Below are 72089 nucleotides of genomic sequence, written 5' to 3'. Positions count from 1 at the left end.
GCTACGATACAAGAGATGCAGTAATAGAATGAAGCAGTAATTATCATAGGACGGCTGACCTCATTGGTGAGTTAAGTGTCTCAATGTGAAACAGAGGCTACTTATCACTAGCAAGGTCAATTCTCTGATTTATCCCTCAATGTCAACAATAGCTTTGGGGAAGACTCATGTCCCAGAGCGAGCTAGCGAGCAAATCTTTTCTTCAACTCTCATACAAATAAAATAGAAACAAAATAGACATTAACATTCTTACTGCAGGGCGCTGCGTCATTCAGGAATGGGGGAAACACTGAGAGCTTGTGTCATTTGTACAAAAGAAGCTGACGCCAGGATGGGAAAATTCCGGCTGAGCAAAGGAATCATAGAGTCATACAAGTTATAGATAGAAGAGACCTATTAGATCATCTGATTCACCCTCCTGCCAGACCCGGACTGGTCCCTGTTGTGTTTGTTCTTGTAGTTTGTCCAATCTAGTTATCAAAGTCCCAAGCAACCAGGCTTGGACACATGGTTCCAGTGTCCATCCTTCACAGCCCAGAAATTAACACTCAGGATGATTAATTACTGGGATTCTGCTGGGGTGAAAGTACTGAAGGGAAATATAAAACAGAAGGCAGTTGGGTCTTGCTCCCTCAGGCCTAGCCATGGATTTACCCCAAACAATCTGACCTGTGTCATCTGAGTCCGATGTTTCTTTCACTGCTTGGTGGTTTGTTTCTTTTTAGGTAGCACTTAAGGTCTGTGCTAAACCCCCCCCATCCACCAGCCCCCTCAGCCTGTTGGTCTGAGAAAAGCCAGTTCTGGTTCTCAGCTCCTTGCCCTGTAAATTGCACCATTTATGGTTAGTACAATGCAGATTTCTCAGTCATAGATCCTGACACAAAAGGAACAAATGGCAAATGTCTTAAAAATGTGGCAAACTGAATTTTGAAAAAAAGCCCTGTTCTGCAGGAGGGAGGCATGAACAGACCTTTACGTTTTATAAAAATAATAATACACAGCTGGATGAAGAGCTCAGGTTTCCTAACATCTGGAGTGAAACCAGCCCAGCCACTCTTCAATACCCGGTTGTTCCCTGGACAGGAATATCCTGAATAAGGTGTTAAGTCTACTCATTGCCTATTGCTATTAGCCATCTTTGTCTAGCAAGGTGCTGTGATATCTGAGAAAACCCAGAAATCCTAACACTAGAGACACGTTTCCAATGCCTGTGTGTGGTGGGGGATGGAACTCCATACATGACAGCCTTCAGGAATGGGGGTCAGAAAGGAGGAGCCTGCCTCTCTAACCCTTTCCCAGCCTGGGCTGCCTCTCTCTCTCACTCTGCAGGAAGAGGCGAGTGACTGGAGACAGCAAGGTGGCTTCTGACACTGCAAGGAGCTAAAACGGAAGGGGTAGTTGACCGTGAAAGCGGAAACCCCAGCGGGTGAATGAGCGTTGCCCAAGGGGGCTGTCCTCAGAAGGACTACCACAAAGTCCCTGGTTATCATTTTCATGGATGTTCATGTAACATACTGGCAAAGAGTGCGCTCTAACCCCTGCTAGTGGCCAGTCCACTGCCTCAAAGAGAGCACCCTATTATTGCTACACGCTCACTCGGTTACTCCTTTAGCTCTGTTGATGGTGGAGTGCGCTGTGGCACTGAAGGTCTGAGGGGCAAACCCTGCTGATAACTCTTTTGTGTGTGTGTGTGTGTGTGTGTGTGTGTGTGTGTGTGTGTGTGTGTGTGTTGCACCTTTGCTGCACTGTGTTATTTCTGCAGTGCTCCCTTACTACACACGCTGCCCAGGTTGTGGTTAAAGCTCTCCAATCTGCTCTGCTGACAAGCCTGTGCTGTTTGCCCTTTGGGCAGGTGGGTGTCTTCCCTGCAGTCTGATATGAAGTGACTTGGGCAGGAATCTTGCTGAGCATGCCCTGACCTGACCTGCTCTAGGAAGAGGGTGGAGCAGAGTGTGCTGCTCAAGGGCTGAGTAGCACATGGGGAAAGGGTATTATGTGTGAGTTTACGCTCTAGCTATCGTTCTTATACATAGCCCTCGACCTAAACTATTGCATTTCTGCTGCAGCCATTGCTTTAGGACTGGGAGCTAGGTGTTGTGGTAATTCTTGTTGATCTCATTCAGCAATAGAAATGGCTCTCTCTCTAATCTGGGCTCGTTTGGGAAGAGTTCATTATACCACAGCACAGATGAAACATCTCTAAAGTACCAGTGAGGGCTAGAGAGCAAGTATTACCTAGACTTATCCACTGCTATCGATCATATCAATATTAGAAATCATCTTGCAGTCCTCCTGCGGAAAAAGATCCATTGATTTTGTCTGGAATTTGCCTGCATAAAGCTCTGCAGGATCAGGCCAGTTCTTTGTCATGATCAACAGGAATCATATCCAAAAATGAGATCCCAGCTGGTGGTGTTATTTGTCAAATTTGTTAAGTGAAATCCTTAAACCAGAAGAAACTCATGCTCCTCCCACATGCCTTCCCAGCTGCGAATGCTACAGAAAGATGGATTACAATTATGATAACAAAAACAACTTATATTTTCTGTAGGGCCTTTCATTCTGCAGGACCCCAAAGCACTTACTAACTCAAACTACACACAGTCACACTAGCTACCACTGAAAATTTGGTGTGTATCATAGCTGCTGGTTTGCAGCAAGCAGGAATGCGACGCACAGAAAAAGAGAACAGTCCTGTACCCAACTGAAACTGCAGCGCAGGGTTTAGTTTGGCAGAACTGTAAATTGATCAGGGCAGTGGAGTTCACACAACAACTCTTACACAAAGTGTCACGGGACCTTCAAGAACCACACAGAATCAGGACCATGATTTTACACCGCAGCCAACACACTGTCTATAGCTGGTATGACTGTGCCCTTCCCCACCTTGCTCGGGTACTAGCTCAAAGGACAGTGATGGCAACACCACTTCTAGCAGGCCTCGATGTTACTTGGAGATCTCCCATTCCAGAACCTACCAGCCATAATCCTGCTGACCTTCGGAGATGTGGTAGGGTAAGAAGACACAGTGGTCAGGCTGCCTCTTATGGTCTAATACGTTATTTAATTTTAATAATGTAATCTGATTATTAGCTGTTGATCTATCCCCACAGATGTGTCACTGTCAGAGAGCTGACTGAATCCGACGGTGCCCCCCGGGTCTGTAACCCTGCGAGCTGCAGCATTAAGTCTAGCCAGAACTGTTAAGTGAAACAGTCCCAGTTCCTAGAAGGATATTTGATGGCATCCCCATCATAACTCGTCTGCAGACAGAATCTGGAATTAGGAAAGGTCTGTGCCTAGGGAAGGCCAGGAACAGCCCTGGTATAATCAATCCACATTCCTAGAAACAGGTTGAATATAATTGGCAGAGGACTAGGGAAGTCTAAATTGCAGACAGCAGATTATTAATCAAAGCCTGCTAGTAAATTCATTTTTTCAAGCACAACTATGTAAAGTGTAAAGTGATTGCACTGAGAATTACAGACTAATCTGTCTAAGCTTTGTCGCAGCATAAAATGTCTTATTAGGAACTTGAAGGAAATTTCCACTTTCATTCCCAAGAGATGGTTCATGGCTTCCCAACAGGCACAGGATTCTGCGTGTGAGACTTGATATTTACAGAACAATCCTGTAACTAGGTGACTGACTACAATTAACCTACACCCTAGTCACAAGGAGACAGCAGTGGACAGGTGTTTTGCGCTTCTGCAACTGTGTCTCAGACCCAACATAGAGACTTCGGAGAAACCTGTTTTCCAGCCAAAATGGCCTTTTTAGGTATTCATGCCAGCTCCTTTTTTATAATCTTCTGAATGGGAGAAGACAGTTCAGGCACTTTGTCTGCAGGAAGGAAGCCATTAAATTATTAGCACTTTGAGAAATTAAACGATATAACTTATGGCAGAATAAGTTTAGCAAAATGTTATAATGTAAGAAAACAATTAAAAAGAGTTATATAAGGTTGGGTGGCTTCTTTATTGCAATAGAGTGAGCAGTTAATTGATTGTCATCTTGTTATAATGCACCAGGGCAGTTGTGGCAGCAAATAGAGATGTGTCTGTTCGGGATGTGCTAAGACAAAATGAAGAGAAAGGGAAATGGGAGCAGACAGCAGTCTGCCATCCTCCGTTCCAGCGCCTTGTACCAGCCGGGAAGATAACAGAGCTAGAGCACCTTCCTCCTCCTCCCTCTTGTCTCTTACTTCCAAGTCCCAATGCTTCAGCATTAATTTTCTGCTCTCGTCTCTGCTGTGATGGGGGGAGCAGAAGTGCTACAGCAGTGGTGCCCTAGCAGGGCAGGATCAACAAAGGAGAGCATCCAACACCAGCCGTAGAGCAAGCTGGAGAACCAAAGCAACGCACGGCCCCAGCTCAGGCCACTCCAGGCCCAAGGCCTCTTTTCGCCCCCAGCGCAAGGCTCTCTGGATCAGGGCAAGGCACGTGTGAAGGGCGCTGCTCTATGAACAAACAGAAGCCCTCGCCCCCCAGGGCTCTCAGTCCCTCCAGCTCCTTGCACAGAATTACTGGATTGGATCATAGAAATCAAGCTCCTCAGGTCCCCATTGTGCCAGGCCGGGTACAAACAGGGAGGCCCGATTCCTGCCCCAAAGTGCTCACAAGCTAATTAGAGTGGAGGAAATTAAACTGGAAACAACAACCTGGAAATAATCTCCCCTGTCACTTCTCTGGGACCTGGGGTGAAGCTGGGGGTGGGGCACCTACAGAGGGAGATTAAAGGGCACCTTTAATCGACAAGGAAGAAGAAGGGGTGGCCTTTCTGCTGTCAGGCAGTGGCACTTACCGAGTTAACCTTGTGGGACTCACTACCCCCAGAGGCTCACTCTTCCATGTCACCTTTAATAAGGCACTTCCTTTGGTGTAATCACATGTGCCCCTCTGTGCTTTAGCCTGAGCCACAACCAAAACAAGAAAGGTTCAGGCCCTGTGGGTTCAAAGGAGGGAATTTGTCAGGGCAGATCAGGGGCCTGGCTACTGTGACAGGAACAATTAACAGACTCAGATTTGGCAGGGGCCTCACTTACCCAGGTGCATGCAGGGCTCATTCCATCTCTGGCTTTGGGGAGGGAAAGGCGTATAGGGATTAGAGAAAAGGACCTGGGGTCAAGACTCCTGGGGTCTCATTCATGGCTCTATCACTGAGTTGCTGGCTGGCTTTGGGCAAGTTGCTTCCCCTCACCATGTGTCAGTCTCCCCATCTATGAAATGGGACACATGAGAACATAAGAACAGCCACACTGGGTAGGGTGACCAGATGTCCCGATTTTATAGGGACAGTCCCAATTTTGGGGTCTTTTTCTTACATAGGCTCCTATTACCCCCCACCCCCTGTCCTGATTTTTCACATTTGCTGTCTGGTCACCCTAACACTGGGTCAGACCAATTGTCCATTCAGCCCAGTATCCTGTCTCTGACAGTGGCCACTGCCTGATGCTTCATAGGGAGTGAACAGAACAGGGCAATATCAAGTGATCCATCTCCTGTCGTCCAGTCCCATTTTCTGGCAGTCTGAGACTAGGCACAGCCAGCACATGGGGTAGGGTCCTTGTCTGTCTTGGCTAATAGCCATTGATGGACCCATCCTCCATGAACATTTTTCTTTTCACTCAGCTACACTTTTGGCCTTCACAACATCCCCTGTCAATGAGTTCCAGAGTAGACTGTGCATTGTGTGAAGAAATACTTCCTTACGCTTGTTTTAAATTTGCTGCCTATTAATTTCATTGTGTGACCCCTGGCTTGTGTGTTTTGTGAAGGGGTCAATAACACTTCCTTATTCACTTTCTCCAAACCAGTCATGATTTTATAGACCTCTGTCATACCCCCCTAGTCGTCTCTTTTCCAAGCTCAACAGTCCCAATCTTTTTAATCTCTCCCCATTGGGAAGCTGCTCCATACCCCTAGTAATTTTTGTTGCTCTTCTCTGTACTTTTTCCAATTTTAACATCTCTTTTTTGAGATGGGACGACCAGAACTCCACACAGTATTCAAGGTGTCGGCGTACCATGGATTTGTACAGAGGCATTATGATCTTTTCTGTCTTACTATCTATCCCTTCCTTATGGTGTTTTTTAAAAGTTTCCATGCAGCTTGCAGGTATTTCACTCTTGTGACGGTTCCCTTTTACTGTCCGATTACCTGGACTCTTCATTTTTGTGTCGTTTATCTTTGTGAAGTTAAATGCTACTGTGGTGGGTTTCTTTGGTATTTTCCCATCTACAAGGATGTTAAATTTAATTACATTATGGTCGCTATAACTGAGCAATTCAGCTATATGCACCTCTTGGACCAGATTTTGTGCACCACTTTGGACTAACTCAAGAATTGCCTCTCCCCTTGTGGGTTCCAACGTTAGCTGCTCCAAGAAGCAGTCATTAATGGTGTCTAGAAATTTTATCTCTGCATCTTGTCTTGAGGTGACATGTTTCCAGTCAATATAAGAATAGTTGTAATCCCCCATTATTATTGGGTTTTCTGTTTGTGTAGCCCTTCTACACATTTCACAGTCACCATGACCAGCCTGATCAGGTGGTCAGTAGTATATTCCTACTGCTATACTCTTATTATTCAAGCATGGAATTCCTATCCATAGAGATTCTATGGTAGTTTGATTCATTTATAATTTTTACTATATTTGACTCTATGTTTTCTTTCACATATAGCGCCACTCCCACAAGCATGACCTACTCTGTCATTTCTACATATTTTGTACCCTGGTATTACTGTATCCGATTGATAATCATCATTCCACCAAGTTTCTGTGATATCGGTTATATCAATATCCTCATTTAATGCCAGGCACTCAAGTTCACTTATCCAAGTATTTAAACTTTTTGCATTTGTATACAAGCACTTATAAATTGTGTCAATATTTAGCTGTCTGCCTTCATGTGATATAATTGAGTAGGACTCTTTAGCTCCTACCTGTACTTTATCAGCTTCTATCCTCTCCTCTTTACTAGGATATAGAGTATTCCTTTTAATAAATCCTCCCCTAAGAGATGTGTCCTCCCCACTTACCTGCTTCATGGGGAGGGTGGGGTCTATGAAGCTTCTTAATTAGCACTTGAAAAACACTGAAAGGGGGACCGAAAATGGAGCTGGACCTGGAGCTAGGAGAAAGGTGAGCTCTTCTGGGGGAATCTCTTTCTGGTGGGATTCTGCTCCTAAATCACAGCCTAAAATGAAACATCACAGCAGCTTTCAGGGTTGCTGCTGAGTCGTATATTCTGAAGGGGACGGTGTAGTGGGTTTCAAATCTCAGCAGGGTCTGTCCATTAGTAATATATTCCTAATGTGCCTGGGTCTTTTAACTGAGACTCAAAACCTGAGGCTCTGCCTGCCTGCTAACCCTGCCCCATCCCCCATCGTTATCAGGCGCACGTGGGGTTTTGGCAGGAGACGGCAGGGGTAGAGCCAGGACATTGGTTATATTCTCTGCCAATGCCTGGCAGGAATGTTGTTTGTGCTTTGGCAAGCTGGGATTTGAAGGGTTAAAAGTCTGCTGTGAGTTTTGTGGCTTCTTTCCAAAAGGTTTCAGTTAACACCAAAGGTCTCCTGGTAGCTCACTCTCTTTAATAGATTTTTCCCATTGACTTCTCCCTTTATTGACTATCATTTCCTTTTCTGCAGGGGAGCTATTTTCTGGGTCACTGATCCAACCAACTTAAAAGGGATTTCATTGATTAGATTTTATTGGTGGTTACTTCAGCCATGATGGGTAGAGTTGCTAGTACCTGCTAACAGCTCCTCTGCTCCCACCTAGCTACCCCACACGGGCCCCATACACCTTCCCCACCAATGGTGTTTGTGTTTGGGCACCTCTTCTTTACCTTTATTGAGTGCTGTGTAATTGTTTGCACCTTCTTCATTTCCTTAATAGCTCATCTGATTTTACTCCTTTCACTTCAATTCAGCATGTCAACTGCCCTCAGGACACAGTGGGAGCTGCTAGCAAAGTTCTTTCTGTTGTTACTAGGTATGGGGCCAAATACTCAGCAGGCATTAACTCCATTCACTCCAATGGAAGTGCCCCAATATCTACTGGCTGAAGAGCTAGCCCTTTATTGCTAGAGCGCCCTCCCTGTGCAGTGGGGAAGTTGCAACAAACAAGTCCCAGGTTCTAAGCCAGAGCAGAGTGTTTAAAATAAACAGGTGGGCCTTTTCAAAAGCAGCTGAGTGATTCAGGAGCAGATTCCCCCAGAAGAGCTCACCTGGCTCCAGTTCCAGGCCCCTCCCAACACCTAGGAATATTTTGCCATTTCCTAAAACCTGCTCTGCTGGCCTATTCCCAGAATCTTCCTCTCCCCCGACTGCTTTGTTCCAACTACAGAGCAGAGCAAACTCCGGCACCACCCTAAAGAAGCATTTATGTATCTAAGCCATCATATGTCTGAAGTGCCCATTCCCTGAGCCTTGATCTTTGTGCTCATTAAAGATCTTGCTGCACTTTTCACAGGACTGCCCTCTCCCTTCTCAACCACACCCATACATGTGTTCTTGAAAACTATGATGGGGTTGCAATGACATACACAGTCCACTAGAGGCCACTCTCCAAAAGCATGCTGTCACTTGGTGCATCTCAAGGTCATTTCTGAACTCTGTTCTAAAGCAGCGGTTTTCAACCTGTGGTTCGCTGATCACCGGGGGTCCATCCGCAGACTATGTCTAAGATTTCCAAAGGTGTTTATGACAGGTTTCAATTGTTTATGACAATTTCCAAAGGTGTTTATGTCTCCATTTGAATTTTTTTAGGGGGTTTCAAATGAAAAAAGGTTGAAAACCACTGCTGTAGAACACTGCAGCTAAATGGAGACGCTGCAAGTTTACCCTCTAGTGAGCAAGTGAAACTGGATACGCAGCTCTAAGTCACAAAAGGCCAGATTCATGGGGTGAGGGAAGGGGCAAGGAGCCTTCCATGCTATCACAGTAGTGTCCCTTTACTCAGGGGAGAAGTCTCTGAGCAGCAGTAAGACCCAGCCCATGGCTTTTACACAATGCACAGGGGGTACTGGCTGTTGGCTGGTGGGTTGGGATGCAGTATGGCCAGGAATCCAGCCATGTTGCAAGGTCTGAAGAAGATGTGCAGAGACTAAGAACTTGTTTCACAGCTCTGGGTTTTCCATGTGGCCTGGGTGCTCTGGTCCCCCTCCTCACTCCCAACACACATTTAAGATTAAGAAATAGTTATCAGCTGTTGATTGCATTTATTTTCGGAGAGTCCGTGAAATGTACAAACCCCAGAGATGTATTCAGGGCTGCACTCTCTGCAGCAACGGCACTGGTGACCAATAACTGTATTTCTGTTTCGGTTATGTTTGTCCAGTGACGACTCCTCTCTGGATAGTCTGGATGATGTTGGTATCTGGACAGGATGCATTTTGTAACATTAAAAACTGTGACCGTGTCCCCAAATGCAGAGATGCATCTTGTAAAGAATCTAAAAGATGAGCTGGTCAAAAAATTAAAACCTATTTTAATGAAAAAGTAGTAAAATTTTGGACTTGTTTTTATTTCAAAATGTTCAAAACAAACCCATTTTTCATATTTTCAAAAATGTTAAATTAATTAAAGGGATTTTTTTTGGGAGGATGTGAAAATTTTATAGGAAATCTTATTAAAATGGTGATTGAAATCTTTCATGTACCAAAACCTATTTTGCAGAAAGCAAAAAATATTTTAAAAAATTCAGTAAAAATGTATTGAAACAAAAAAGCACATTGTGCATGAAAAAAAAATGGTTTTGAAAAACTAACAAAAAATTCATATGAAAATTTTTGACTGGCTCCATGAAAGACAGCTTTAATTCAGGCTGCACTTCCAGCTTGCAGGTAGTGTGGTCTGCACTTTTACTTGTAGGGATGTTGGCAGCAGTGTGGAAATGGTGATTTCTGCCCTGAGCAGTGATTTATTCGTATGGGAAAAGCCAGGGAAAATCTTTGTGTGTAATGGAAAAAGACACTAGCAAATGCCCAGTAGGGAACAATCCTGTACTGTCAGATGGACTGACTGATCTAACAGGTCTTTTCCTTCTCTAATTTCTGTGGTGAGTCTGCATTTGGACAGGAGTTTGATGGGGTTTAAATGCTACAAGTCACCACCACCAGATGGCAGTATTGGAAGCAATATCTAGCACTCAGAGGCCCACATGTCACTGAAATGTTCAGGGATGGTACTTCATGTACGTTGTGTTCCCAGTCGAAGCCAGTAACTCTTCGTACTTTCACCCACCCACTCGTACACCCCATCCCCATTCTGGCTTCCTCTCGCTCTCTTGCTCTCTCTCTCTCTGGAACATGGAGGTTTTTCCATGTCTTTGAGCAGAACCAGAGCAGACTGAGGGGAGGTGGCTGAGGTCTGGGGGACTCTCAGATGACGAAGGGTTTCTCTTTCAAAGGCACTCTGTTGAGTTTCATTAGAATCCCTCAGTATTTACTCACACCAGTCGCCGCAGTGCGGCATTAGACATCAACAGTACAACAGGAAAAGTAAAATACAGAGCCTGTGATTGAAGGAGCCCTGTCACCCATGGACCCGTGTCACTGGGTCTCCCAGCGTGGAGCTGGGCACAGCCATGTGTCTGTGTTCGGCAACAGAGTTAGCAGAGCTCTGGAGTGCTTCCAACTTTCTCACCACATCCTTTTCCCCTTGACGTGTATGTTTGTTTCCCTCTCAGTGTTTAGTCCCTTTCCAGACCTGGATGAAGTTTAAAATATTTGTTTTGCTTAAAGGGCTTCCACCTTCAATGAGGCTGGGAATGTTAATTCCCATGAAACCCTGAGGTGGCCCAACTCATCTCACTCCTGATGAGCTACAGGGGCCCTTGACCTTCCAGCGCAGTCACGTCATATGGCAGCTGAATTCCAAGTGTGTTTAAGGTTCACAGATGTCTAGCAATGGCCAACTGGTCCCAAATGTGGATATATTGCATGCCTGATCCCCTGAGAAGGCAATATCCACTATATGGACCAGTGCATTCCACCAGAAGCCTTCACAGCAAGGTCCTGGCATAGTCCTGGAGAGGGGAAAATTCTGTCTGTGCCTCTTGGGCTGGAGTGAATTACTCCAGGGGATGGGTTTGTTAGGATATATTCCAGTTGGCTGGCCCAGTTGCATTGGAATGACACAACAGCTCACAAAATTTTGGACAGCTGTTTTCTGTTATTTCTCAGGCACCACAGCTGGGCAGGGCATTTTACGGGCAAATTAGAAAAGAGCTTTCAGGCTAGATTAGGTTTTCGACTCGATTGCTCACATAATCTCCGTGGTGATGTAAAAGCCATTACTGCCATGGAGTCTTGCCCCAGACGTAGCTGTCTTTGGGGATCCTTCAGCCCACAGGCCCGGATCTGGTGAGATGTCTTTTCACCATGAGCAGGGTCACTGGGTGGGTTCCCCTCGCTCTGGGAAGGTCGTGGATAGGGTACCCCTCACAAGTGCTGCTGCTCCACAAGATTCATTGGCCTTCACAGGGTACTTTTGATATAGTGATCCTCCTGCTCCACCGCATGGGGGAAATGGGGCTTTCTGTGAAAAGGCTCAAGCCCCTGCTTTGGCTGGCAGCTCGGTTTGGAGAGTCATTTAACATGTACGTTACTGGTGGAAATGTGTTTTTAACTCTGGGAAATCTCTCCTAAGTCCTTTATTTGAGGAGGATGTCATTACAGCATCTCCCACGAGACTCTTCGAGTCTTATTAGATGTCTATTGACTTCCTAGGCATGGGACGGAGGGAAAATGTGAGACCAGAGCTGTGTGTTGCTCCAGGAGAGGGCCAGAGGACAAGGTAACCAAGAGCCGAGCAGCTGTTCCAGGCAGGACGGAAATCCCCCTAGTTTGAGAAGCCATACTATTCACCGCCCCCTCCCACCTGGGATGAAGCAGAGAATAACAGGAAGCACAGAGCATTAGTCCTGAAGGGAATATGCTGCCCACTGGCAGAAAGCAGCTCTTGTTCTCCGGGAGGAATGAGACAGGGGAGGGGAAAGTCCCAGGGACAGAAAATAGCCTCAGAAATGCACAACCATGATCAACTTTTCACAAACATTACAAATGACTTTTATCGGCGCTGGTTTTCTCCGTGAAGAGGAACTTGCTGGATCCTGTCCGTTCTCCCAAGGAGTTGCACAGACATCCCACTCCCTACCTGTGGTTTGCATGCCCAACTTCTGTCCAGCTCCAGGCCACCAATGGGAGGGCAAGTCAGGAGCGGCAGGGAAAAGGCAGCTCTTCACGAGAGACTGAGGGTAACAGGTAGATGGGGCAGCATGAGTGACCCAGCAATCTCTCTGCTCTGCCCAGCTCTGCAGCAGTGGAGAATAGAGGAGAGAAGAGCAGGGGCCGAGTCCTCTCCCCTGGATAATCATGTGAAGGGAAGAGAGGAGGCTGGGCCTAGCAACGGGGAATCAGTGGAGGTGGGCTGCAGTTTGGAAAACTAGATGGGGAGTTGTGAATTGTACTCAAGGAAGGACAAGGAGCCTCTGATGGGGGCAGGAATAGAGTCGGATAAGGATAATGAGAAGCATCTTCAGAGTCATGCCCTGCGCCTGGTTCTGAGACTTCCCTGGAGCAGAGTCACATGGAGCCACTATGAAATAGGGCCAGTGCTCGGGCTGCAGCACGTTTCGGTTTCTTCCCCTTTGCACTGGGGGCAATGCGGCTGCTGCTTTTTGAGCCTGCCCTGTGGGTGCGGTGCTGGGGCAGGGAGTCTGCAGGAGGAAGCGGCTCCCTGGGGTCAGGATGTATGCACGGTTAGGTTAACAGCTCTGAAGAAGGGGTCTGTGCTTTTATGACTGGCCTGATTGACTCCAGATTAACAGAGCACAGAGGCCCATTGCAGCCCTGCCACATCCTGCACTCCTGCAGCCAGTCAAAAAGCAGAGGCTGGGGACACACAGATTTATAAAGCAGGAAGTCTGTAATGCACCCCCCCTGCTCCTCGAGCCCCGTCTGGCCCATTGCATCTGCCTCTGGGCCACTCTCTTTGAAGACCTTTGTTTGTAAATATTAGTATGTTTAATGATTAAGAAGTGACAGACAGCCTGGCATCCCCTGGCCCATCTGAATGGGAGCTGCTCACACCCATATCGCACCTTTGGGCCCAACCAGCCCTGCATTTTCCAGCCCCAGAATTCTTTTGTTTGGGGATTCCCTTTCAGCTAACTCTGAGCCCTGCAGAACCCCCTGAGCAGAGACAACCACCCGCAGCTCCTCCTGTTTATTCCGGCTAAGAATGAAGTGATTAATGAGGCCGGAACACATCCTCTTTCCCCAGGATCCAGGGAGAGGTACAGCTGAATAAATAGCTCACATTATTCTGTCCTGCCTGGCTGGGAGTGAAAGTACAGGTAGCGAAGAGCAGTGCCAAACATATTCATCGCCACACACTGCATCCAGTAACTGAATCCCACAGACAAGGGCTGGAGAGAAGGGTTTATAAAGCTGAGATTATGTTCCTAGCATTTCCCAGGCTGGAGCTGGGAGCGCTCAGGAGTCCCTCTGGCAAGAGAGCCAAGGGATGGGGGCAGGAATGACCAGGGATTTCATCTGCCCCTGTTCCTCTGGAAGAAGACTATGTGGCCCCCAACCTGGGAAGTGAAGGCTGTTTCCAATTACACTGCTAATAACAATACTCTGCCACTACACAGCATCTTCCAGTGCTTTATAGGAGCTAATTCATTCTTCCTGGGAGCTAGCTGTAGCCTCCTTAGGTACCCCTGTGAAACAGGCCACAAAGGGCACTGGCAGATAGAGGCTTAACTCCCTTTCTAGCTAGCCAGCAGGTGATCAGGAGGGTAATCAGGCAGGGCTGGTGGTACAGGCCCCATCAGGAACTCAGTCGAACATGGAAGCTTTTATAAATACAGCTCCTTGGGCTCCCTGGGACTTAGCCTGGAGTCTGTGTTTGGGGATGGGGTTGTCTATTGAAGTAAAAGCCTCTTCTCCCTGTTATGAGTTGGGACGCCTCAAGGTTGAGAAACAGAATTTGGGGAGAAAGTCTCCTTGTGAAAGGTTTTTCCTGCTGGAACAGGCTTCCTCCCTCTCCTCCCCACTTCCCCGTATTTCAGAGCTGGGCAAATCTTAGCCCAGAGAAAGGCAGGACTTGCCCAGGCTGCGGCAGTAAATTTATTTAATTCATTGATAAAAGGCACTGAATTTTAGAATCTGGAGAATAGGTAGATTTTTTTTTTCTTTCAAGCAAAATAGCCTTTCAAAAGCAACCAAAATGACAGGGATGGTGGGACAGGGAACTGCTAAGAGCCTGAGCAGGGGCTTTTGCTCTCTGGTCTATGGGTCACTGGATCCATCCTGTGGCAGGCAAGCAGGGGACGTGGATTCCAAACACAAGGGCCTTGTTCGGAGAACACTGTGCTACCGTCTTCAGATAGTTAAGCCAAGAGACTGTGTTAATTGAAGGGCTACAGCTGATCTCAACACATTGCAAAAGCTGGTCTCTCGGAAAACCATGTCCTAAACCATGTGGAGCTTTGTAGCAAAAAGTCCACACCCGTGGTACAGCCAGAAATAGAACCCAGGAGCCCTGGTTCCCAACCTCCACACCTCACTCTAGCCACTAGACATTATTCCCATCTCAGCTCTGGGAAGAGAACTCAGCAGTCCTGTTCCCTGCTCTATAGACACTGCATCCACCAGTGGGGATCTAACTGCAAGCAGCATTTCACTGTTCCCTTCCCCAGCTCACTTTCTTTTGATTTTCCCTCTGATTTCTGTCTTCACACCTTGAGTGGCAAGGCCTGGAGCAGAAACACCTCTGGTGCTTATCTGTGGCCAGTGGGATTTGGCGTAGGTGTAGTTTGACTTCTATATTTGGGAGGAGGGGGAGCTACAGTCAGGCCAATGGGTCTGTGTGGGGGCGGGGCAAATTCCATGCCTGCCCAAGGCTTGCAGTTTTGGGGGGGGGCAATACCCCCTGTCCCCTCCAAACTATGCCCATGGATTTGGGGGCTGCAGTGTGGGGGATGGGGATTGAGAGATGATCAGAACCCTTCACATGCCCCTAACGCAAAGATGGAGAGAAAAGAAACTTCATTTGGTTGGATCCAAACTGAGCAGCATCTGCTGTATGTGTCATGGTGTGAGGACAGGTCATCAGAGCCAGTCAGGCAGTGGGGAGAGAGGGTGTCAAATCTGAAAAAGGTGTTTGTGGAGGAACTCCTGGCAGCGCAGCAGTGAGAAGACAGGGCACAGGGCATGAGGCGCTGAGCCGGGGAGGGAACAAGGCAGGAGGGCACCGACAGTCACAGACTTTAGAGAAGGGAAAGCTGTGTCAGCTAGTGCTGTCCATCTCCCTGCCAAAGCGGGATTAATCCCTGGGATAGTTGCTCATTGCATCTCCACCTCCTCCCTTGTGTCTTCAGGTACCTCCCATATGTTGTGCAGCATGTTGCCTTGCACGGGTACTGTAGTCAGGTGCTGGCCCTACAGCTGGAATTTAACAGCATTTCCAAGGTTACTGCCACTGGTGAATACCAAGCCCAGTTGCACACGATCCTGCTCCCAACAAAGCCAGGAGCTGAGCACTGAATGGAAGAACACCACTGTTTCAAGGGGAGACAGCATGAAACCAAATGCATGCAGCTCCCATTAGGGTCCCTCCTGTATTCACCTGTCCTAGCACTGAAACCTCCATCATGGTTCATCAACTAGAGATGCACCAGGCAGTTAGAGTGCAGGCTAAATGCCCATTACTGTGAGCACACATCTCCCCTGCACACCCATGCTGGGTCCAGGACACACTAACCCTATTCTGGATGAGACTTAGAAAAGAGGTTTTGAATATGACAGATGATTCCAGTTCCTCAGGGAGAACTACAGCCTGTAGGTGACTCATCACACAGGGACCGGTCTTGTCACCTGTCGAGGCATTTAACACCAGCCCCAAACATGCTTCCCCACATGAGAATGCTCTGATAAAAGGCTAATGTGACCCAATGTGGGTTAGCAGGGAAAGAAGGGCAATATACTGGTCCTTGCCTGGTGCAGGCTTTTTTCTTAGTTTCTCTCTGACCCTTAATATTATTTCCTGAGAAATTCTGTATTTCATGGCTGCTCACATTTGCCATACAGCTAAAGGGAAGTTCTTGCTCTAGTACATCTAGCAACAGGACACTGCCAGTTCCCTTCTTTACCTCTAGCTCTCCAATGCTTTCAGTATAGTTCTCTGGCCCCTAAGCCCTTTGCTTTATTTGGTGCTTCTGAGTGTCTGCTGAGTTCTCCAGGAATAAAGAATTTACTGCCACATCAAATATTCCCATGCCCTGAACGGAGCTGCCAGGTCGTTTCTCACCAGCTGAGTCACCCACATCGTTTAGCCCAAGGAGAGAGTTTGAGTCCATGGATTGCACTGCCCCATAGCTTGGCTTAGCTGCCCCAGGATGGGCATGTTGCTGGGTTGGGGGATGCACTTCCAGGTTTTATTGCTTCATTTGATGTTTTGGAACAGAATTTGTCCAAAAGTAAGAAACCATCTAACAGCATGAAAGCTGCATTGAAATCCTTTCCTGGTGCTGTGGGAAAGGTGGAGGGGGAGGTGGCTGTGAGAGAAGGGGGACTTTTTCTTATACCTTAGCAAGTTTCATGGACTTTCACCCTGAATAAAATTCTTTAATTTTTGATAAAGGGAAAATAGCAAAGCAAGAAGGAACAAAAGCTAAGTCTGTAGGTGAGAGCATAGTGTATGGATCTCCTCGGTAACATGCTGCATCAATTCAGCCACACAAAATGGCAGCTACCTCTGCAGATTTGTAGAAAGGCAGTACACAGAAAACAAGATCACACTTGTTATATCACTCCATGCAACACAAATGTTTCCAGACTTTGACAGAGTGCACGTTTCTCAAGGGTGCTCTGGGGGGGCCTTTTGCCGGGGTGCCAGGGTCATTCTGCCTGCACGCCATACTCAATGTGCTGGGATAAGCTTTGCAGAAACTGATTAGTTATCAATAAGATGTGTTTCTTTCTTCCAAGTCCTGGCAACGCGCATCATGTAGTTCCACTGCAGCTGCTCTTGCTACAGTGATCTGTGCCCTCCAGGAACAAAACGCTGTAGGGCTGCTTATTAAACTTTGGCTTTGCTTACTGTTGAAGTGCCATAGGCACTAGGGCATGCCAGTCTCCAGGCTGGCTGAATCCTGGTGCCATTCTGCAAGCAGGACAGGGCCCAAGAGGGAGAGGCAGAACTAGAAAGAAAAACAGAGTAAAATATTTTAAAAGGAAATTAAAATGAAATTGAATTAATTTATTTTCATGTTGTACTTAACTTCTGTTAAAGGGCCTTGGATTAGAAAGTAGAGTAACTCTTCTGTAATCTTTTTGTTTAAAGCCCACAGAGAAAACAGAGCTGTTGATTTAAGATATCCAGCAAAAGGCTTGGGGAGACCTGCTGAAGGCTCCTGCTGTTTGGGGTCACAGGTCACACGATGCAGCCTGCTGCCTTGGGATCAAGCTCAAGGTTCTTGAGTGATGGAAAAAACGTTTGACGCTTTTCCTCGGCAAGCCTAACTCACTAACCCAGGCCAGCTGAGTGAACACAAACAGCGGCGCTGTAACCGGCACAAATCCCAGCTTCCTCTGAAACTTCCAAGCCTCTTTTTTCCTGTCAGATTCCAGACAGATGAAATTTTCCTGGCAAGGGCCCATTCCTGGCAGCATCTCTCCCCTGAATCATGGTAAATCAGGGTTTGAGGTTTAACTGATTGACAGCCTGGAATGAGAGGTCCAGGGAAAGCACCCTGCTCTGTAGGTTAAATACAGCCCCTGCCGCCCACCCCCTCGCCTTCTTCCTTCTTGTTGGTACTATTCTCATACAGTATTTTCTGGAAATCCAGACTTGAATTTGGATCCACGGGCTGCTGCCTGCTGGCCCAAGCAACACCGTTGGTCGTGTGACAGTGTCAGCAGTGAGCACATTCCTCGGGTCATAAATCATCCCAGCCTGACCCCAGTTAATTACAGATCCTGGATTTTATTTCTCTTGATTCTTAGCAGCCATAATAAATTAGGTCACTGCTTGTCAATGAGCCTTTGGAGCAGGTAGTGAGTGGTGGGAATGGACTCTGTGCGCCATGGACATTGCAGGGGGGACAAAGAAGAGAAAAGAGGTTATACCATTCCTCTGACTCTTTGAAAAAGAGACCCTGGGACCCTCACCTGGTCGACCAGGGGATTACACTGCAAGACAGAGCAGAGACTTCCACCTGTAGGCATCTCCTTTGAATGTGGGCCATTGGGAGTGATGGATAGTCATCGTCACCTGCCGGCTGTACAGTCTGCAGGAAAGGAGCTGGTAGGATCCTAGCGGGTTTTGACTGTGTTGGCGCTGACACGAATTTTCCCCCTTGCTGGCAGTCGCAGCAGCGAGACCAAGGACTGGGTGGAAGGAGAGACAGAACTCCCTGTCATTTCTAGAGCTGGCTCCTGCAGGACAGGGATAAGTCACGTAGTAGGGAGAGGGTGTCTGGGGAGCTTGCCCTGCTCCTGCTGCCCATGCGCCTCGGTCTCCCCAGCTGTCAAGGTGGCACCAAATTCTCTTTTTAAAGCAAAACGCCAAACGAAGCAAACAAATCTGGGCTTTAGAAGCATGGCTGCGATGGTTGTTGAACTGTTTTTCCCTGGTGGAGGATAGAATTCTTTCACTTCCATGTGCGAAGATTGCACAGAGCCAGTATGACCCCCTCTGTCACAGGATGGCTGGCCCCAGTCAGTGAAGTAGGTCCAGCACCCCTGTGCCAGGGCAGGTGCTCCCATTTGGCCAGTTCAGGGGGGGCAGCGCCTGGAGGCTACAAGGATCAGGGAGCGTCCTGGTAAGCCACAGCAGACTGGTTCAGGCAGGAAGGGCAGGTAAGAGCTACCAGAGACCAGGGGACTGGAGGAGTCCTGGAAGGATGCAGAAGGTGGGTTCCTAGGAGAAGCCTGGGGTCAGGAGAGTAGCAAGAGAGGTTTGCTGATTGGTGTCCTCCTGCCAGAGAGCCAGGGCTGCAGGCAGGAGCAGCCCCAGTGGGAATAGTCTTCTAGCTCTAAAGGAGAGAGCTGGACCCAGAGGCAGAGTGAGGGTCGGGGGTGCTCCCAGCAGAGGCTGTGGGGACTCCTGCTGGGAAGAGTGTGGTTGTGCTCCAGTTCGAAGGGCTGGGGTGGCTGTCCTGGTACAAGGACAGGAGAGGAGTAACAGTCCAGGCATGGCTGAAGGCACCAGTGAGTGGTACATGGGGCAGCGAGGGATGAGATGTCTTGAGTTTTAATGACTGCTTGCACTGGGTTGAGAAATGGACTAACTATTTGGATTTTTTGTTAAAGACTCTTTAGACTATGTTAAAATATCCCTGCCCCAAGGAGGGCTGGTACTGAGACAAGAAAGTCTGAAGTGAAGTTATTGGGTCACCTGAAGGGGGAAACTGAGGCAGGCATGCTGTTTATGCCATGATCTGATCTAGGAAGGCTCTCCAGGTGGGGCTTCCCTGGGACACCCCTCTGATTTCTTTCCCTATCAGAAAGGAGGGCAGTAAAGGAGAGACAATACTGCCTGTGGCTGGCAGCCCTGAGAGGAGAATCCTAAATAGTATATCACCCTCTGACAGCATCTCCTTCACCAGCAGGATCTTGCAGGACCTATGGAGTTCACAGAGCAATAAGCCACAGAATGGAATTCTGAACCGTGGTTTGAACTGAAAAAACCCAATTAATCGTTTCATTGCACGTCATCATTTCCCCTGCAAGTTGTTTTATTAATAAAACGTAAGCTTTTGAAATGTATTAAAGCCGTGTAATAATCCAAAGTTAATGCAAGTAAATTCCATCCTCCTGAAAGGAGAGGTTTGGGCACCTGCTCTGTGACTCCACGGACTAGGACTAGGACAAACTTTCCAGCGGTTCCAGACCTACTGCTTGTTCCACAGATTGTCAAGGGGTCAAGTGAATGAGATGCAGAGTCAAACGAGAACTGCACAGACCCTTTAAGTAGAGGCTCATCGAAGGAGGGGATGTATCTAGAGTGGCCTAGGCCTTCAGGTAGGGTGTGCCTCTGCTGCTGAGGCCAGGCAGAAGGCAATACCTCCAGCACAGCACAGCTTATTGTGTTATTTATTGTGGTATTTTTATGCAGCGCTGCTCTACTGTGACACAGGTGACACAAAACAGACCCCGTGTGGGGGGCAGGTGGCCCCCTCAGAACACTTCTTCCCTCCAGGGGAATCAGAGCAGAAAACACACAGCTTATGTTTTGAATTATTTTCCATTTTGAAATGGCAGCTGAAAAAGGCTAGAAGAAATCTCTGGCCAATCATGAAAAGATAACTGTATTTTATGACATAATTCCTGGCACTTGGCAGCAGGCAGCAATGCACAGCCAAGAGCTCACCTATTGCGGCACAGAAATGGGAAACCAGCAGACAGTTTAAACGCATGATTTACTCTGTCTGCAAACACTAGTTATTTGCATTAGCCTGCAATTCTACACTGGAAAACACAAAAGCGGATGTTCAGCAAGTGTGACATAATATGTGAATGACCCCAGCTGGGATATGTTCAGTCTAAAGAGGAGAGAGCCAGGCCTGAACAGAGAAAGCTGTGTACGCACTTACCAGACACCTAAACTAATAACTGGCAAACTGGATGAGCAGAGAGTGCACGAGGATTCCTATCTTCCAGTGTTTCAGAGCAATGACTTAGTCCCACAGACAGGAGTGCCAATGGAAAAGCAGCCAACTGCTTGAGCCAGTGCAGAAGACAGGAGTTGCTGTGACAGCATAGAACATTGATGCGCCATGCTTTGCACCGTTTCCTGTTTGTTGCCAGATGTAGATGTTGATTTAGCATTTCAGGCCTTGGTAATGAAAGAGAAACCACTGGAGGGTTTGGGACCTATGTCATCTGTGGGAAAATATCCCTGCTCTCCTTATCTGCTGTGGCAAGGCAGTCTGGTCTCTGTCTGGCCACTGAGTGCCGCCCAAGTCCATCTTTGACACAAGCAAGATGCAGTCTTGGTCATGCTGCAGGGCTTTGATGACTGAATGTCTGCAACTTCCACTCACTTCAGTGTCCCCCCACTCCCTTTGTAGGTGGCCAGCAGGATGCAGGAGACAGTGGGGTGCCATATAAACTCTATAAAACAAAGTGACCACAACCCTCCCCTCCCTTTACATCTATCCTTCCCCATGTGCCACGAGTGTCTGTGCTGCTATCGGAGCCTTGCTGCAAGTATCAGCGATGGCCTGATGCTCTGAAATGCAGCAAAGTACGTGTGAGCTGCTGGTGTTCAGCACCTTTGAAAATCAGGCCCTAAGTAACTCTCTTATATCAAAGGTTGCTTTAGGAATAAGGCTAACGGAGCAGTGCCACAGGGTTGGGCTCATGGAGGAATGATCTATTTAATATTGCAGGAAATACATTCTCTGCACTAGTAACTGCATTTGCACCTCAAGAATAGAGCAGTTTCCTTTCATTGCCACTAGAAAGACACCTGCTATTTAACTCTGCCGCATGGCCAGTGTCTCTCTGAGCAGGGCAGTGTAGGTTTTTATTTGGAAGATCTCATACACTTAAATGCCATGAGCTCATCCTTTTTCTTGGCATCCTCTCATTTTGGTTTTGGCATAGAGAGAGTGACATTTTTGCAGAGGGAAGATGGTAATAAAAAGGAGCTCATTTTTCTCGCTAAAATAATGCTACTCGAGTTAGCCCAAGCAGCTGCCAAGGAAAGTGGAATTCTTGCCAAGTTTCATGTTTGAATTTATGTCCATAATCCAAATCCAACATTATTAACCTTACATTGTTTTCCAAATCATGTGTTATATTCTTTGCATGTATAAAAGATGGCAAAGCAACTGCAACTGCTCCTGGGAACATCTGATAGATAATGTCCAGAAAACCAGCTTTCAATTGGCCTTCGGACATTTTGGCCACAACCTTGGGGTTTCTTCTTCAGTTCTAGAGAGTCCCACACACAAAACTTCCTCGCCAGCTGCTCTTCCAATGTGTTGCTGGTTGTGCACTTCTCACGGTACAAAAGAGAGAATGATTTATCATTGGTAATGCCACATTTTGAGCCTGATTCTAATCCCTCACTGGCGTAAATGAGGAGTAACTCCCCTGAAGTCAGTGGAGTCACATCCGTGTAAGAATGGCCATGTTGTTAAGTCACTTGAGTGGAATGCTGGAGATCTTGATTCACTTCCCAGTTCTATTACAGACGCTCTGTATCATCTTGAGCAAGTCACTTATCTCCCTGTGCCTGGGGTCTCTATCTGTAAAATAGGGATAATGTTTCCTTTCCCCCACCCTTTATCTCCCTTGTCTATTTAGATTATAAATTTTTGGACAGGGATTTTCCCTTACCTATGTGGCTGTGCAGTGCCCAGCACAACGGGGGCCCTGATTTTAGCTGGGGCCTCTAGTGCTACCAAATACAAATAGGAAGTGCAAGTGAGATCAGAATCAGGCCTGTTATATTTATGTCTGCTATTTATTTTCCCTATGCCCATTTCTCTGAGCCTATGAGCACCCCTGCTACAAAATCAGGCCAGTTTTCTACAGGCAAGATACTGTTGTAAAGACACTTGGGCAGGAAGAATTTAATTCTTGCAATAGGAAGATTTTTTAAATGCTTATTTATTTAAAGTTTGAATGGTTGGAAACTTCTTCCCAGTGTGTGCATTAAAGACTTCCTGCCTGGAGTGTCTGAAGGACTCTGAGAATTCACAGGATATTAAACAGATTCGTAATGGAACCCAACAGTATAAACATGTCTTGAGTGCAGACAGGAATGCCACAAGCCCTTATTCGGTGTAATGTAAAACATATACCAGTTGTGGCTGTGTTCCTTTTACAAATAAACAAGATGGAGATGTCTCTAAAATCTTTCTCTTTGAGGCTGAAGTTTCCCATCTTATTCTTTATGTCCCCTTTTTACTGACATTTTTTAAAGACGTGATATTTAAAGGACATTTTGATATAACACAATTCAGTTGAAGCGAGGCTACTTGCAGTGAGGAAGCACTCTCCATTCCGGCATGCTGCTGGGCCTTGTGAGTAATAAAGCCTTGTATTTTCCTGATAGACCATATGGCTTGGGCCATTGGGTGGATGCACATGTGTTGGCATGTGTTTAAGCTGAGACATGCTGACAAGTGACAGCAAATTTTAATTTAGATTTTTCTCCTCTTTTCTTATCTCTATTTGCAAACTCCTTGTATAGTAAATTTTTTTTTCTCTGCTGTTTGTTCTGATGTCCCTTTGTTCCCTTTTATATCCCGAGCCCTTTCTCAGCAGTAAACACTGCCGCCTTTAAAAAGCAACAGAGAGTCCAGTGGCACCTTTAAGACTAACAGATGTATTGGAGCGTAAGCTTTCATGGGTGAATGCCCACTTTGTCAGACACATGTAAACTGCCGCCTTTGTTCTGCTCCCTTTCCATCAGGGCAGATGAATGGCTTTCCTCAGCCTAGACACCACAGCCATCTTAGACTACCGTCAGCGGAACGGTGCCAGAGCAGCAGAGAGCCACCAGCCATGCCCATGCACAGTCTGGAAAGGGGAGAAACCTCTCTGCAGCTTTGCTGCTGGCATATGGGGAATGTGACATTACACCCCACAGATGTCTGCAAATCCTTTGTGGTTTCAGAGCGCAGAGAGGTGAGGGATGTGGAGCATGTCCTGGTCCCGTGATGGTTATCGGAGGCAGCAACTGAAGCAGTGCCCTTACGAGAACAGTAAAGTGCGCAGACTCCCTAAGCAGATGGTCACCATGCTGAACTGGACACATCTCCCATATTTATAGCTTGTCCCACACAAAGCTCATCTCAGCCTGGCAACTCTTAGGTGTGCGAACATCAAGAACCAAGCTATCTGTTGCCAAAGGTGGTATCTTGGTCCCTGATCTTCTGTGAACGTACAGGTTTTTCTAGATCTTGGCATGCCAGAATGGCAGGGAGTCTGGGCATCAATGTGATAAATGGAGCCTGGAGGCAATAGATAGGAACTCCTCTGACTACGAACCTGCCACGTGTAAACCCAGATGTTGCAAGGGGAAAATCAAACATTTTTTAGAAACTTTTGGGAGAGACTAGTTCATGAGAAATGAAATCTGACAGAGAACAGCATCAAAGCACACAATATGTGAGAGGAGCCTTGCAGCCTGAGAATGGAATTGGGGTCCTTGATGCCCATTTGTTGTAATCCCCCTTAGTCTGATGAAAGTAAGAGCTCAATTAATTTTCTTAATAAGATTTGCTTCACTACTTTGCAACAGCAGAATTCCATTAAACTCTTTCTCCTTAGCACTGGAGCAGAGGAACTGCCAGACCAGAGCAGACTAGTCCACCTAGGTCAATATCCTGTCTCTGAGAGCGGCCAGCACCACAGGCTTCAGAGAACAAAGATTTGTTAACCCCAAGCCCTGTCAGGTAGAGGCTGGTTAATGCCCTCAAGCAGGAGAGTTGATATGTAATGGTGAATGACTCTATTATTCTCCTTTGGATTCTCTTCTGAGTTTTCCTCTTCTGGATTCTGCTTCTCTCTCTCTCAGAAGTAGAGGTACATTTAAAAGCAGAAAGAATCTAGGAGAGCAATGTCGTGTTCAGCCCCACTTTGGCAATGCAAACACTCAGACTCTGTAGATGACCCAGTTCCAGCTTTGTGGACAGATCAGGACTCAAACTACCTTTAAAAATTCTCTTGGAATCTGCATGAAAATCTGTTGTCAGGGTGGGCTGAGGCTGGTTACCAGAGACCGAGCTCTGGGTGTCTGGGACTGGACTCCAGCCTGAGATCAGAAATCCCCAGGAGCTTCCGGACAGGTAGGGCCGGCTCCAGGCACCAGCTTAACAAGCAGGTGCTTGGGGTGGCCAAGGGAGAGGGGCGGCACCTGCGGCAATTCGGGGGCGGCAGGTCCCTCACTCCCTCTAGGAGCGAAGGACCTGCCGCTGAACTGCCGCTGCCGATCGCGGCTCCCCCCCCCCCACAATTGCCGCCGCCGATCGCGATTGTGGCTTTTTTTTTTTTTTTTGCTTGGGGCGGCAGAAATGCTGGAGCTGGCCCTGCGGACAGGTCATGAGGCAGATTAATCTTTCATTTTTGGACCAGAATTGCTCAGGCAAAGGAAGGTGCAGTGGTGCCATCTTTGGGTGCCAGTGGAGCTAGACCTGGTAAAAAAAATTCCTGTTGAAATATTTTTTGACTCAAGGAAAATGTCTAAGAAAAAATGCCTGTTTGATCGAAAATTTTAAACTTTTCAACATGCTTCCACCCTATGCCCCTCTCCCCCCGAAAAATTATCAAAATTGACAAACAAAATAATTTCACTTTTGTCAAAAATGTTCACAGGAAAAAAGCATTTCCTGGCCAGCTCTATCAGTGACTTCTTGGGGTTCTGTGTTGACTTGGTAAATCCTGGGGCAGCCTGGATCTGCCACCCCTGACTGTGGGAGGAGAGGGCTGTGTCCCAGTTCAGGCAATCTGTACCCTCTTCTATGGCACAGCCAGGGCACCCACTCTCGGGCTTCCAGCTCTCCTGGTAGTCACCTCTGTTGGGTGGAGATACATCTCTCTCCCTTCTGAGCGGGGATCTCCAGACTGAACCATTCCCTGCCTTCACTGTGTTATTCCCAAGCGCACCTGCTGGCTTTCTCTTCAGAGGACAGTTAACAGTGTGACTGCCACAGCTGTGAGGCACCACACAGCTCTTTGTAAGCAAGCCTATTTCATCCTTAAGGCAAAAAATATTACAGAGAAAGCATATTAAAACAATAGATGAACCATGAAGCTGCTAGTGAGTTTACCATTGATCACCCCACCCCTCAGATGGGCAAGAGAAACCCATCAACACCTCACCCAAGGGTTTCCTTGTGGTCTCTAGTCCATCACAGCTTCCGCTCAGAACAAGCCCTGAGTCTTAGAGGTCTCAGTAGGCCCAGTCCTTCCAACCCTTCCCTCAGAACTGGGACCTCCATGGACCAGGGGTCGTGTCCGTTTGCTGGATCAGGAAGAAGGCCCTGAGCCTGTTTCAAACCAGATTATTTATCCAAAAACCTTTATTTGTCTGTTGGATCCTGGAGAATCCAGTTTGAACTGATATATGCGCACCTCTCCAGGAGTGGCTTTGAATGGTTGATCATGGAGAAATTATATTAGCATGCCCTCCTACTAGAAAAGTTCCATGCAATTCCACAATAATGCATACGCAATTGTATTTTTAATGCAATGGATCCCAACGGTATTAAACCTAGTTCAATAAGGTTTAACTTAATTCAGGAAAGTCCATTCAGGATATTGGAGGAAATTGTCAGTCTGTCAGACTGTTCTTTGCCCCTCTCTCCAACCCCACTTGCTGGTTGGATGGATCGCGCAATGAGCTTAGCTCTGATGATTTCCTTCTCCCAACCCAAGGGGGAATCTGTGTTCTGAATCTATTAGTGCTATCATTTGATGTTCATCCTTGACGAGAGAAATATATACGAGGGAGCAGAGGAGACGAGACTAGTCCAGTGAGTAATGAGAGGGGGAAACCTTCATGGGAGAGGCATCAGAGAAAGTGACCAGCTCTTCTGGGGTCTTGCTGGGTTAACGTTCACTGCAGAGACAAACCCCAGAGCCTGAGGAATAGAGACTGTGCATGTGAGACCCTGAATGGCAGGCAATCACAGGTTGGGAATTTGGGGTGTGGAATCCATTTCACTAAATTAAAAACTAAAAGGCATTAAAAAGCCTAAGTGTCAAATCCAACGTGTCTCCTGATTCCGGCTTCAAAGCCAGGAACCCGCAGCATGAGTAAGAGGGTTTTAAAATAAACCAAACATTTTCCGCTGTAAAAGGAAAGCAAGAAACATGACTCGAGTCTCCCTGACATGAAGTCACCCTCCTCTCTGTTACTCACCTCCATTATCTCTCTTTGCAATCTGTTCCCAGAGGATCTGCTAGACAACCAGCTGCTTACGCCTGTAAAAAAAGGAGAGTGCAAAATGGGGGGGGGAAGGTCTGGCCCTGAATAAAAGCCGCTTCTTTATGGCTAAATTAAAACAATGTGGCAGTGTGTGAGACGAGGGTGGGGAAAGGAAGCCGCGTGGCTCTGCAGGCACCTGCCTGCACCCAGCACTGCAATGAATACTGCTCCATCATAATTCACAAATACAGCCTGAAAGCTGATAGCCTGACACTGAGATTGGTTTACCGTCAGCACCCGGCAGGTTCAGCTCAGACAGAAGCCCTTCTACTATAATCGCTGAGAGAAAATGGATTTCCTGTCTATTCCGTTAGAGGTTGTGCTGCTGCAGGGATCCCAATGTTTATAGTCCATTCACTAATGCAGACATATAATATTTCTTGGAGGGGCATTACCCCTTCCCCAGGGGATGGGAATTATCCAGAATATGAGATAGCGGCTGATGAAACTTTATATGAGCGCGGCCTGAGGGGGAAGGACTGTGTCTGTTTCATGCAGTATTGAAGTTTAATTGCTACGCTATGACCAGCTCTGTGAGCGAGGCATTTTACTGGAAGCAGGATTTGTGTGTGTAGAACAAGAACGGATTGATCAAATGCCTGGTTACAAAGTGAATCTTTTAATGGCTTTTTTATCATCCGGGCTGGGTGATCTGAATGTTTGGCTACAAGGGTGTCTGCACAACACACACTTGGGAGCCCCGTCTGCTTTACCTTAGCCCATGAGAGCATTAGGGCAGTGACACTTCCTCTGAGAAGTTGTTGGGGTGCAACAGGAAGACCAGGAGCCCTGCAGACCCGCTGGGGGTCAGGCATCTTACGTGACAATTATGCATTCAGCTGGGCTCCAGGCAAGGAGGTGGTCTTGGGCTTCAATTGATGCTGGCTGCCTCCAGGGGCCTCTGTGTGATGCCTGCTGAACAGTGAGCCAGGCAGGCCCTCTGGCCTCCCCATGTGGCTGCTCCCTGTTCCCCCGACAGCAGGTCCCAGCCATGCACAGGGAGGTGGGGCCCAGTGGCTGGGGTGATGAGGGGCTAATGAAGGAAGAGAGGGAGCAGAAGCTTCTGGGGGAGCCAGGAGCTCTGGTTGGGATGGCAGAATAGGAACTAATGTCCCCCTGCATCCCTCAGCCTCCCCCCTACCCAGCAGCCCTGGCTCCCAAGTCTCCTGCTATTGCTTGAGGGGGCAAGGAGTAAGCTCCTCCTACCTACGCCTGTTCGTGAGAGCCTGGGGTTGATTGGTTGCCTGACACGCACGCTAAATCCTTATCTATCTATGCCCAGTGCCCAGCACAATGTGGCTCATGCCAGCTGAGGCCCTTGAGTGTTACCAGATATTAATATATGCAAATTATGTTGCAAATCTGCAAGTTATCCTATTAACTAATTAGTGTAAAACCTCCTAAACAAAACTGCTCAAAAATGGGCATCTATGGAACCCTTTTAACAGCAATGTTCAGTGTTTGGTGCCTACGTGAAGGGGAAGGTTCTAGGAGGGCTCAGTTGGACTGCAAACAATCAAATTTCCAGTATGAAATACTAAGCAATTGTCTGACTTTCCTGGCCCAGATTTCAAGGCTGCTGTATTTTCAGTAGAACCGTTCTCTAGCCGCCATAGAAATATGCAACTTGCCCATCTGTTGTGTATTAACCTTTGAACTCCTTAACCAAACATTAGGCTTTGCCAGTTATATGATAAGGTGTATCCATTGAAAGGGGATGAGAAAATCGGGAGGTTATTCTTTCAAATTACATCAATGGAGACTTAATACTGCAGCAGAGCAGTGCAGCATCCCAATACCACGACACTGGCCATGGGAAGCAATGCCTCCCTGTGCTCTTAGACATTCACTGTAGAACATGCAAATATAAAATCCACACGAGAAACTTTCTGTGGTTCAGGTCCTGAGTACACCTGGCCTTGAAAGGCTTATTATTCAGGAAGGTGCTGTTGGTGTCATTGAAATGTCTATTCAAGAGAATGGAGGGCAGTACCTCTAGGACTCTGTATCATATAACTGTTTGGTAGCTGGCACAGTCCCCTTGTCCCATGTGCCAAATGATTTCCCACTCTGCCTTTAAATCCCTGCTCCAAACACATTTCTTCCACTAAACCTTTCAAAAATGACTTCTGCAAAATTCCTGCACCACTTGGAATTCACACCGGCTCCTATGCAGTGCGGGCCTGAGATGCTTTGTCTATGCTACATTGTAAACTAATCAGGGACTGGCTCCGGTCTCCTTATATGTCTGTACAGCACTGAGGATGCTCTCTCAGAATCATACTGCTAATCAAATAATAATCATGGGAGGTACATGGTTGTAACCTTTAATGTGTAAGTACCCGTATGTAGAATGTGTTGTAGGTCTGATGGATGGGATTTTTAAAGGAGTCCGGGGATTTAGAGATGGCTCATCCATTTAAAAATCTCAGCTAACGTGCCTATTGCAAAAGGAACAGCTACAATCACTGTTAAAGCTGGCATGATTAGGTCTAACTCTGAGTCCCTAATATTTGATTAGGAAGGACTTTTGGGAGCTAGCAGTGCAGTGGGTGATATAATAACTATTGATCATAGGTCACTTGGGTTTAAACTTGCCTAAGTCATAAATGGAAAAAAAAGTCTGTCAGAGTAACCATGTCCCTGATGGACTTTTGTCTTCCCATTACTTGGTCAATTGGGAGTCTCCTGTCAAGGCAAACCGGGAAGTGGAATAGCAAGGGATGCTCCAAGTTAGCACAGAACTGCTCTGGCTGATTTGTGGGGAAGAGCAGGGGATGCTGTAGGTACGGGCTCAGGGTACTTTGCTAAGGTGGTGAGGGGGCACAGGACTAGGGCATCTGAGGAGATGTTGAGGGTATTTACAGAGATCATGTTTTGGAAAGGGCTGTTACCACTCAGTCTTGGGGGCAGCCATAACAATGGGACCTCCGCAATGGAGGGTACAGGGCAAAAGGGAGTGAGGAATCACTTTAATGGGTTTTATCAAACCTTTCAACATGTGAGTTCAGTGAAATATTTCCCCCTCCTTTGCGTGAATTATAGAATTATTGTTGACCTGCTTATCAAGTTGGATTTACATTTAGCTCCAGGAATTAGCTTCACCACTCTCTGCATGATTTATATGTTGTTAGTTGTCAAGTGAGATGCAAGGCTGTAAAACTCAGGCAGTTACTGACTGTGATTATTTTTAGCTTGATTGGTTTTATTTTTATCTTAACCCCACAATGCCCTAAACTGAATCAGTGTTTGTCTTGCTGTTTGGGTCCTCCTCCTATGTGCCACACCCTCTTACTGTACTGTCATCTTCATTCATTGTCTTTTTGAAATGCAGATCGTAAGCACTTTGGGGCAGGGACTATGTTTTTATAGGTTGTCTTTGAAGTGTCCCACACACCTTTATATAATAATTACAAATAATGATGAACATGTTATCATGGGAAGCAGCCTCTGAGCCATGGAGTTTTGGCCAAATGCCCCAGAATCATAGCCCTCTGCACTTGTATCCTTGCATTTTACTGGCCTTGGCTAATTGCTTCCCATTGTTAAGATCCTCCGAAAACTATAGTCCAAGTTCCTTTTCTTCAGAGTCTTCCTGCACAGGTGGCATTACATTTATTTTCTGCAGTTTCCTTTGTGACTAATATACAACATATTACAACGGAGTTACTGTGCTGGCTGGGTCTGTGTGTGTGACCCGTCCACCCACAGCCCCTAAAGGATGTGGCTCCTCCCAGAGGCGAAGGACCCTGGTCCTGACTCAAGAGAAAGTAGCCCTGAGAGAAGGAAGGTCAGGATAGGGGGTGTTTTTTTGGGCATCAGCAGCACAAGCTGCAGGAGGGTGCTGCCTCTGTCCCCTCTTCCAGTAATAAATACACGTTCTATTGTTCACCTAGCTTGTGCCCATGTCATACGAGAAGAGGAGAATAAGACTGGGACTTTTGAGCTTGGAAAAGAGACGACAAAGGGGGGATATGATAGAGATCTATAAAATCATGACTGGTGTGGAGAAAGTAAATAAGGAAGTGTTATTTACTCCTAATAACACAAGAACTAGAAGTCACCATATAAAATAAGTAAGGCAGCAGTTTTAAAACAAACAAAAGGAAGTATTTCTTCACACAATGCACAGTCAACCTGTGGAACTCTTTGCCAGAGGATGTTGTGAAGGCCAAGACTATAACAGGGTTCAAAAAAGAACTAGATAAGTTCATGGAGGATAGGTCCATCAATGGCTATTAGACAGGATGGACAGGGATGCAAAACTATGCTCTGAAGTGTCCCTAGCCTCTGTTTCCCAGAAGCTGGGTGTAGATGACGGGATGGATCACTCGATGATTACCCTGTTCTGTTCATTATCTCTGGGGCACTAGGCATTGGCCACTGCCAAAAGACAGGATACTGGGCTAAATGGATCATTGCTCTGACCAAGTATGGCCGTTCCTATGTTCTTCATTCCAGGGACTCTGCCTATTTGTGCTAAACCACAAGAAAGAGACCACGAGTGTGGTGATACAACAATATTATTGTAAATGGAATGCTAAACGGTCTTAAACTTCTCAGCCACTAGGTGGCAGTGTGTGTAAAATATCTTATTTAAACTAACCTCAGCAGTACCTGGCAGAGGATTAAAGGATTTTATAATGAACACTTCTGGAGTGCATCTCACTCTGAAGGAATCTCTGTAGCCAATCTATATCTGGTACAGGAGGTGACATGGTGTCAGAAGTAAAGTAGTGCCAGAGGAGAACAGAAACACAAGAAACAAAGCAACAAAGGTCGCAAATAGAAGGAACAAAGCAACTCACGTTGCAGGATCTCATCAACATGCCACTACTCAATGCCCCAGAGAGCTTCAGCTTTGACAAACTTTCACAATAGACAATGGAAGCAGTATTTTGCAAGATTTAAGACCATTCAGAATTACTGTTATGACTTTGGAAAAGAATCTATCTCCAAAGTGGCCAGACATGAAGAGAGTAGTCAAATCAGATAAAAAGGCAAAAAAGCTTTTGGATGCTTTTACAACAGATGACACTCGGCGAACTGCCAGGTCTACAACCTGGTGAGTGTGTTTGTTTCAAATTGGATGGAGAAAAAGAATGGACAACTCCAGAGGTCATAAAGAAAAATAATTCAGTGTGTAGCTCATATGAGATCGAGACCAACAGTGGAGAGTTTAATAGAAACCATTGTCATCCACAGTTTGTGCTTCATAAAGAACAATGAACAGAGCAAACTCTACAGATGGCAGATGCAGGACAAGAAGATAATGATTCAAGGATTCTAGACTAACCCACAGCCAGTCGTTGTAACTAATGGATAGCGAGATGACTAAGTTGTTATGCATTCGGGTAATATAATTAGAAAAACAGTACAATTCAAAGACACATTACAAACTGATAGTTACTGAACTTCAAAGATAGCACGGTAGTGTAAATTTTGTAACGGATAGGAATGTAGAACTTAAAGGGGGAGATGTAATGGCATGCTAAACTGTAGTATACTGGTCAACCACTAGATGGCACCTGATTTAAGTTGACCTTAGCTATTCCAGGCAGAGCATTAAAAGATCTTATAGTGAACACATCTGGTATGTATCTGACTCATAAGGAAGCTCTCTAGCCTGTCCGTATCTGATACATGAGCATGACAATTATCTCTTAGGAATGCAGAGTATCTGAGAGAGGTGTCCAAGGAGTGTCCCAGCAGCCAGGGCTATGAGCTCTGTTTTGCCTATTTTCTAAGCCCATACATTTTTGGGTGACTCAGCCTCGGTGCTGCAGGCTATGTCAGAAATGCTCACACACAGGGCTTATCTATATGTTTATAATGTCAAATGGGAGTGACCCTTTTGAAGTTCACATGCCTGCAGCCCAGATGTGGACACCTGGCTCAGTGCAGATGGTGAAACTTTTTCTCATTTCCTCTGCAAGATAAATTGCTTCAGGATTTGTTAGAGATTTTACAGGCTAAAAGCAGAGAGCAAGCACCCAAGCAAGACCCTGCAGGAAATATCAGGAATGTGCCCTGAAAAACGGAGCCTGGCCCTTTATGTGGGTGCCATTTAGAATTTCACTTGGCATAATCATTCCTTCATCAGCTTAATGCACAAGATGAAGACCTGCCTCTAGGGGCACAGTTTTATCACAAGCCTCTGGGAATGGCTCACTAAGTCTCTGGAAGATACTGGCTAAGTGCTGTGCTGCCCAGTTTTCAGTTGCCTGGTGCAGAATGGCTTTTATGGCAGTGATATGACAACAGGATAACACTTGTTCTCATGTTCCCAACAAAGGGGATGTTAAACCAAGATCGCTTCTGCCCATCCCCACTAGTAGTACTAGCTATGCTGTCCTGTAGGGGTTGTCTGCACTAGAGAGTTGTGCGGCTATAACTTTCCTTATGTCCATACACAAATGGTCTTTTAACAGTATTTGACTCCACTTAAAATATAACAATTAAACTGTTTTGCAATAGATGCAACTCTGTTTTGGTGGGAGTTGCACTGATTTAATGACAGCGTGGATGTATTGACCTTCCACTGTAACTGCCAGTTCAATTTGTCCTCCCACTGCATCAGTTCACATCTGGTGACCAGTCTGTTTAGCTTTCTGCATTCTACTCCTCAGAGGCCAGATGGAATTTGATGTCCCCCCTCTGCTGAAAAGCCACTTGCACATAACCAAGAGTCCCCAATTGAGACCCAATTTCATTGCAAGCATGCAGAATCTAAAGCCACCACAACCACTATGCCTCATGTCTCTGTGCGGTCCCACACTAGGATCCTGTACTATGCTGACACTATACCAGTTAGGTAAAGACAATTGGTTAGTGTTAGATGGGCACTAAAAGACCATGATACATTTTATTGAAAGTGTGTCAATAAAACTAATGCTAGTGTCTCAGACAAAGTGTGAGTTGCGTGCAGGAGACCTGTTGCATTGTCATTATAGAACCCAGTGCCATGTAAAGTGTTGTGAGATGCCTGTAGTTGGCATGAAAGTGGTAAAAGAAAAATCCATCTATTCGATATGTGAAGCAGCAGCTGGAATCTGGGATGTTGGGCTGTCCCATTATGGGAGACCTGAAGAAGAGCTCTGTGCAAGATTGAAAGCGACCTCACCCACCTTGTCTCTAATATCCTGGAGCTGACATGGCTACAACAACACGGCATACATCTGGAGCATTTTGAAAGGTTTCCTTGTGATAGCGCTTCATTCTCATTGCTGTGACCAGAGTAACAGCAGTAAAAATCCTAGAGGTGAATTAGAAAAATAACTGATTCAACCACATGAGCAAGACAGGGTGGGCTTATTCCAGACTCCTCCCACATCACTGGCCCAGCAAGATATTGACTGACAATACAGACAGCCAATGAAGCACATGATAAAAGCATTGTACACTCACTGAATGAAAATACCTGGAGTGTAGGAGTCTGTTATCTACAAACTTTTGAAAGTTGCTTTTCACATTTAACACTTTCCTGAGAACCACACTACTTCCACAAAGTTAGCTTCACGCTACAGTCTGATGGTCAGCACTGAAAAATCTGCCCGTCCTGTGCTCTTACCCGGGACTCAGCACCATTGTATTTGAATGAAAAGAGACCAGGCCATTAACACGTGGTTCAGACCTAGGCTTTGGGTAACTCGTAATGTATATAAGAAGTCGTGTGCAGTGTCAGACAGTAAATGAGGTATTTATCTGGACGCTACAGATGGCTAAAGTGAAAGATCGCATAGCTAGGCAGACATGTCAGAACTGGGAACTGAACCAAACTCAGACTCAAACAACAGCATTTTCAGTATTTCAAAATGCAAATTACTCTGCTGGCAAACTAAACACATTTTAAAATAGAATGTGGGCAATGGAATTGCCATCAAACTATCTGAGGGCTTGTCTATATGGGGACATTACATTCAGGAACATTAATCTGTATTAACTAAAGGTGTGAATTTAAAGGGGATTTGTTAAACTTTATGAAAAATGTGTTTGGATGCTCTCGTTCAGAACTGAAGTGGCCTTAATTTGGTTTAGCTTAATTCACTTTGAAGTGAATTCACGTCAGTGAATTAGGCTAAAATTAATTAAGGCCACTTCAGTGCTGTGTCCACAAAGGGGTTTAATGCAGTTTAACTAATTCACTTTAAATTCACATCTTTACTTAATTAAGATTAATGTTTTTGAATGTCCCCATGTAGACAAACCCTGAGATATTATTAGTAGACCTAAAAACCCTAGTCAGGGATCATGGCCCTGCTGTGCTAGTGCTCTAAACACACACAGCACTGAGGCCTCTGGCCTGCTTCTGGCCCCACACAACTACATAGCAACACAAACACTGGAAGAAGATGGATAGGAGCTAACACTTAATCTCAAATAGTGATGCCTACTGCTCCATGAAAACTCTACTGTGCAGCAAGGAAACACCCTTCAATTGGATATGTGTAATGGAAACCTGTGTACAGCATGGATCAAACTTCCACCAAAGCCTCCTGCACTGGGCAGGAAGCAAAGTTTAAATCGTCATTACTCCAAAGAGGGGATGTCCTCTCAGAACTGCTTGCCAGGAGGGTTGTGTGATATAGCTCAGCTTCAGGATGTGCCACCAGCGTTTCATATTATAAGGTATCCCTGGATTATGCAGGGTTGAGGTTGCTTTGCAAAAACATTGTCTAATTTCCTTTTCTGAACAGCTCTGAATGCTGGGACCAGATCTCTGTGATAAAAAGAGCCATTGTCCACCTCATGAAACTTTGGCATCCATTACACAGAATAAACTGTCAGAGGAAAAGGAACTCAGGAAGGGCAGGTAATTTAATGTTGTGTCATATGATTGTAGCTTGTCCAGACTTATTGTGCTTAGTAGGAAGGGAATAGTTATCTGCCCCAGAAGGATCACAAATTTACTTGGATAAAGAACAGTGGTTCTGGCTGAGTAGATCCTATGGACACACAGACCCTGCACATTTTGTCTTGCTTGCTACTCTTTAGCACCTTATTTCCCCCTCCCTTGCAATGGTCCCCTTGGGAGGATGTGTAGAAGACATCACAGCTTTCCCTCCAGTCACAGCAGGCAGATTCAAACAATTTTACCATTGTGGAGACTGGGTATTCTCTCTGAGATCTTTGCCCCTCACACTGTCAGAGAAAAGCATGAGCAGGTGGGCTTAAGAAAACATTAGCAAGGATATGTCATAGGTTTAAAAAGTGTTCGAAGGGAAACGGAGCTGTTACTTTCAATTTTTCACTTGATTGTTTCCCTGATGAAATACAGTCATATCCACTTAAGTAATGCCTTATGGAAAAGGAAGTGGTGTGTTTTTATTGGACACCTTTATTACCAGGCTTGGTGAAAAGTGCAGTTGTGAGCAGGTATCCATTCCTTAGGCCTTTCACCAGTTTGTAATCCTGACAGAGAAGGTCTCCGAATTAGGGAGTCAGAGTTTCAGCAGCAGGAGCTATGGTATGTGGAAATGGTTTAGGGTCCTGAACGGCCCCTCCAGACCCAGGTATAATTTATGAAAGCTGACACTACTGTGTGTGCTATAAGGCTGTTTCTCCAAATTAAGTTTGTGATTTAGACCAGATTGTTAATTTAGTTCAATCAAGTTCACTTCCAGTTTCAAAGTATGTTCCTCTCCTTGTAAGGGCTAATGTGACTGTGACAAAGTGATGGGAAATTCCCCAGGACGGCGCCAGTTCAAAGCATATCCGTCACACTAATGATCACAGGGAGCTTCAGGAGAAGACCAAAGTCTTTGAAGGAAATGCAGAGATGGTACAGTATAGTTAAAGCCCCTGCTGAGGGAATTTCCTCTCGTGTCCTGAGCTGGGACTACACAGCCACAAAGACCTTGTCTAGACTAAGAAAATAGATTGTTTTAAAAATTTGTTAGCTGGTTGTGGTGAGCCATGGGTGACAACAACCAGCTAACACCTTTTTAAACATGACACTCACAACATTGGCACCTACATCTACCGAAACAGCCCTTCCCCACCCACCAGAAAAAAAACTTGTAACCAATCAACCAAAACCAAAAGAATACTCCAGTGTTTTTACCCCAAAAGGGACTCCACAACATCCCCTAGGCTATCAATTTTACATGGAAGGCATTCAGATACCTCAAGGATGGGCAGCAGTATAAAACAGACGATAGATAGATTTGCTTTGTCTATACTGGATGCAAAATCCCGCTTGATAATCATGACACATTAGAAGACATAACCTGCTTTCCTAGTCTAGACATGGACTCACTGACAAGAAGACCACAGAATATGAGAGGCGGACTCCTCCAGATCACAGTTCTCATCACCCATTCGTCTTGTAAAGGAATGAACATTTTCTGTAACACGGGAAATTGTCATTCGTCCTGATTCATGCACTTGCTTCACATACCTGTTACTTGTCCTTATTCTCCAAGAAGTGCTGACTGTAAAACGTTTCTTCCCAGGAGCTCTGTTGATTTTAGGGACAGAAAAGCTTTGGTAATGATTTGCGTTGTGTTAAATGCAGTTTCCTTTTGTTAGTATTCGGTTAGCTGGGTTTCAATATAATTGAATGTTCCCATGTTCTTGTATAAGGAGAGATGACAAATAGCAGGATAGGTCAGCTTTTCAAAGGCATTGAGGCACCTAAAGATGCAGATCCCTAGAGGGATTTTCAAGGGTCTAGGCTCCTAACTGCCATTGAAATCAACTGGATAGTTTGAAAACCTCTGCTCAATGAACAGTGATGGTAAAAAAAGCAAACAGTGAGTTGTCTACAGTTATGTGCAGATCATTTTCTTGAGTGGTTATAGTTAATATAGAATCCAGCAACGTGGGTGAGTAGTTCATATTATCTTTTCCAGTGTGCATTGCTTGCATTAATTAACACTGAATAATAACAATCTCTTCTACCTGTACACAGAGGAAATTAACTAGAACTTATTTGTCCATTCCACCTTGAACTGTTTGTGTCTTATTGGTTTGTTTGTGGCCATCCTTGACCAGGACAATATTTCTAAGGAATGAGCTGAAATCATTCATTTGAAGCTGGGATTCTGAACACAGTAACCGTTTCTATCTCATAATATTGTAGCTATCGCCTCATTAGAAATACTTTTGCAGAGGCTGAACAATAGAGTTAATAATGATTCATGCAGGCTTCATGATTCTACCTAGGGACTGTGATTAATATTAGAGTAATAAACTCCCTGCTCTTGCCCAGACAGGTTTAGCTACACTATCTGTTAATTATTTCTATCCTTATTAGTATTATTACAGGAGACATGTAATTATTACTGTGGAATTCTAACTGGAACATCTCACTGGGTGGTATAGTGTCTCACCTGAGACAAGAGGCCATTTAAAAAAAGTATGAGAAGATTTTATTTGATTTACATAACCAACCTAAGAAAAAGACAAATTACATTCATCACAGTTCATCCTTATTTTATCCTTTTATTCTTTACTTGGCAAGTTCTGTAGTCAGCAATGCAAAGCGTGAGTAAGCATGAGCTGAACACTTCCCATCTGTGTAAAAATGGACTCAATTAAGCAGCATCTCAGGCATTCACTATCATCAGGCTTCCTCTGTTCCTGGGATGCCTCTAATCAAGTATGTCTCTACAATAGATCCTGTGGTGGTTCTCAGCTCAGCAGTGGCTTGGACTGTGGCTCCAGGAAGCTGGGCCCTTTCAGATAAGGTTATTTTAAACAACAGTGTTTGAGTTGCTAAGTGAGATGTACGCATGATGCGATTAGCCTTTCCTAGCGGTGAGTATTCTGGCCCCAGTCCAGCAAACCATTTATAAGCATATGCTTAACTTTCAGCTCTGGAGTAGTCCCATGGACTCCTAGAGTGATCCATGCTGTGCGGGAGCAAGTCCTTAGTGTGGGAAATGAAAACGGCACTGATGTTATTAGAAATCATGGACTCATAGCACCAAGCAGGAGCAGAGAGTGTTATAACATTTCACTTCCGGGACTTGGCGTAGTCTGAAATATGGTGGAAATTATTTAGGATTCAGCTAGTTTCTGTGACTACATGGTTCAATAGAAATAAGAGAACTGAAATGGGATAAGAATAGAGAGCTGGCTCAGGTTAGGTAGGAGGCAGGGAGAAAATCAGAACCTGGCTACAGGATGGAAATAGTTCAGTGTTCAGAGCCAGCAGCCGGGGTTCAGACATTACTAAAGAGAGAGACGTGCCAGGACGTTGGACACTCCTATGATATAAAATGCGTTAGGTCATGCTGATCGCCATTAATCAGATATTAATCCTAACCCTGATGTCACTGCAGAACTATTATCAGATTCAGTAGGACAGCAGCACCTCAGCCCTGTGCAGATTTCTGGTCTCTCGCCTCCTGTCCTCCACCCCTTCCAACCTCTACTTTCTGTAGCCTTCTACGTGATTTCCCTGCTTGTCTATGCTTGCATAGTGAGTGGGGTCTATGGTCCAGACAACTTTATATAGAGAGACTATAATGTAGTATCCACCTCTCTCGATGCTCACAGATTCAAGCTGTTCTAGCAGATAGTCACAGATTATTTTAGGAATCACTTTAAAATTAAGCAAATGAGAGAGCACTAAAATGTCTTAAATCATCTTATGAAACCAGGGGGTGGGGACATAGATTTCCTCTTTTTCCCAGTTGTTGTTGTTTTTGTTTTTTTTAGAACTTCATGCTAGCAATGCTGCTCTGAGTCTCTAAGGTGCCACAAGTACTCCTGGTCTATTTCCTGAATTATCAGGTTATTTACTTACAGCCTGGACTCAGTCTATCATTTTGTTTGGTTTTGTGGTTTCTAATAACTATAGATGTGGCTGGTTCAGCCACCATCCTGAAGTGCAGGCTTGGATGGGAGAGAATTCTTGCTCGCCGATGAAATCCCTAGAGGCTTGGGTCCTGGCAAGCTGAGTGATTGCCACTGTCCCATGTGTGCTATGGGCAGCCCAAGGTCAGCTGGGCCCCTTGCACTGATCCCCTGGGGGAAGGGTGTTCTCAGTGGGGGAACTTAGCTCTGGAATTCATTTTCCCCACAGCTCAGCAGAGCAGGAGCCTGTCTTCCGAGGAACAGTGCCAGATCCAAGTTGTTTCTCAAGGGGATTTGTCAAGCTTGGTAGGTTTGGGGAAGGTTATTTGTCTCTGTGCCCTGAGCCACGCTACAGGCAGAGTGCTATTTAAAAGCCCAACGTAAATAAATACCTATTCCCACCTGCTAACTACCACAAATAGCCAGCAGACACCCATCTGACAGGGCTGCTGTTTACTCAACATAAAATCGTGCGCTGGGCTGTCACAGAGCAGCTAGATAGCTGGATCAACAATCCAGAACAGTGCTGTTTTCCTCTAAAATTGCTCAGTTTTGAGTTCAGGAAATGGAAGCAAAATTCATTTTCCCACCAGATTGAAATGTGAAATGTTTTTTGCTGTTAGGGTGAATGTGGAAAGTTTGTGATACGTTTTAGTTGAGAGCTTTTGGGAACCATTGTTTTGTTGTGCGAGGTGCTGTGCACATCCCTGATTGGAGCAGTAAATGCTGCGATAATGCAAATAACAAGTCACAAGATTGTATTGTATTGTGGGTTGGGCTAGTTGATTGGGATGGGTCACATGGTATTTTTCTGGCTCCCTGATTGGCTGTGCCTTCCCCATCTAGTCAGGTGGGTTAGCAGAGCCATTTTGCTCCTGGCTGCTCTTTGTGCTCTCTTTGAACCAGTAAGAAAAAAAATCTGCCGTCAGCAACAGGAGGCCCCGGTTCTATGACGCTCTTGCTGCAGTTTGGTGGGAATGGCGAAGTATTGCCCATGCCCCCAATCACTACCTAGGATTTTAGGGGGTAGTAACCCCCCTCAACTAGGGTTACCATATTTTGTGCCTCCAAAAGGAGGACACTCCACGGGGCCCTGGCCCCGCCCCCAGCCCCGCCCTGCCCCAACTCCGCCCCTTCCCCAAAGTCTCCGCCCCCTCCCCTGCTTCCCGCGAACATTTGATTCGCGGGAAGCCTGAAGCAGGTAAGGGGGGTGTGGGGGGAGGAGGCACGGCCCAGGCTGACCCCCCCAGCGTTTCCAGCCTGGGTCGGCTCGGGCCCTGGGGTGCCGGCCCCGGGCCCGGCCGACGGCCCCCGGCCGACCACCCCCGGCCCGGCCGAGCACCCCCGGCCCGCCCAGCACCGCTGGCCCCCGGCCGACCACCCCCGGCCCGGCCGAGCACCCCCGGCCCGCCCAGCACCGCCGGCCCCCAGCCGCCCGGCGCACCCCCCGGCCGCCCAGCACCGCCGGCCCCCGGCCGCCCGGCGCACCCCCCGGCCACCCAACACCGCCGGCCCCTGGTGGCCCCCGGCGGCCCGGCGCACCCCCCGGCCGCCTGGCACACTCCCCGGCCGCCCCGCACTGCTGGTCCCCGGCGGCCCGGCGCACCCCCCGGCCGCCCCGCACCGCCGGTCCCCGGCCGCCCGGCGCACCCCCGGCCGCCCAGCACCGCCGGCCCCCGGCCCCGGGCCAACCCCTGGCCCAGTGGCGCCGGATTTTCCCGGACATGTTCGGCTTTTTGGGATTTCCCCCCGGACGGGGATTTGAGTCCCAAAAAGCCGGACATGTCCGGGAAAATCCGGACGTATGAAAACCCTACCCTTAACACAAGGGGGAGCAGTACTTCTGCCATTGGTGATGCAAGGAACCTTCCCTGAAAGAAAGGCTGGAGGGGGATTATGTTGGGAATAGAGTCTCATCTAGGCATGATGGGTTGGTGTAGGGTGACCAGTTAGCAAGTGTGAAAGACTGGGACACGTTTTTTTTGGGGGGGGGTGGATATAGTTGTTTATATAAGACATAAGAACATAAGGACGGCCATATTGGGTCAGACCAAAGGTCCATCTAGTCCAGTATCCTGTCTTCCGACAGTGGCCAATGCCAGGTGTCCCAGAGGGAATGAACAGAACAGGGAATCATCAAGTGATCCATCCTCTGCCGCCCATTCCCAGCTTCTGGCAAACAGAGGCTAGGGACACCATCCGTGCCCATCCTGGCTAATAATCATTGATGGACCTCCATGAACTTATCTAGTTCTTTTTTGAGCCCTGTTATAGTCTTGGCTTTCACAACATCCTCTGGCAAGGAGTTCCACAGGTTGACTGTGCATTGTGTGAAGAAATACTTCCTTTTGTTTGTTTTAAAACTGCTGCCTTACTTATTTTATACGGTGACTTCAAGTTCTTGTGTTATTAGGAGTAAATAACACTTCCTTATTTACTTTCTCCACACCAGTCATGATTTTATAGACCTCTATTATTCTTAGTTGTCTCTTTTCTAAGCTGAAGAGTCCCAGTCTTATTAATCTCTCCTCATACAGAAGCTGTTCCATACTCCTAATCATTTTTGTTGCCCTTTTCTGAACCCTTTCCAATTCCAATACATCTTTTTTGCAATGGGGTGACCACATCTGCATGTAGTATTTAAGATGTGAGCATACAATGGATTTATATTGAGGCAATATGATATTTTATGTCTTATTATCTATCCCTTTCTTAATGATTCCCAACATTCTGTTTGCTTTTTTGACTGCCGCTACACATTGAGTGGATGTTTTCAGAGAACTTTCCACAATGACTCCAAGATCTCTTTCTTGAGTGGTAACAGCTAATTTAGACCCCATCATTTTATATGTATAGTTGGGATGATGTTTTCCAATGTGCATTACTTTGCATTTATCAACATTGAATTTCATTTGTCATTTTGTGGCCCAGTCACCCAGTTTTGAGAGATCCTTTTGTAGCTCTTCACAGTCTGCCTGGGACTTAACTATCTTGAGTAATTTTGTATCATCTTCAAATTTTGCCACCTCACTATTTACCCCTTTTTCCAGATCATTTATGAATATGTTGAATAGGACTGGTCCCAGTACAGACCCCTGGGGGACACCACTATTTACCTCTCTCCATTCTGAAAACTGACCATTTATTCCTACCCTTTGTTTCCTATCTTTTAACTAGTTACCAATCCATGAGAGAACCTTCCCTCTTATCCCATGACAGCTTACTTTGCTTAAGAGCCTTTGGTGATGGACCTTGTCAAAGGCTTTCTGAAAATCTAAATACACTATATCCACTAGATCTCCCTTGTCCACATGCTTGTTAACCGCCTCAAAGAATTCTAGTAGATTGGTAAGGCATGATTTCCCTTTACAAAAACCATGTTAACTATTCCCCAAGAAATTATGTTCATCTATGTGTCTGTTTCAACCAGTTTTCTCGGTACTGAAGTGAGGCTTACCAGCCTGTAGTTGCCAGGATCACCTCTGGAGCCCTTTTTAAAAATTGGTGTCACATTAGCTATCCTCCAGTCATTTGGTACAGAAGCTAATTTAAATGAGAGGTTACACACTACTGTTAGTAGTTCTGCAATTTCACATTTGAGTTCCTTCAGAACTCTTGGGTGAATACCATCTGGTCCTGGTGACTTATTACTGTTTAGTTTATCAATTTGTTCCAAAACCTTCTCTAATGACACCTCGATCTGGGACAGTTCCTCAGATTTGTCACCTAAAAAGAATGGCTCAGGTTTGGGAATCTCCTTCACATCCTCAGCCATGAAGACTGATGCAAAGAATTCATTTAGTTTCTCCGCAATAGCCATATAACAAAGTCCCTAATATCTGAACAGTCCTAATAATTTTGAGCTGTCTGGTCACTTTAGGTAGCTGGGATCCTCCATAGATTCAGATGCTCCCCTTTGGCCACAGTGAAGCTGGCATTATTTATGAGATGATACTTAGTCCATGAGTGCAAGGGACTGGAGATGACCTCTCGAGGTCCCTTCCAGTCTATAATTCTGTGATTCTCCTTGTCACTTGTTCTACCAGCTGCCACATCATATTGGCAACAAGCAACAACAATGGCCATTCTGCTCTTGGCCTCATTATCTCTTTCCTCACGGCAGCTTCCCAAAATTACAGTTTAAAGACATGTATTTCCCCACCTGGAGTGTATAGATCTCCATTCAGCTTCTGGAAGTGGAACCAGAATGCATATGTCCTAGACCATTTCTCTCCCCACCTGACTTGGGGAATGGGTGTGAGTAAATCTGTCTATATAATTCCAATCTTTATGAGATTTTCTCTGTATCGCTCAATTTAAAATTGCCCAAGTTTTGTAGAGACGGTAATTTCATATGAAATTTACAGTTTGTGAAATTGCAAAACCATTGGAATTTTTTGCAAAAAGTCACCTTCACAAGCTCATCAGGGGAAGGGTTGGGGGTGGAGTCAGAGGAGGAAGTGGGACTTTATAAGAACAAAGAATAGCCATACTGGTTCAGACTAACGGTCCATCTAGTCCAGGATCCAGGATGGATCATCAAAATTTCACAGCAACTGCAATTGTGAGGTATTGGAAACCATAGAGAAGAAATGAGAGCCTGTGTTATGCAGAAGGTCAGACTAGATGATCATAATGGTCATGGGCGGCCAGTGACCCGGCAGTCCGGGGAGGCTAGCATTGGCCCCTCCCCTTGTGACCGAGGCCCTGCCTCTCCCCTTCTGCCCCCTTCACTCCCTCCTCTTCTGCCGAGCGAGGTCCCAGCCCCAGTGCTCCAGGCGGCCAGGTCCAGAGTGCCGGGTGGCGCGGTCCGAGCACTGGGCAGGCAGCACGGCCTCAGATGCCCTGAGTCCCTGTGGGAGGCAGGCCGGCCACTGCAGCCAGCCCCAGGGCAGAGCGCTGGGAACAGCACAGCAGGAGGGGGGGCGTGGTCTGGGGACGGGGCGTGGGCGGGGCCACACTAGGTTATTTGGGGAGGCAGTCTCCCCCTGCCTATAATACCCACCACTGATAATAATGGCCCTTTCTGGCCTCAAAAATCTGTGAATCCAAGAATCCAGAGAAAATGCTCTTCCTGCTTTTGTCAGTGCATTTTAAATAAAAACTTCACAAACAGGGGTGTACAGCGCATACTCCTGAGCTTGAGCAGAGATTTCCATTCCTCTTGGGTCTCTTTGACTAGGCCATTTATGGGAAGAAAGCCTCATTTCCCTGCCTGCATGCACTTCCTGTGGAAGTATCTGTACACCAATCTCAGACCTGCCAGATTCAGCCTACGGTATGTGGGTGACTGTGCACAGATTATTTATTGAGAATCAGACATGGGAAGCCTTGCCAAACATCCCCAAATATTTCACTTCCTTTCTGTGAGGAGAATGAATCCTGATGTGTATTTCTAAGAAAAATAATTGCAGGTCAGAGCTTTTGCTCCCAGATGACTGACTTTGCCTGAAAGATTCTTGGCACCAAGGGTTCAAGGGTCAAAAGCTTTGATGTCAGGAATTAAATGTTCCTTCACAAAACACTAAAATTGAAGGATGAGCAGATGGCTTCATATGGAAGCGCCAGCATCAAATGGGCCTGGCTCACAGGTGACTGTACATTATTTCTCAAGACTCACTCCTGTTTGGAAGCTGTGATTTAGGGCACATACTGAGATCCTGTTCACACACTTTGTAGGGCCATGGAACTGGAATCCAACCTACCGCTGTGGGCTGCTTCTCCATGTGGGAAGATTTATTACCCTCTTTCCAAGGTGAGGAGTCAGTCTGAATTGCTCTTTGGTTTGCCCTGCTCTGTCGGCAGTCAGGGCCCCAGCAGATTTCAGCACAGAGCCAGCTTTGGATGCAGTTTAGGAACTGCCCAAACACAGTTATGGGGCTGGGGCACATAGTAGTACTGCCCTTGCAGCTTATGGGAAAGTGAGCACAAGAGCACACATGCACCATATGGAGTTTCCCATTCCTCGGAATGAAGATGAGATGTGTGTCTGAGTTAGATGTGGCGTTAAATAGCCCAAAGACCTGGGATATCCTCCAGGAATGATCCTCTTTGGAGAGTTTGTTAATCAAATGCTCACAGGACACTGCATGGTTAACCAGCACTTAAACAGAAAGAGCTTTTCTCTCAAGCATTTCTTGGGAGTTTGAGTTAAGCAAGTTTTAACTAAAAGCCACCTACTAAGTTTTAAGCAATCAGAAAGCATGAAAGGCCCTGCTTAGGTTACAACAAACAGCCTGTTGCAGCCAGGTTAGGCAGCTCACTGCCAGCCTGGGTTCTGCCTCCATTTAGTGAGTTCTTGTCTAGGGCTTTTAGGTTCGGTCCTTAGCACTGATTGCTGTCTGTCAGGAACCCACCATTATGAGCTCAACTCTTTACCCCTGCAGCACAGAGTTCTCTGCCTACAAGATCTCAGGTCGGGTCTCTTCTCCTAAATATAAAACCCATCCAACAAACACTAACACAAGCCTACCGGCAGGAAAGACATCAGAAAAAATGAAGCTGATATTTCATTTCAGTAATATCTGACATCAGAATAAGATAGCTATTGCAGATGCTCCCTTAATTGTTAAAAAGTACCAGTAGGGAGGACTTGCCAATTCATGACTATACTGTGAAATCCTTTTTGTGTTCAATGCTGGGGTTATTTTAATTTTTCTTTTGGGGGGGGAGGGGTTGTGAAGGCATGGGGGCTCTCTAGATGGAGAATCCCAAACAGAGGGACTCCAGGTAGACGCTGGCTGTGGCTGGACATCTGTCCACCTGTCTGAGAAGTGACTTTGAACATACCTCTGTGCATCCGAAGAAGTGGGCTGTAGTCCACGAAAGCTTATGCTCAAATAAATTTGTTAGTCTCTAAGGTGCCACAAGTACTCCTGTTCTTTTTGCGGATAACACGGCTGCTACTCTGAAACCTCTGTGTGTGGGTCAGGGTTAGGGCCCATGAATACTGCAGCACTCAGGGCAGTGGAGTTGGCTCTGTGAAGCTTCACTGATGCTTTAGCTGTCTTTGTTCAGGATGTACAGGAATTGTGTGCATAGCACCAATAAAATGGAGTAGGAAAGAACATCCTGAGATTGTTTGCACTCATTGTCTCACTGGTGAAATTCATCCTTGTGCAGAGGGCCAGCACAAGGGCCGTGTGCCACTTACATCCTCGTATTGGGAGGAGAGCATAGAACTGGGATATGTGTTCATGCCTCCAGCTGATGCTTTTAAGGGTTTTCATGAACTTCTTCAGAATTACAGGCCATTACTTCCCATTGTCTGAACATCTCCCAAGCTGCCATGACATTTCATTGTCACCTGTTGAAAGCTGGTGAAGTTGTCAGTAATCTTACTTTTTCAAGCATACAATAGAAATATGAATAATGGAAAGTATGCAGTTTTGGTGTAGCCATGTCAGTCCGAGGATATGAGAGAGACAAGGTGGGTGAAGTAATATCTTTTATTGGACCAACTTCTGTTGGTGAGAGAGACAAGCTTTCAAGCTTACACAGAAATCTTCAGGACCTCTCTCACCAACAGAGTTTAGTCCAATAAAAGATACTACCTCACTCACTTTGTCTCTTGATTAATGGAAAGGAAAGTTTTAGAGACTTTACAATTTTTGAACATAAAAATATATCCTCTAAAATTTCTATACAGACCTATATTCTCTTATGGGCTTTATTGTTTGAATAGGAAAATATTGTGTATAACTTTTCCCTCACCAAGTTACTTTATTTGTAAAATCATTATACACATTTTAACTTTGTGAATTGTCATCAGTCATACAAAGATTGGAGATATTAAAAGAAAAGGATCTGAATGGATGATTTTGCTCAGCACACACAATAATTCTCAGCTCTGGAAAAGGATTCCAGACTCTTGCTTACTTTAACTTTTGTATTTATTTTTTTGGACATCTTTTGCAAAGTGTAACATGGTTATAATTTTTTTAACTGACAATCCAGATATGAAACTGGGCATCCAACCATTTCTGCAAAGCTTATACATTGGGAATAAAGAACAGAGACTGGAGTTTGCTAGAACATTTAGGGTCTGTCATTATCAGTGCATCAGAGTAACATCAAAATGCAAACAGCATGATACTGGCTTGCAGGTATGTGCAAATAGCATGACACAATCTGATAGCAAATAGATGTTACCTTAAAATGTTTAAACATGAATTTCAGTCCTTTAAAAAGGTCAATATTTCATATATCATTCTAAGAAAGTTAGAGATTCTGTTACAATATGGAAACATTACATTAGCATACATTAAACAAAAGGAATAGACACTATATTTTTTTCTAAAACTATTTATAATTTGATATACTGCAAACTTTGGTGAAAAGAGGCCAATTTCAGGTGGCATTGTTGGGACAGCTGGGGGTGTTCAGGGCACTTAAGGATCCTGAGACAAAATCGGAGCAATGTATTGGCAACTATAACAGGATTAATTACACTATAAAGGGGGCAACGGGGCGTCAATATTCAGGGCTCATTTTATTAGGTTAAGTGCCTTGTAGGCAACTTGGCAAAGAACTGTCTTAAATGAGGAGGTGCCCAAACCACTGAGAAACACCTCCGGACAGTTCTAGCTGGAAATGATAGAACTGTGATATCATTTCAATGTGTTTCTGGATTGGAATCATATTGGTACCTTTGCAGCTTGTTTGCAACAAAACCCTTGCATCAGATATTTTATAACTCAAGTGAATTAGGTCCTAATTATGTCTCTTCAGGACTCTCTCTCTTTGTACCAGGAGGCCTTGCAAAGTGGGTATTGCTGCAGCTATCCTCCAGAGACTGCACCTTCTTCAAAGCTCCTGGGAAACTCAGAGCATGCTAGATGGACTATGTCATGGTACATGACCATTGTGCATAAAGGTGGCAGTCTCGTGCTTCCCTCTGAATCTGGTGATTGCTGATTAAAATGAGCTTAAACCAGCACCACTGATATCAAATTGCTGCATGGTTTATGGATTGTTTTGGCTGGATCCCATCCTCAGACACATCTCATAAAATCCGCTGGCTACTAGTGCTCCAGTGCAGATCTGAGATCAGCAGAGGTCACTAAAGGTCCATTTCTTGCTCATCTCCCATTTTAAGCACCTTAATGAGTGGCCAGATTTTTAATGGAGTTTAGCAACCAATGTGTACCCACCATGCTGAGCTCTCTTCAAAATGTAGCTACTTCTTGTAATGCCTAAATGGAAGCTGGGCTGATTTTTACTTCCGTTCATGCACTTTGGGGCTGGCTCAGACACTATGATATCATAGTGAATAATAGAGTTGGTTGAATACTGCAAAATAATGTTCATGAGCCTTCATTTGAGTTCCAAACAGCTGGTCAGTTTGACTGTGTTTTTGCCCCTTTTAATTCAATATTAATGGACATTTGTGTGAACAAGTTTTTACTCACGTGGATGTTTGGGGAATGACTGTTCTTCCTACTACTAGCACCCGGATTCACATGCTGAAGAGGATGTGCACAAACAAGATAATTAGTTATGATGTGTTTCCTTTTCTTCACTTGTGGTTTGCCAGGCTGCCTTGTTTTAAAAAGTTTTGTCATCTAATCAGGAAGCAGAAACAATACCATGCAGCATAGGCAACCAATCACACAGCATAAACAATGAAAGTGAATAATTTGCAAACAATTCATAGGCTAAAATTTGTTTGCATAAACTGTTCAAACAATTGCAAACAGTGAATGCATTCACCATCCACTTTCTGTGGAAAGTTTGGAAACAGAAAAAAAGGGCTAAGTTCGTTAGATGATTAATTACTAATTTGATCAGCCTGAATATTGATTAGGAGTGCATGCAGGACCGGATTAACGCAGGGGCTTTAGGGCTACAGCCCAGGGCTAAAGGGGCCCCAGCGCAGCAGGGCTCAAGCAGGCTGCATGCATGCCGTGGCCCCACACCGCTCTCGGAAGCGGACAGCTGCTGGCACATCTCTGTGGTCCCTGACGAGGCGGCGGCTCTGCACGCTGCCCCACCTCCATCCCCACAGTGGGGGCGGTGCTTGCGGGCGCAGGCAGCGCATGGAGACACGCTGTCCCCCTCCCCGTAGGGGCGTGTAGAGACTGCTGGCTGCTTCCGGGAGCGGCATGGGGCTATGGCAGGCAGGCAGGCAGCCTGCCTGAGCCCTGTTGGCTGCCGGCTGAGAGCCGCCTGTGGTAAGCACCTCCCAGCTGGAGCCTGCACCCCCTCCTGTACCCCAACCCCTTGTCCCAGGTCAGAATCCCCTCCCAGACCCTGCACCCCAACTTCCTGCCCCAGGTCAAAATCCCTCCTGCACCCAAAGTCCCTCCCAGAAAGAAACTAATCTAACAGCTGTTCTAAGGTAAGAAGTAGGCTATTTTGAATTAACTTAACTATATTCTGCATGTTTTAAGACTGAAATATAACCACAGAACGGCTTTATGTTAATTAAAAGGCAAGTTTAGTACAGTGTTAATAGCCTCGATGCCATAATTTGTGATCATTTTGTTTTAAATTAGGAAAAAGACTTGTATACGGGGGGCCCACAAAATCTAATAGCCCTGGGCCCACAGAAGAGTTAATCCGACCCTGAGTGCATGTATAGTAAATATTTATCCATAGAACATTATGGACATGTATATTCATACATAATTCACATATACATACCTGCATGCCGACAGGAAGAACGTTCTGATCCCAAGTAAAAAAGAAACGAGAACTTAAGACTGATAAATTCAACCAATCATTTCACAGGTCACTGTTTTCTGCTCACCCAGATAGTCCTGAGTTGTAACAAAGGAAACTGCAGGTAATACCCAGAGGCATTCCAGAAAGAAGTGTGACAAACACAACAGAAAGGAGCAGCGTTCTTTCAGAAGGTATAATCAGCTATATTTCAGTGTCCAGGGCAGAACAGTGATGATTCATGACCTCATTACACTTGATTTGATACTTGGTGGCGGTGGTTATGAAAATATTCCCTGTGAGATTTAATGTTCTGATTTCAGCAGCTACACTAAGATTAATTAAACAAACCTCCAGTATCTCATTCACACAGGCGTATCAGAAAGGTGCCTGCCATCTCAGCTCTAATTGGAGCCCTTGTCCTTGTGGGAATGATCCCTTCCAAAACTGATGGCTGGAGGCCTATATAGCCTTTGGGGCCACACTTTTGTTTGACATTCCCACTGCCCCCCAGACTTGCTTATAACCATTTATATTTTCAGTTTGGATGACACAGGAAACATCAGTGGATACCAGAGTGTTCGTTACTCGTGGAGTGATGCACGAAGAAAACACTTCTGTGGAATGCTCAAGTCCTTTATGGTTTGGCAAATAGCAGTGACCAAAGAGAGATGCTGGATAAGGTTATATGTTGGGGAGCTACATTACTGCCCCACTGAACCCTAAACTGAACCCTAAACTGATGCCTCTAAACTGTGTCTTTTGAGGACTTGAAGACCACTATTGGTTCTTAGAAATCCAGCTCTAGTCAGCTTTATTTGTTTCATAGTCAATGGGTTTAGTTATTATTTTGAAGAAATACTGGCATTGCCAAGATGGCAGTGGTGAGAGTTCAGTTAGACCCTCCTCTGGATTTTCCTGTGTGCCCTTTACAGTTCCGAAGGCATGTTAAGGCACACCACTTCCACAGTCACACACAGGAGGATGAGATGATTTGAGCAGGGAGGGGCACCTGTTAATGATACAGCTGCTGCTAAACTGTGTGGCGTCAGTTCTCTGACTGACAACCCTTCCTGCATTCGTCAGTACGTTACTACTGGCGAGGAGCTATTCAGAGCTTGGGGAGGCAGCAGAGTCCATATCTTCTGTGTCATGCTCGTGAGGGGACACTGGCTGCCCGCCCTTCACACGTTTCCACTTCATCCTTCGGTTTTGAAACCACACTTTAACCTGGATGAGAAAAGGAAGGAATTATTCATCAGCTCCCCATTATCTGTCTCTGCATACACCTATGCAGTGTTGTCCTAGCCATGTCAGTCCCAGGATACTAGAGAGACAAGGTGGGTGCGGTCATAGCTTTTATTGTCAGTGAGAGACAAGCTCTCGAGTTTACACAGAGACCTTCTGAATAAGAAGACCTGAAGAAGAGCTCTGTGTAAGCTCAAAAGCTTCTGTCTCTCTCACTGACAGAAGCTGGGCCAATAAAAGATGTGTCTTGTCTCTCTCTTGCCTGCAAAATTCTGCATTTTTTTTGTCAAAATAATGGAATATAATATGCTGGTTTCAGTTATTTTGATAATTTATTTAAACTACAACACAATGGATGGAGAAGGGGAGTGGGGAGAATTGGAGGAAATCACCAAACCCCCTCTGTCTATTAGAAATGTAGCTAGTATTGACCCTTTATTTCTAGTTATTAGTCAACAAATATATGCAGCCATGCTCAGTGTTACATCATAGGCAACTGAAGAGCACGCAAGCGAGGGCTGGGGACTCAAACTCACAGTTTATACTGGCTACTGACCCTCTCCAAAAAGGTCAGTAGGAAACAGTTCATGGAGCACATTTTGCTAGGAAATTTTCAGTCCAAAAATGTAGACCAGTTCTAATCACCAAAGCACCATATGCATTTATAAGGCCACACTGTCCTTTACAATAAGGCTCCTTTCCACCACTCTGGCAAGGTAAAGGAGCCTTAACATTTATACACCTGTATTATACTCCTGGGGGAATTCACAAAGACAAAGGGAACAATTCACTGAGGGAACAGAGTGATGTCTCCACACCTACCTCTTCAGAAACACTCCAAAGCCCCACCCCTCCACGCTGAGCATGCCGCAATAGCGAGCAAGAGGGACAGAGTGTCTCTGTCACACACGTATGACTGCCCAGCTCCTCCCCACCTCAGTGATTTACATCTCTACCAGCTGCTGTGGGTGCCCAAACTGATCTGCCTGCATTGCCAGGGAGGAGGAGATGACTGCTCTTGTGGCTTCCCTTTGTTTCCCCATCTGAAGTCATTTTTCTGTGGAGAAGCACAGAAATCTGCGGGGGCCATGAATTCTGTGCATGCACAGTGACGGAGAATTCTCCCAGGAGTACTCTATGCATACACCTGTCCATCTTCCTATCATATTTCTAATAGGCCTATCTGAGTCAGCTAAGCGTATACTATTTCCCTTTCTTCACTTGATTAATTCCTTTATTGCCCAACTATTAAGCCTTGATAGAAGAACCCTTCCTAAGAGCAGACCAGGAAACTGGGAGCATAGTGACCCTCAAAGTCCACACTCCCCTCACTCTTATACTCCCTAGTTAGTTCACAACATTCCCTTAGCCTGAAAGAAGACAGCTCATCAGATGAGAATCTAACATCCCCTGCACTCTTGTGTCATTTACTGCTGGGCTCCTTGGGATGCTGCAGTGTTTGTGGCATTGTGGACCTTGAAGGCATAGCTCAGCCCTGGTTATCAGAACCTGGGAGCTGCCACCCAGCCTTTCTTATTAAGTATCAGCCTTTTGGTTTGTGCCAGTGAATGGGATAGGTCGTCTGAAGGCACTTAGACACCAGTCATTCAGAAATGGTTTTTGCAGCTTAAAATGATATTTAAACATGTATATTTTAACCAAATACTAGAAATCAGCTTCTCAATTATCTCCATGTTAAACTGCATTTGTTAGATTTGCTACAAAGTTTTTCAGGTTATGTACAAATATTTATGCACATTTGCAAAAGTAGAAACGGGTGCAATGTGAATATATTGTACATACACCCTTCTGTCTAGGCAGGAATAGCCCTGTCAGGAGGGCACAGCTGAGGAGGCAGATGTTCCAGAGGTACCTGTCTCTCGGTGAGGTCCAGATTCACAGCTATCTCATATCTCCTGAGCCTTGTCAAGTAATTATGATGAGCAAATTCAGCTTCTAATTCCCGCAGCTGCTCCTTGGTGAACGCTGTCCTCTCCTTCCGTGCTTTGCTGCTGGCTTCTGGCTTCCGACTGGAATCCTGGTTTTCTAAGAGGCAAGCATACTTTATGTGTAAGTTGGACACTATTGTCAGTCTTAGGCACAGAACTGGTGGGAGGCTGGATGCATTGGCAGAGGTCTGGGAGCACAGGGCTGGAATATCCTGGGCTGTGGGGCCGGACTGAGGGGGCATTGGCAGAGCTGTGTGGAGGAAGCTTGCATATCACTTGGCTGCATTGTGCTTGTCTCTAGTTAGCACAATCAGTCAGGCCTTCCCTTTCACTTACCTTTTTTTATATACATACACCATCACCTACCTAGATTGCTGTTGCCTCAGATTTTAGTTAAGAATTGGTCTCAATGCCAGTGCACTTAATGAGGTGTGTGGTGACCTCTACTGGTGGATGTCATTTTGCACACACTAGGGCTAGGATCCAGCTTTGGGGGATGAGGAAGCAAAGGCGCTGAGTGTAACCCACCCACACTGACGAGGCAATGACCTTGGACTAGTGGGTGGCTCTGAACAGGGTTTATAAGACCCAACCCAGTTGGGTCTGGTGCTGGCAGGTTCCCCTGGAAATGTGTTTGGGTTGTGAATGTAACCACAGAAAAGATCTCACTAGAGTGAATACAGCAATGGGCAGAGTGGGGTGAGAGCACTGGTGGCATCATGTCCTTCCCTGTGACTCAGAGTTACTCAGTTCTTATTGAGGTGCCCCGAGCTGTTTTTCGCTGATCGTACACTTAGTTGTCATATACCCCTGGGAAAGTCACATTTCCAAAGCTGGCCTTGCAAGTCCTAGCTGGAGAGCTGCTGTCCAAGCCCCATTTTAAAACACTCTGACAATGACCATAGCCACATGCAAAGTAAGATCGGTTTATTTTAAATGAATGATTATTGTATATTTCTAAGCAACAGAAGGACAAAGCTCCTCTGCTTCAGTGCGCAAAGGCAAAGCCCATGTCCTTGTGACAGGAACTATTTCTACAAGTTCTAGCACCAAAATGGGAGCTGGCTGGTTTCAGTGGAAGTGAAAGAGGTTTTGTAGCCAGTGGAATGTTTTGTCTCATCCAAGGGCTTGTTTTTGAAAAATCTATAATTGTTTAATGATGCCATTTTCCATTGTGTTTCCATCGCTGTCTGAAATGAAAAGCTCCACACATTAGGGAGCATCTGGTTACTTCATTGGGAAGACAGAAACTCTGGCAGTGTTGGAAGGATGAAGAGGAGGGGGAGGAAGTAAGACCACCGGTGGAGGGCAATGTACACTTGCCAAGCTGCCCTGAACATTTGGGCCTTGCTGAACTTTGGATTTTGCAGTAAATTTTCCCTGCAGCACTCAACTTTGTTCTTTAATCAACTTCTAGCTCTGCCGTTTGTCAATATCTTCACCATTTAGGAAAGTCCGCATGAAGACGTGGTGATGTCAGGGCTGGCAAACACCTTGCAGTGCAAAACAGCAGCTTTGGAACCTCACTGAAATGTGACATGACTGGGATGCATCAACTCCAGCTAGACTTAATAAATATACACAAATGAATACACTTATTTCATCAGCTCTCTGCCCAGAATTAGCCACCCCTATCAATCCCTTATCTAAAGCCCTGCAGGTTCCAGTTTTCTATATAGCCAGAAGGGAGACAAGAAGATCCCAGAGTTCCGCAGCAGCCAGCATTTTGGAAAAAGAAGGGAGCTATTCTGGGGATTAATGTTCACCTATTTTCAGAGCAGCATAAAGTGTTCTCTCTCTCTCTCTCTCTCTCTCTCTCCTCCCCCCCAACCCCAATAATAGCAATACTATTATTGAGTTATTTCAAGGAGATGCATAAAAGAAGATTGGAGAAGCAATATATATATATACACAGAAGCAATGGATGTATAATGCAACAGCATTTACCAAATGCTCAGTTTGTTTGTCAAAGGAAACCAACTGGAATAATCCATTAGGTTTAAATTTAGGATTTATAATGTGTTCACTCTTAGTGCTGCCCATCAGAAATAGAGAAATTACATGCAACTCCCATTAACGATAATTTCTGCTAGGAACTGCCAGCATTACCTGGTGAAATTGTCCTTGGCTACATTTCTAAAACAAGTTCTTCATTTGTAACAATCTGTTCATTGTAGCTTGATCTTTAACCCACCTCCCAACCAAATAACAAACTAAGAGGAAAAATCACCCCAAAATATTCCACCCAGCATCAAACCCAATTGCACAGGTTTATTAGGCAGCAGGTTTAAAACAAACAAAAGGAAGTATTTCTTCACACAACACACAGCCAACCTGTGGAACTCTTTGCCAGAGGATGTTGTGAAGGCCAAGACTATAGAAAGAACTAGATACATTCATGGAGGATAGGTCCATCAATGGCTATTAGCCAGGATGGGCAGGGATGGTGTCTCTAGCTTCTGTTTGCCAGAAGCTGGGGATGGGTGACAGGGGATGGATCACTTGATGATTCCCTGTTCTGTTCATTCCCTCTGGGGCACCTGGCATTGGCCACTGTCGGAAGACAGGATACTGGGCTAGATGGATCTTTGGTCTGACCTAGTATGTCCGTTCTTATGCTCACAGAAATCCTCCACTTCGCCATCTCCCTGAGTAAACAGACCAGCCTCACATCATTCCCGAAAGGTCAACAAGTTTGGGGGTTGACAGAGCAGCAGGAGAAGGCAAATTGCATAGCTGAGGACCTCATGCGGAGAGGCCCTTGCCACCAGTTCCTGAGAGCTTCCAGCTCAGGAGATTCCCAGCTGCTCTCTAGGGGCAGCATGAGGAGAACTGCAATCTCTGATGTAGCCAGGACGCAAATCATGCAAGGCTGTAGTGATTGAAGCCAATAACACAAATTGCATTTGGAAGCAAATTAGTAGCCAGTGTAGTCTAAGCAAGGAAGCAGCAACTTTCTGCCCTGGCTGAAGCTTCCCAGTTTGCTTCATGTGAGTGAATCATTTCTAAAGAAGGTAATTTCACTGGTCTTTTTTGTTAAAAAAAACTATTTCAGTCATTTTTAATGATTTTAACTCTGCTCCTCGGGCTGATTACCTTCGGGAACGGAATAGGCTGTGTAACTTGGAGCCTGTGGCATGGGCCACACGCCACACAGAGCTGCTAAAGGGACTGGCTGCTTAATTATGATTGTGGTTTTTGTGCCTTTCCAAAAGTGGAAACTGGCTCTACTTTTCTTTGGAGTTTTGGCCATAGGATGTGGAAAATACAGAATGCACATGAAATATTGCAAGTCCTTGCTTTAGAAAGGTTTTTCTCTCCAGCACAATCCACAAAAAGATCCCAACCCAGAAAGTCCTCTGGCATCACTGGGAAAGATATGGTGGCATTTATCACTGACTGTGAACATTTTCAGACCTCCATCCTCTCCCTGGATCTCACATCTCTGCCACGCTCACATCTGCAGCTTAATCAAACAGGTTTTCCCCAAGGGGTCTGTCGTGCAACAAAGACACATGGGAGCCAAAAAGTACTTGTGTCTTTGTGCCATAAAATTTCCAAGACAAGATCTGCATCAACCTTTGCACACAGAGGGAGAGGGGCAAAGATGACCAGTGATTTATAAAAGGATGATGGGCCAGAGTGTATATCTGGAGTCAATCCAGTAAAGTCAGGGGATTTATTCTGGATTTACACCAGTGTGATTGAGATCAAAATCTGTTCCCATGAGAAAAATGGCGAGAGACCACGTCTGTGAGAGCAGTGACACAGCAACAATGCTCACCTGGCTTCATCCTCTGCCCACTTCAGCCACAGTGAGCAGAGTTAGGCACAGAACAGTTTCTCTGCAAATATTTCCAGAAAGTTTCTCTCTCACCGTAACTCATAGCCTGCCTCTCCCATTGCTGTTATCCAGCATTGATTTCTGCGGCGCATTTTGGGGTTCAGCTGGTGTGAACAACTATCTATACAAAAAAGCTGCATGTAGCATTTTGTAACAGCTGAGGCATCAGGGCTGTTACAGCTGCAACTTTCCGGGAGAATCACTTTGAATTTGGGACTTGAACTCTGAATTGAGAAGCCAAAAGGAAACGTGCCCAGGTCATAGTAATTGTCATGTTGGATCAGAGTCTAGTGTGAGGTCCAGGCTATGACAGTGTTACAGAACAAGGTGCAAGAAACTTCCCAGTAGGCAGATGTAGGATAAACTGCCCCCCCCCCCCATGAAGGGGCCTCATCTTAACCCCCTAATAGTTAGAGATTGGCTTAAGCACTGAAGCATGAAGGTCAGTTGGTAGTGCATGTACAGGGACACATTTGGTTGCTAGATGTGCATGGGGTTTCCTAGCCAGTTGCTATGCACCTGAAGTTTTAATTATTGACATTTTGTTAATTTCTGTATTTTTTCCCCTCCCAATCAATAAAGGGGTTACAAAAACATTGGCGTATCTGCATAATGTCTTTGAAGTAATGTTTTCTCATACTAAAGGTTTTCGGGGCGTATTTATTCTAGCTAGTTAAAAAAGCAAGACGTTGAAAGTTTTGCTGTTATGGAACAAGTCACAGGATTCCAAAATCTCAGCTAACAGGATATGTGTGTGTGTCTGTGGCTTTCACCATGTGCATTCATGTTGTCCAAGTTAAATGATTTCATAGATAACTGACTCATTTAACATCTGTCCTAAAGTAACTAGAAGTTCTTATCAGTGTCCACCTCAGGGAGGTATATTACCTGTCAAACTATTTCAGATGTAGCTCTACTCAAGGATAACATGATCAACATTTAAATCTAATCTAGGGAACCAGTTTTCCTTTGGTCCCTCTGAGGTCATCCAGAGGGGGAAGAGAGTTTCTGTAGCTGTTTCATTACAATTAAGTTAATCATAATTTCCAAACCACTGAGTCTTCCTGGGTTCTGACAACACTTAGTTGTTTAGCTTGATTTAGCATTATCTCTGCTAGCACAAAATTAGCACAGTCTAATTGCTGAAGTAAAAGGTTTGATGTAAATGAACATCCCAAGCCAGCACAGGGCTGGGGCAATTAAGCCTGCCACCTGATGGCTTTTGATATGTTTTCTTCCTGCCTTAACTGTACTTGTGTCGACAGGCGGATGCCTGCAGAAAAATCCAGTTAAACTCAGCTGGTGAATTGACATTTTACACTTTCTTATGAAAAGACAAGTCTACGGAAGAGACTAGACAGTAGCAGCAGTAATCTTTTCATGTGTTACACAGCCCAGGTCTAAAGAAAGACATGCAGGAAAGATCACTATGAAAGGTGAAAGGATAGCCATTTTTTTCTTCCCTAATGCAGGTTCAGGTCAGTGTTACTCTGATAAGTGCAGGCAGGAGGTGCTGAAATTTGGAACAGAAACTTACAAATATATTACAAAAAATAAGAAAGATCTCATACAGAGACTTCTGCAGCTTCAGCATTTGTTTGCTGCAAGCAGAGCAGGGTGGATCCTTGGGACAGTTTTCATATTATTTATTTGCTGTTTGTATGGCACCCTCAGCATGCTGGATATTTTAAAAGGAGCTGAAACAAATAAGGTATCTGCCCCCCAAAAACCCTACAATAGAAAGTTATACAGGGAGTTCACAAAGGAAGGGGAATAAGGAGGCAGGGAATGTGCAGTGTGAGCGAATTCAGCAGCATTGTGTTAGTTCTGCTGTCTTTTTTTCCTGATATGTTGAATTTAGTCTTGATGATTTTAACATTTCAGCATGTCTGAGGGCTTGTTGAGGAGAAGATGTCTATGGTTTATGGGCCAGTTCGAAGAGGTGTTTCACAGTAATAGCTCATAATTGATTTATGTAGCTGAAACTCGCAAAGTGCTTTGAGATCCTTGGTAAAAAGCATTCTAGATATCCAATGTGTGTATTATTATTTATTAATAAGCTGCAAAAATGGGCTGCATTAAGTGAAAAGCTCATTGTATTGTCCCAGAGTGCTGTATCTTCCTCTCAACACACACAGGATTCTGATTGTTCTGTCTTTTCACGCACATCTGGTACCTCTAATGTGTCATTTACAAATCAGTCAAAATTCAGCCTAATTATTGCAGCATATTTCACCCAGAATGTTTGAATCTTCATGTCTCTGTTTGGTCAAGTCTTCACTTAATCACAGATGTGAAAGTGAAACACCTGCCACTAATTCACCAGCCTTTCCACTGTTCTTGCCCTCTGGCTTTTTATTCGCATCTCAGGTTGTGACTAACTCTGACTTCAGCACCTGCTAACAGGCACATTAGAATCTACACCAGGGGTCGGCAATGTTTGGCACGCGGCTTGCCAGGGTAAGCACCCTGGCGGGCCGAACCAGTTTATTTATCTGCTGACACAGCAGGTTCGGCCGATCGCGGCCCCCACTGGCCGCGGTTCGCCGTCCCAGGCCAATGGGGGCGGCGAGAAGCCGCGGCCAGCACATCGCTCGCCTGCGCCGCTTCCCGCCACCCCCATTGGCCCAGGACGGCGAACCACGGCCAGTGGGGGCTGCGATCGGCCGAACCTGCTGTGTCAGCAGGTAAATAAACTGGCCTGGCCCGCCAGGGTGCTTACCCTGGCGAGCCGCGTGCCGAACGTTGCCGACCCCTGATCTACATGCTTTTTAGGGCACCGTGACTGCAAATGCAGGTCAACCACAGAAAAACCTCCATGTTTCTCTGCAATCCATGGTATGACTAGTAAAGGCTCTGATGGGAGATTTTGTTTGAAATTTGATGGAGGACTTTAAATAGGGTTAATATTTTACTTAGGCAACAAGACAAGGCAGTGTATGTTCTTTCAAATGTAAAAGTAAATATCAGAGAACTAGGCCAAGCACTTATTTAATCTTCTAGTAGGCATCCTGCAGTATACATCTTCTTATTTACTATTTGTATTGCATATAGAAGCCCCAACCAAGATTTGGGCCCTACTGTGCTCAGTACTGTATGTGCGCATAGCGAGAGTACAGGCCTGCCCCAGAGATTTTACAGACTAAATAGAAAAGGGAAAACAGGTACAGAGCAGAGAAGTGACTTACCCAAGTCACACAGTAGTGGGTCAGCTACAGAAGCAGGAATAGAACCCAAGCCTCACGAGTCCTATCTAGAGAACTATCTATTATCCCATGTGCCTTCTCAGTTCATTATACAAAGTTTAATTACCAGTTTGTTCAAAGGACAGTTGGGCAAGTCACATATTTTTAGGTAGATTTCCTTACCTGTGTTATTACATTACTGAGATAAGAAGGGTTTTAAAAATTGAATTTACTTCTCATGGTTATTGCTGATCCTTTACTTTGCACACTTCACTGAGTTTGGAAAAGGCTGGTCAGTTTGTTTTATTTATAGACTATTTCTGACCACTTTCACTTTCTGGTTCTAATGCACCAGCACACTGGTGTAATGTCTAGTTGCAACACTGCAGGGGGAGTGCTTAAATCCAAATTTAAGATGATTTTAGTTGGGTATTAAAATGATAGGGCTATTTTCATTGATTCTTGGATTTATAAAACCTTATGTTTTGCATCTAAAGTGATCCGATACTGTCCTTTGAAAATTTTGTAACATATTTTAGGCTTTTCCTAGGATAAAAGGCACCATATGAATGTAAAATGTTGTAAATGAATCCTTACACACTGTAGTCAGATCTCATCTCTGCTACATCCCCATTTAAATTCTGTATGTTTTCATTTATATAAAGAAAATGGACCACATTCTGCTCTCAGTCACATAAGTGCAACTCCCACATATTCAATAGCGCTTACCAGTGGATAAACATTTTGTAATTGCTGATAGATCAACAGAATAACCAAATTTAATTTATTGTTTCCTATGTTCTAGTGTGACCTGTTCTTACTACATGGTTTTCTAGTTTGTTGAGTGGTAGAAAACTGAAATATCCAAACTGTCTATCTGAATGAGTTGGGTTTCTGCCAGGATTCTGTGTTTTATTTGTAAATGTGTGTGGATAGACATGGACAGGCTGGACATGTCTTCTGTTGCTGGGGTCATCTGGAAAATGCTTCATGCAGAAAATCTAAAATGAGATTACAGAAGGTCTGTTCAAAGCTTGCTCAGGGTCCCATATATGTCCCACACAGTCAGTGCCTATGAGGGTTTATTAGTCACTCCGACACTCAGACCATTTGTCGTTTTATTTAAGAGCTTGTTTAAGTGCCTGTGGCATTGTTTGTTTACTTGGTAAGATTCATTTTGTCATATGGAAAACGTAGAATACCATAAATTACAAGTCATTATAAAACTCCTTGGCTTTTGTAATGTTGGCAATTGCAAGGCATCATGTTAAAGCCATTTTTATATGTGATGGGTATGGTTGCACAATATTGAAAATCTGGAGAAATCTATAAAGACAATAATTGGAAATGTTAGAGATGCTGTACAGGAGAACTACTGCGATGATAGGTGTGAAAACAAATTCTAGCCCATCTTCTGCCTTGACTTTCTTGGGCATACCTAGGTTGTCAGTCAGGGCAGATCAGAGCCTCTTACTAATAAAAGTAATAAAAGTACTAGGCAGTTATATAGATGTGTTTAAATATTACAGCACTTTAATGAAGAATTCATGGATTAAGCAGAATGGTCAATCTTTCTTTTACAGTGAGAGAACACTGTAAGTCTCCCTGTTTATCACAGAGGTAAACTTGTTTTGGACTTTTTGGGGAGCACTATACTAGCAAAGAGCCCAATCCTGAAGTCCCTATTGTATATCCTCTGCTGAATATGGACCAAGAAAGAATTACAGGATTTGGCACCAAAACAAATAATTGAAATTCTATGGCTGTGCTACAGTACAGCAAAGACAGTAGCTGGTAAGACACCGTCACATAGCTCCATATAATAGAGTATTATCTTGCAGCATGTCTCAAGGTGGTAGATAATTGCTGTTTCACTTTATTAACAACGGCTAACTTCTGAAGAGCGCACTCTTTGGACACTTGGATTTTGCTAAAACAAACTGGAGCCAATTCTCAGGAGGAAGGAGAGGAAGCGTGTACCACTTATAACAAACTATAAATGTGTGTCCAGCTGCATTTCAAGGAACTGCCGTTAGATTTCAGGAAATCAGAATGTTTAAAGGGACAGGACTTTCTCCCTGTTTGTTTTATTGTATTTTATTCTGGGGGAGGGGAAGGAGTAGTACTGTTAATTTTATCTACTGCTTTATCAGCACAGAAGTGATTGAAATGAAAGAGGCAATGGAATCACCTTTGGGACACTGTCCGTGCAAGGTGTTAAACTAGAGAAGGAGGAATAATGAAAACAGTTGGCAAGAAGGTAGAGAATCATTTTATATTTCAGTGACGTCATGTGTAGCAATGTTGGTTACAGCTTCTCTGCAATGACAGGCATATGGGTTGGCAGCAAGTGGGAAGAGAGAGTGGCAAGGTTGCTCACAGCAATAAGAGGGTGAAAGGTGTCAGGGACTATGTGTCATCTGCTTAACACATGAGGACATGCTTTGGAATCCCATTAAACTATTAAGAATAAAGATATCCATTAATGGGAATTTAGTGAGATGTCCCGGCTACTTCTTAATCCCATACATTCTTTTTAAAAAAAAACCCTAATGACTTGCAATATTGTTGTTCTGTTCTGGAAAAATTGTTCTTCGTATTATTTTTATGGCCATTTGTTGCCTGAAAATCCTTTATGGGTTTGGATGTCCAAAAATTATATCAAGCTTGGTTTCTAGAGACTATGAAATAGCTAAGGGAGTAATTTAGAGTCTGGAACTCAAAGAGGTTTGGGGTATTATCTGTTTCAGATACTCACGGACAGCCTGCCAATGTTTGGAGGGAACTGAAATGGGAAGCTCTCTGGAGCAGAGATTACGGCTAACAATGGCACTGACAGAACGAGAGAGAGAGAGAGGATGGTATTGGAGTTAAGGTGTTGGGCGGAAAGTCAGGAGATCTGGGTTGAATGCCTGGCTCTGCCCAGGCAGTTTGTGTAACTTTGGGCAAGTCATTTAATCTCTCTGTGCCTCAGTTCCTGGTCTGTAAATTGGGGATGATATTTCCCTAACTCTCAAGGGTGCTGGGAGAATAAATGCATCAATGTTTTTGGTGGACACAAATACTTCAGTGAGGGACTCATAATAAATACCTAACTCAATAGCTTTCTTAAGAGAAACTACTAGTTTCTCCATGTCTATATTCATACTGACAGCAGCAAAGTATCCATGAGATCTTTGAAAACTAGGAGGTGGAAGATTTTCATTTTGCAAGTTACAACAACACAATTAAACCCATCTGCACTGTTCTTATAGCTGAAGACAACATGTCCTGGTTATGTCTAATGGGCAAGTCATTGATACCAACTCGACCTGATTTTGGATTTGAATTGAAAGTATTAAATGCTCAGCCAAACTGACACAAAGCTGGAATGTGTATCAAAGGGGAGGGGAGGAGGCATCTTCAACTGCAGACAGCTGAAAACTACCTTCTATGTTTGGCTGCATTTAACCTGCATTGCACTGCAACATAGCTTCCTACAATGGGCAGCTCCACATAGCAGAGGTCAGAACCTAGATTCTGCAGTGGTAGGTGCATTAGCAACGAAGATGGAGAGACAGGTCAATGCTATTCAGCTCTCAAATAATTTGTAAAATTTAGTTACATACTTTTCTTGTTAGATTCTCAGCACCTAGCAATATAGATGCTACCTGATGTCTAGTTAAAGGGTAGAATGAGTGTCCCCCTTGGAGCTAGCCCTCATGGTACAGGACCCACTGCAGCAGAAGAATGCATTTAGCAATTCAGTGATCCACTGCTTTCCTGATATCTCCTCCTTTATGACTCGGGGTGTGAGATCTGACAGTGATTTATTCCCAGCGAATTTTGTGTTACTTTTGAGTGTTTCGATCCTTTTCTAATCCCTTTAATCTTAACGAGTAACTAGCCCGGAGCCTGTTTTGCTTTTCCCTGTTTCTAACACACTCCCACAGGCTGCCTGTTCTTTGACACCCCTCGCCCCATCATTTCACACTTGGGCAAATGGCAGCCACACAATGTATCTGCTCCTTATTTAGGGCTGTGGTCCCAATATATGGGATACCATATGATTCTGTCTGACACTTACAGAAAGGCTACATTGTGACCATGGTCGGGAGGTAGCTAGTTCAGGCCCAAGATTTGGAAAAGCAAACATAAATACAAGGGAGCAGCAAACAAAAAGCACTCTAGTTCAGTAGTAGTGCTCTATATTGCCAGCTACACTTTCCCTAGTCAAGAATTCTGAAATGTATTTCTCACTGGCTTCCTTTCCTAATCTCTCCTGTAGAACCTTACAGATGTTCTGACTCTGCGAACTTTGCTACCCCAGATCCCTGGTGACATGCCACCTACCTGAGGTTTCCTTTTTCCTTTTGGATGACTTTTTCTCAGTTTCATTTGTAGTGTTTCCTGGTACCCCATAATCTTCATTCATGCCCCCTGCAGCAGCCACTAGGTTTGGGCTGCTGCTTTCTAGTTCCCCAGAACCCAAGGCCAGTCCTGGATTTAGCCGCCTTCTGGCCTCGGATGCTGCAAAGTGCCAGTCAGAATGCTGGAAAGAAGGGTGCTGCTCTGCGAACATGCGTTCCTCTCGGGGGAAGCTGTGGGGGGCAGTGGCCAAACACGAGGCTGAGAAATCGGAATATGCAGCAAAGTCTGGTTTTTGATGGAATGAGAATGGTGCTTGTGGGTAATGATGCGCTCCTGCTGCTGTGCTGAGCTCCGCATGGGCATTCCGCAGGCACCCCCAGAGTGGGGTAGTGGGACGGGGACTTCGCATACAGCTACTCACGGAGGGATCCATTGCTGGCTCTATGCTGTCCGTGCTCCGAGATTTGTAACTGGATTTGGCTCAGGCTTCAAGGATATGAAAGAGGGGAAAAAATAGCTCCAAACTTGTATGGAAAAACAGAATTGGATCTCCCCCGCCGCCTCCCCTAAAAAATGGTTTGTGGATTTTGTTCTATTGCAAATTTGTTAGTTTGGAAGCTTGACTAAACTTCCGCATAGTCCCAGCTGGAAAACCCCAACCAGATCTATGCAGCAATTGGGCTGAACAGTTTCCCAAGGCCTGCAGCTGCCTCCCTGTGAAATGCTGGACATGGGTGAAACACTTTTTAAATACTGTGCCGGGCAGCGAGTGACAAGTTTGTGAAGTGAAATGTGAGAGAGGGGAGGGAGGGGTTAACCTGCATACACTCAGCCCCTCCAACCAAAGCAAAGCAGGCAACTATTAATCATCCGAAACCTTATATGCACATCTAATGGGATTTGCAGATGGAGACTTTTAAAGAAACATTGTCTGTATTTTTTTATAAAGGGAGAGAGCAGCACACAAAAAGGCTTTAATGTTTCCCTACAACACTATGAAGTTATTTTTATTGCACTGTTAACAAAATTCCCCAAGTCTTGGACTTGGAAAAAGCCCTAAACCAGATCCAGAATTCAACAGATGTCAAATTCCAGGGACTAAAACAGGGGAAATAAAAGCAAGAGAACTTCACTGATTGCATTTGATTTAAAGGCCAATCATAAGGTAAAAAAAATTAAACCTGATATTTTTATCCAAGGTTTTGTGAGTGACTTATGTTGACTTTTTACAAAGAGGGATTTGCTGGTATGTGGTTTCTGCTGCCAATGGCAAAGAATCATCCTTTTTTGTGTCCCACTTTCCAGAGGATTGTCAAAATGATACTTTTCTCCAAAGAAGTCTCTGGTTTTCATGCCAATGGGAGACACATTTTTCATCTTTTGTTGAAAGTTTTATAGTTTTTGTTAACAGAAAACAGATTCTCAGACCTTAAAGCCATCACAGTTGAAAGGATATTAGCAGGGAATCTGCTCTCCATCTCTTTCCCAAAGAGAAGTGGTGGCAGAGAATAGTCAGAACATGTCCTTCTGGAGAGTTATGCTAACAGTATTGTAACCTGTGTCAGGGCTGTAGCCTCTAGCACTCTCTACACTGTATAGTTACATATATAATATTTCCATAGTCTGCCAGCAGTCATCTCCCACACTGGTTTCGCAAGGCCTTGCTATATTGTTAGTCTAAAATGTAAGTGACTTTCAGGAAGAAATAACATTTAGCAGGTGCTTGTTTTCAAATGGGACTTCAGAGAAAAGTGGCAGCATTCTGTTGCCTTTGGCATGTCACTCAGGAAGGTGAAAGACGTGCTACAGCCTAGATAATGGCATATAACATGCCTTTTTCTTTACTGATAGACCACAGAATACTGAAGTCCTCAGTGATTCCTTTTGGAACCTAACCACTTGGTGAATGTGGCCTGGAAAGTTTAGCACCAGAGTTACATGATCTCTGGCCTGCTTGTGATATGTAACATTGTTGGTCTACTGTACATAGCTGGGATGATGCATCCTGGAAGAATATTATCACTTCCCCACTGGCTCCTGGTCTTTCTTCAGAAACATAATTTTGCTGCCGTTAACGCATTGAAATTAAACACTAAGGTGCTTACCCTATATATGGCTTGTTGCAAGAAAAGATGCTTAGACCTTTTGGGTTTGTCTGCACTGCAATAAAACATCTGTGGCCGGTCTGTGTCAGCTGACTTGCGCTCGCGGGGCTTCGGCTGTAGGGCTGTACAATTGCAGGGTAGACATTTGGGCTTGAGTTGGAGCCTGGGCTCTGGGAACCCCCAAGGGAGAAGGGTCCCAGAACCTAGGCTCCATCCTGAGCCTGAACATCTAGGCTGCAATGTATAGTCCTGCAGAACGAGCTCCGTGAGCCTATGGCAGCTGACATGGGCCACCCACGGGTGTTTTATTGCAGTGCAGACATACCCTTTGTAGTCTTGGCTATCTAGACTGTAAGTTCTCCAGGGCAGGGCCTCTCTCACTGTGTATCTACACAATGGGGCCTTGCCTTTGATTGGGGCCTCTATGAACTATTATGATATGAATAATTAATAACAACATTTGAAGATCTGTATGTCACGGCAAGCAGACGATGCAAACTGATTACTGGTCTGATTTTCTGGCATGATATCTCAACCAGGGCTCACATTAGTTAGTGATTTAGTACTACAGATAGCAAAATAAACAAGCATTTTAAATCCCCACTCCTCCAGCATCTTGGAACTAGCAAGATGATGTCAAACAGAGTTGCTCAATCTCTTTGCTTCTATGTTGCATCCCATTCCCATGCTGTATTTTCGATATTTGGATGTGAGCTCCCCCGGACAAAGATCTTGTCATCTTACATGTCTGTGAAGGTCCATGCTTACCTATATTATAAATAAATACATTTATTTTCTGAAGAAGTGGTTTTTATCAACGTATACCAACTTGATGCTGATTCTTATGACTGTAGGTTCAGAAATTAGAAGCAGCGATTGGAATGTCTGGGTGTCACGTTCTGAGATTCTTTAATATTTTAGGTTGGTTTTTGTAGTGCATTTGCTTTTTGAGGTAGCATTTGTAGCTTGTCTCTAAGATCCTTATGTAAATATCTTAAAGGGGCTTATTGGGATAGGTGAACCGTGAAATTTTAACCATCAAACAAATTTGGAGCAACATTTTCAAAACACTGCCTACAAATTTTAAGATACAATTTTTGGTGGACCGCTAAGGGCATGTGAAGAAACCAAAATTTGTAGGTGTAGAAATGTCAGTGCACAGTTACCATTTGTACATGAAAACTGGGAGCCAATTAAAAACGCTTTCATTCATGGAAGTTTTCTTTTGAAAGGATGTTATAATTTCTTGGCTAGATAGTGCTTTGAACATGTGGAAAGCAGATTCCTCTCCCAGCAATTCAGAGCTGGAAGGCTGGTACCATCTGGAATATTGCCGTGAATCAAAATGACAGTCTAGGTTCAGAAAACATCCAGAAAACAAGAAAACAGAGGCTGCTCCCTCTGAACTATTATTTCTAATAATGCTGAAACCCTGGTGAGATGATTCCTGCCTTCATTGATTGCCTGGGAGCTCAGTCTCCCCTCCTGCCCCCCCCCCCCAAGACTTAAAAGAGCAACAAGGAAATCATAAGCATGCATTCCACTAACCCACTGTTATAGGTTGGCTATGATCTGTGGTGCACTGGTCTGGAGCCAGAGTTAGGTGATAAAGATGAAATTAAATGAGGAAGCTCTCTCTTCAGGTTCATTTGACTGGAGTTTGATTGCAGACATGAACTCACATATTTCCAGTAATTGCCAAATATGTTATAGCATCACTTCTTCCTGAGGGCCTACATGATGCTGAGGCCTTTTCTGGCCCCCAGAATTGCATTCTGAGGGGAATTGTTTTAAGGAATCAGAGGAAAGGGAAAATGCGTGTTCACTGTGGTTTCTCCTAGTTCTTCAGTACTGGACCTATTCCAAATAACCCCAGGCTGGTCTAGTGCAAAATGCTGGGCTTTCCAACCAATAAGGAATCGCATCAAATCTCACTCTATTTTCATGTGACCCTTAACCTGCAAGATACTAAATATCTGGTCACTGATTCATCCTTTAAGAAGAGCTATTCTTACTAAGGGAATCTCTTGCTGTATTGTAACTCAGTTCTAGCTGAACATTACTACATGCTTTTTCCTCCCATCAGTGAGTTCAAAGCAAAATCATGCTTAGTCTTGGAAAGCTGGTGCCAAGACTGAATTTATGAATCCTTTAACTGTTAAACATGATAGTCCATGGAGTTTGCAGAGTCCACAGGGAACACTGTGCAGCATGAAGCACAAATGCGAAGACTAAGTTTAGGTTCTCAGAGCTTTCCTGTGTGGCGATAAGAAAGACACTGCATGTAACAGGTACGCTAGTGTCCATTCCAGCTCTTTCCGTTGAGCTGAGAGGCCTAAGTTCTGTAAGTATAACTCAAAATGTGTTTATGGTCCTTATCTAAGGTAGTTATCTGACTGCCATTACTGCAGTATGAGTGTCCCACAATCTTTAATTTATTTATCCTCACAATCGCTCTCCCCCCAGAAGGTATGGACATTGCATCCCTGTTTTTAGGGGAACTGAGGCACAAAGACTAGGCCAGGATTGCAGAGGCGGGAATAGAACTTTAGGTCTCCCAAGTCCCAGCCTAGTGCCCCAACAACTGGAGCATCTTTCCTCTCAGAATAAATTGATAGATAAGTGATGCACCCGTGGCAGCGCCACCCACATCAACAGGTGGTCACAGGCAAAGTGCTATTGACAGTGGGAGAGTCACGAAGGAAGCAGCAATGAAGACTGCAGTGTGGCCTCAAGGGGGTACGTCTCCAGTGCTATTGGTCACTGGAGCTACTGATTGATCACGTCTTGGCTGTGGTGCTGGTTCTCATCTGGTACATGGGGCTGATTTTTTATTTGGTTGTTTCCATTTTTCTAATGTGTTCTTTCCTAGGGAGAGAGCAAATGCAAGGTGCCCTCTGGGGCTCCTGGATCCGTGGCACTGAAGGCCTCAGCTGTTTGCTGAAGCCATTTTCCTAAGGGCCCAGCTCAAAAAGAATGGCAAACCGGTCACCCTTTCGCCTTCGCTTTCCACCATCACCCAAAACACTTAGGGTGAAACCTGATGTCAATGGGAATTTTGCCTTTGACTTCAGTCAGGGTCAGGATTTCACCCCATAATTCCTGGTTTCAGCAAAGGAGAGAGAAGAGAAAACGTGCTGGTTAGATGGTTAGTTGAGTTGGTCTAGTTGACTGAGCCAGGGCTGGTAGTCAGGAGTCCAGCGTTCTAACCCAGGTGGTGACCTTGATTCCCTGTGTGACCTTGAGCTAGTCACAGGGAATGTAACACTCACCCACCTGTGGGCTGCTCGTCGGGGTCTGTCTATAGGTGGAAGGGGATCTGGACCGTTACACGGGGGTGGATAGTCCTAGCTGTGGATCACTTTCACCCCGGGATTCTAGGGGCTCCAGTCCCCCAGGAGTAGGTTTAGATTGTCGTTCTGCCACCTGCATGATGCTGCGTTTTGGGGGCTACATGCAGGTGAAGACGCGGTTCCTGCAAGTCACACAACACCAGCAGCTAAATCACTTGGATTCAGTTTTCCGGATGGAGCCCTCCCTATTCTTCCTCTAGCTTTAGCTGTACGAGGGGGGGGGGCAGCCTGCATTTCCCAGTGGTGAGAACCACTGGCCCAACATCACCCCGGCACCCTCTGCAGCTGGTGTTGTCAGTCAGCTGCTCAGCGGGGGCTGTTTGCACTGTACATCTTCCTGACACTTTGCTCCCTGAAACAAGAAAAAACAACAGTCCTCCCCTCCTGCGAGAGCCCATTTGTTAGCGGGGGCAGCCACCTTTAACCTTCTGAAAGTCAACATCTCCCTTGTCAAGCTCTAGGCTGAGCGGGATGGATATCAGGGCTTGTAACAGGAGCTGCTTTAACGAGCTGAGTGCAGCTTTCCAGAAGAGGAAGCCTGGGGGTTGCTTTTTCAAGCTTTATCCTGGGGATTGGGGGGTGTCCCTGTGAAGGGTTTTCATAGTGTCCAGTGAGTCCCCGAAATAAAGACTGAAGAGGACAGACTGTGTGAGGAGCCCTGTAACCATGGATACTTCTCACTTACACACCAAGCTTTATCCAAATAATCTTTGGGATGATGAGGAGGGGATGCCGTGATGATACTGGAGTGCATAGGAGCCGGAGCGGGGCCATGCCGCGGCTTTGGGGAGCCGCGTGGTGTGGCCCCCAACCCTGCCCCCCAGATGGAGCAGGGCCAAGCCGTGGGGTCCGGCCCCTGACCCAGTGCTCTGGCCAGATCGGGGCCGAGCCGCGTGTGTGGTTCACAGGCCGGCTTAAAATGGCTGGCGGGCTGGATCCGGCCCGGGGGCCATAGTTTGCCCACCCCTGCGCTAGAGTGCAAACCAGCAGTTACTTTTACCCAGAGGTCAGTCTGTGAATTCTCTGGGGCAAGAGCCAGCTCATGCTGTGTGTTTGTGCAGCACCCGGTACGGTGGGGATTTGCTCCGGGAAGGGGCTGCTGAGCAGTTCTGCAGTCTAAAGCCAGTTCAGAGAGCGCCCTGGGGATGGCGCCGTTCCCTCACTGCTCCTCAGAAGGAATAGTCCTAGGGAGGAGGTTGAACACTCAGGCCTTGCTGAGCCCCAGTGCTATTGCAGGGCAGCAGATGAGATGCTCCGAAGGGCTTGGATCCACGATAGCAATGCTGCTTGGCTTGGGGGAGACTGGGTGGGCTAGTGATAGGGGTAGCTGGTCTCTCTGTGGCTCCATCTACTCTCTGAGCTGGGTGTGTGATTCCCAGCAGGAGGAGACACACTCACACTAGCTCCTGTCAAGCTAGTGCACTAAAAATAAAGTGTAGCTGTGGGGGTGCTAGTGACGGAATGGGCTAGCCACCCAAAGGACATGCCGGGGTCTGTGAGGGCCACATGCTCAGTGTGGCTAGCCCCTTCTGCTGCTCGCGCTGCTACGGCTCTGGCTCGAGGAGATAGCACAGTGTGTCTCTGTGAGCTGGGAAGCACACCCAGCCTGATGGGCCATCAGCC

At 45.5% G+C, this 72089-nt stretch overlaps 1 protein-coding gene across 1 annotated transcript; it reads right to left on the bottom strand.

The window, feature by feature from the left end:
• Positions 1 to 42383: 42383 nt before the first annotated feature.
• Positions 42384 to 65770, bottom strand: MEOX1 (mesenchyme homeobox 1). Its single transcript, XM_008174820.4, has 4 exons — positions 64991 to 65770; positions 53554 to 53726; positions 43805 to 51662; positions 42384 to 42972 (listed from the first exon to the last, which is right to left on the bottom strand). The coding sequence occupies exons 1-3, from the start codon at positions 65439 to 65441 to the stop codon at positions 51540 to 51542; spliced, it is 747 nt and encodes a 248-aa protein (XP_008173042.1). The 5' UTR covers positions 65442 to 65770; the 3' UTR covers positions 42384 to 42972; positions 43805 to 51539.
• Between the last annotated feature and the right edge of the window lie 6319 nt (positions 65771 to 72089).

Source organism: Chrysemys picta, chromosome 24 (assembly GCF_011386835.1).
Source record: "Chrysemys picta bellii isolate R12L10 chromosome 24, ASM1138683v2, whole genome shotgun sequence".
Lineage (NCBI taxonomy): Eukaryota > Metazoa > Chordata > Testudines > Emydidae > Chrysemys > Chrysemys picta.
The sequence above is the reverse complement of the archived record's forward strand: the minus strand, read 5'-3'. Positions and strand labels throughout refer to the sequence as shown.

What these genes read in the sequence shown, in the direction of transcription:
- MEOX1 (XM_008174820.4), bottom strand. Translation starts at nt 65,441, where the DNA reads ATGGATCCCTCCGTGAGTAGCTGTATGCGAAGTCCCCGTCCCACTACC. An exon ending in AAGGAAAAAGGAAACCTCAG is followed by an intron (nt 53,727 to 64,990) that starts GTAGGTGGCATG and finishes CTTGCCTCTTAG; the next exon opens with AAAACCAGGATTCCAGTCGG. An exon ending in TGGACCTCACCGAGAGACAG is followed by an intron (nt 51,663 to 53,553) that starts GTACCTCTGGAA and finishes TTTCTCATCCAG; the next exon opens with GTTAAAGTGTGGTTTCAAAA.